The sequence below is a fragment of the Microcebus murinus genome, chromosome 3, assembly GCF_040939455.1.
Source record: "Microcebus murinus isolate Inina chromosome 3, M.murinus_Inina_mat1.0, whole genome shotgun sequence".
NCBI lineage: Eukaryota > Metazoa > Chordata > Mammalia > Primates > Cheirogaleidae > Microcebus > Microcebus murinus.
In genome coordinates this window covers 76,179,964-76,251,107 of record NC_134106.1, presented here as the reverse complement: position 1 = coordinate 76,251,107, position 71,144 = coordinate 76,179,964, and the positions used below count along the sequence as shown (strand labels likewise).

Sequence of the window (71,144 nt, the reverse complement as noted above, 5' to 3'; positions counted from 1 at the left end):
GGACACTGGGCTTGAGAAGCCATTCCATACCCTAAGCTTTCCCCTTCTTCGCAGAATTGAGCTTCTCTCATTGGTGCTCCTGAAAGAGCCTTGTCTTCAACCTCTGTTAGCACACTCCTCACACGGTGTCATCATTGTTCCCATGTCTGTCTCCACAGTGTCCTCTCAGCCAGTAACGGAAGGAAATGAGGTAGCTACCCAAATAATAATAGATCATACTGGAGATATGCCACAAAATGCAACGGGGATTCAAAGAAGGGCAAGATTGAAGGGGTCAGGAAATCTACTCTGGGGTCTCTTTGAGGGCCCTGAGAAATAAAACAAAGAATTGGGCCAGGCGCGGTGACTCACGCCTGTAATCCTAGCACTCTGGGAGGCCGAGGCAGGTGGATTGCTCGAGCTCAGTAGTTCGAAACCAGCCTGAGCAAGAGCGAGACCCTGTCTCTACTATAAATAGCAAGAAATTAATTGGCCAACTAATCAATATATAGAAAAAATTAGCCGGGCATGGTGGCGCATGCCTGTAGTCCCAGCTACTTGGGAGGCTGAGGCAGCAGGATTGCTTGAGCCCAGGAGATTGAGGTTGCTGTGAGCTAGGCTGACGGCATGGCACTCACTCTAGCCTGGGCAACAAAGCGACACTCTGTCTCAAAAACAAAACAAAACAAAACAACAAAGAATTGGCAGACAGGTGCCAAAATATCCCCTTTATTATTGATAGAGGGGTTGGGTTTGAGGACATAGCTTTAGATTTGTCAGCTAAGTGAGCTGCTAATACAAACCTTATAGTGAAGGAGGCTGACCCACCCAGTCATGGAGTGCTAGACCAGAGAATGCCTTCCCTGACCCCTGGAGGAGTACAGCCTCCTCAGCGAGAGAGCAGTGGCATTCGGTACCCTGTAGGCACCTCCTCCCCAAGAAGGAGGGGCGCAGTTGGTCTTTGCATGACCGGTTTCCCCTTCCTCCCTGCCTATCAGAATAGTCATCTTTTACTCTCCCTGGAGCAAAGTAAATAAAGGGGTGGAGAGAGGACAGGAGTATTACCCCTAGTGGAGCTCCAAGCACATGGAAGGAAACTGGTAAGATTTCCAAAGGCTTGTGGAGAAGGTGGCATTTAAGGTGGGCCTACTTAGGTCCTGAGCAACAGGAAAGAAGAGACTTCGGGCCGACACTCTTAAGTGCAGCTTCTGGTGATCCCCACTGTCAATGTGTCCCTACTCTTGTCCTATGGTTCTAATAAGTGACCTCCTTCCTCGTCTCCTGGCCTGGGTTGCTATAGTGCAGTAACTCTACACCTCGTACTTGGGTTCTGACCTGCTCTACATGGTTATGTATCCCTGTACCCTAAGATACTCTTCCAGCTACAGCTAGCATTGTTCCCTTGCACCTGCTACACTGCCATGAGCAGATCTATTTCCAGGTCCATCAGCCTCTGCCACTGGACTCCTTCGCACAGTGGTGAACTGGGCCAGGCCGAAAATATGATATTGACCTAAGCAGGGCCAGAAACTCACTGACCAAGGGGAGGAAGCAGTCAGGAGTGTGTGCTCCACTTTGCTACGTAGGCTCCAGGCCCTCCACTGGCTCTTGGGAAAACAGGCACAACTGGTGCCTACATGGGGCAGAGAAGCCTTGCTCCAGAGGCAGGGTGCTGGTGGAGGCTGTCTGATATATTTTCACCAGGGATTCTGATCTGGTCCTGAGAAGAGTTGACTCGAGGTGTCTTTGGCCTTGCAGTTGCACATACAGTCCCATCCTTAATGATAAAAACAGATACTTTCATGAATAGTTTCCAGGTTATGAAATAGGAGGAAATTGCCTGTTATGAAGAAAAAATTTCACATACTGAGGAGTAAATGGATGAATATTATAAACCTTTCCATTCTGAATAATAGATGAATAGAGCTTTGGATTGCATACACATTTTGAAGGAAAGAACAGGCACTTATTGCTGCTCTTTGGCCTGATAGTTGGAGCCCAGTGTTGCATCAGACTCAAACACTTACTCCCCAAGTCCTTAGGGGGACGGGACCAATACATACACATCAAAGCTAACAGTAACCAACTTTGAACAGGCCCATCTACTGATGGTGCAAAAGCAATATGCTTTCAGTAGAGATTGTACCTCAAATTTTGAATTTTGACCTTTTCCCAGGCTAGTGGTATAATACTCTCTCGAGATGCTGGCCAGTGGCAGTGAGTGTACCGCCCAGACAGCCACGTGATCACAAGGGTAAATGACTGATACTTTGCAGTGGACTTTGACAGATGATTTTGCCCAGCTGTAGGCTAATGGAAGTGTTTTGAGCAAGTTTAAGGTAGGGTAGGCTAAGCTATACTGTTCGGTAGGTTAGGTGTATTAAATACATTTTCAACTCATGATATTTCCTACTTATGATGGGTTTATCGAGACATAATGCCATTGTAAGTGGAGAAGCACCTATAATGCTGCCTGTCGGGCCACCTCCTCCAACACTTGGCCCATGACCCAGCAGAAGTAATGGTGCTTGAAGTGTCAGTGGTAGGTAGGATGCTGTGTGAATCACAGTGCAGACCCTTAGGACTTTGGAACAAAATTATGCTACCTGTAGTGAATTCTTATAATTTTATGTTGCCTTGGCTTTCCTTTTGAATATGTTAGACTTTCTCATACCAGAAGCAGGGCTTAGTCACCCTTGACACAGTTTCCAGTTCTCTACCTCCTCCCAGTTCCTCAATGTGATCAATCTTGATATCTGCCTTACACAAGCACCTCCTGGTGATCACCACCCTATAGGACAGCCAGATGCAGCCTACCTGACTCACCCCACTGACCCCCTCACCCTGCATGGACTGCCCAGACATGCTGCAGTGACCACCTCTCAGTCACAGATTTATTCTATGGAACTAGTGCCTACTTGCTCTAAACCTACCAATTAGAACTTCCCCCAGGAAACCTGCTTGGTAGTGCCCTGGACCCCAATAAAGTCCTCAGCACACAGGTCTCTTGCTCCCTACCCCATGGTTGGGCATGTGTCCTAAACAGCTCTCCTCTTCCTGCTGGCCCCGGGAGACATGCTGCCCTCTGCTCTCTGGGATCCGTAAGCAATATACTGCATCTGTTATTTCATGTGTTTTGTTGTGTTGCCTCCTGTGTCTCCCCTGACTGACACTCTCCTCCCAGTCAGGGCTCTCCTACAGAGTGGCTCTCTTGGTAGGACATAAACTGGACACAGGTCAGACAAGAGCCACAAGAGTGTCGCCAGTATAATATGTTTCTTGGGAGAGGGACACCTGGTCACAGGTCAGACACTTAGGAATTAGTCTCTTTACCAGATAACAAAGTATCCTATGAATGGCACACTATAAACATTCATGACTACCTCCCCCAGAGCCCTGAGTCTCTCTCTAGAGAGAGACTCAAGATGAAATTAGAAAAAATACAATACTATCCTCTGTAGATAACTATTCTCCTTTAGTTATTTAGTTAGTTTAGTAATTTCTTTCTTTCTTTTTTTTTGAGTCAGTCTCGCTCTGTTGCCCAGGCTAGAGTATAGTGACATCATCATAGTTCACTGCAAGCTTGAATTTCTGTGCTCAATCAATCCTCCAGCCTCAGCCTCCCAAGTAGCTGGGACTACAAGCATGTGCTACCACGCCCGGCTAATCTTTCTATTTTTTGTAAAGGTCTTGCTATATTGCCTATGCTATTCTTAAACTCTTGGTCTCAAGTGATCCTCCTGCCTCAGCCTCCCAAAGTATGGGACAGGTGCGAGCCACCATGCCCAGCTAATTTTTTCTGGTTTTAGTTGCCGGACTAATTTTTCTCTATTTTTAGTAGAGACAGGGTCTTGCTCTTGCTCAGGCTGGTCTCGAACTCCTGAGCTCAAGCAATCCTCCAACCTTAGCCTCCCAGAGAGAAAATAATTTCTTAAAAGGTTAACCACTTACCATACAACCTAACAATTCCTCCTTCGGGTATTTACCTGGGAGATTTGCATACAAATATTCATAGCAGCCCAAACTGGAAACAACCCAAATGTGTATCAAATGGATAAACAAATTTCAGTATACCCATATACTGGAATACTAAGCAACAACTACTGATATTCACTAAGGGAAAGAAGCCAGATACAACATACTACATACTAGATGATTTCATTCCTATGAAATTCTAGAAAAGGCAAAACTATAGTGATAGAAAGCAGATCAATTAGGCAGGCGTTGTGGTGTGCACCTGTAGTCCCAGCTACTTGGGAGGCTGAGGCAGCAGGATTGCTTGAGCCCAGGAGTTTGAGGTTGCTGTGAGCTAGGCTGATGCCATGGCACTCTACTCAGGGCAACAAAGTGAGACTCTGTCTCAAAAAAAAAAATAAATAAATAAATAAATAAAAAAAATTAAAAAGAGAAAGCAGATCAATGCCTACCAAAGTCCAGGGGTTGGAGAAAGTGATTGGTTGCAAAAGGGCACAAGGAACTTTTCAGAATGATTGTAATGAAATATTTTACAGCATAATTGTGGTAGTGAATTTGTGATTGTCCCACTTTATTGCCTAGAGAAAGTTTCCATTTTGCAGCACAGAAAGAGAAAACCAAATGGAGCCCAGCTGACTCCCTGAGTTGAGAACAAGAACTTGGAAAGTCAGAGAGGTTTGAAAAACTGTTGTCTCTGTGGGTGTGCAGCCTGGTGGTGAGTCTAGGTTCCTTGTTGGTCATTAGGGTCATAAGACAGGAACTAGTCTGTAAGTAGAGCAGAGGAGAGTAAATGCAAGCTAGAACTTGCCAGTTACCTCTGTATTTGTCTATAATCCCCAAAGAGTTTCAAGAAGTAATGGTGCTGCTTTATTTCTGCCTCCCAAAATCTGGTACAAGTTTCTCTGTGGCCAACTCTAACTACAGCTGTATATGGAAGGGAATTTTGGGAAATACCCAGCTTGACCAAGTTGACAAGAGAACAAAATAGATACAGAAAATTTAAAGAACCATCTTTCATTACCAAGTACTTATTTTATTTTTTTGAGTCAGAGTCTCACTCTGTTGCCTGGGTTAGAGTGCTATGACATCAACCTAGCTCACAGCAATCTCAAACTCCTGGGCTCAAGCGATCCTACTGCCTCAGCCTCCCAAGTAGCTGGGACTACTGGCACGTGCCAGCATGACCAGCTAATTTTTTAAATCTATTTTTAGTTGGCCAATTAATTTCTTTCTATTTTTTAGTAGAGACGGGGTCTTGCTCTTGCTCAGGCTGGTTTTGAACTCCTGACCTTGAGCAATATGCCCGCCTCAGCCTCCCAGAGTGCTAGGATTACAGGTGTTAGCCACTGCGCCCGGCCCTAACAACTACTTACTTATATGAATAAGTTTTCTTAGTGCTAGTTCAATAAAAATGAAAAATAGGAGATTTGGTGATTAACACTGTATTTTATAGCCTAGTATAAGTAGTAATATTCAACCAATGATATTAAAAATAATTATCAGTCCTATCTATCTCATTATGAGAAGTATCCAAAAAAATTGTTATGATTAACAATTATTTATTGGCCAGGAGTGGTGTTTTACACCTGTAATCCCAGGCTGCGGCAGGAGGATAGCTTGAGGCCAGGAGTTTGAGACCAGACTAGGCAACATAGTGAGACTCTGTCTCTACAAAAAAATTAAAAAATTTGCTAGGCATGGTAGTGCACACCTATAGTCCAAGCTACTCAGGAGGCTGAGACAGGAAGGTCCCTGAGCTCAGGAGTTTGAGGCTACAGTGAGCTATGATGGTGCCTGGGCTACAGAGTGAGACCCCGTCTCAAACAAACAAAACAAAAAATAATTATTTATTGACATTTGATAAATATATATACATATGTTGTTCAAATCTTATATACTAATAATGGAAATAAAAATTCAGTCCAGAAAAATAATGAGCATGTAGATACTGATAATAATAAGAAATTAAAAATTTTAATTTCTATGTTGTAAGTGTGTGAGATAGTCATATGATGGGTGATCAATTAGAACTTATGCTGAGGCTGGGCGTGGTGGCTCATGTAAGGTTTTTTGGTGGCGGCGAGAAGAAAAGACAGAGAAAGAGTGGGGGCCAAACCACGTGGCTTTATTATACACTCATGGACAAGGTTCTGGTGCCCCAAGAGAGGGGGGCCCCCAGAAGTCGCCACTGTTTGAAGGGGTTGAGGCCTTTTATACCTTTTCGGCCTGGCTAGGACTTTTGGCAGGAAGAGCTGGGGATTTTAGGAGGGGCTGGAGGTATTTGTGGAATCCAAGAGCTGAAAAGTACTTATCCAGGTGGACATCTGGGTGTGGTTCCTCTCAGCAGGGCCTGGCAGTTTTGTCCTTGGCGGGTCTGGTCTCATGAGGCTTTTCTTTTTTGATCTAGGGAAGGGAGGGGGCCAGCCACCAGCCTTACAGTTCACACCTGTAGTCCTAGCACCCTGGGAGGCTGAGGCGGGAGGATTGCTCGAGGTCAGGAGTTCGAAACCAGCCTGAGCAAGGGCGAGACCCGTCTCTACTATAAATAGAAAGAAATTAATTGGCCAACTAATATATAGGGAAAAAATTAGCCGGGCATGGTGGCGCATGCCTGTAGTCCCAGCTACTGGGGAGGCTGAGGCAGGAGGATCGCTTGAGCCCAGGTGTTTGAGGTTGCTACGGCACTGGGCAACAAAGTGAGACTCTGTCTCAAAAAAAAAAAAAGAACTTATGCTGTATATATTTTATTAAGAAAAAATTCTGTGGGAGAAGTGGACAAAGGGGAAAAGTAACAATATAACACTTCAAACTATTTTTTTTTGAGACAGAGTCTCGTTTTGTTGCCTAAGCTAGAGTGAGTGCGGTGGCATCAGCCTAGCTCACAGCAACCTCAAACACCTGGGCTCAAGCAATCCTGCTGCCCCAGCCTCCCCAGTAGCTGGGACTACAGGCATGCGCCACCATGCCCGGCTAATTTTTTCTATATATATTAGTTGGCAATTAATTTCTTTCTATTTATAGTAGAGATGGGGTCTCACTCTTGTTCAGGCTGGTTTCGAACTCCTGACCTCGAGCAATCCGCCCGCCTCGGCCTCCCAGAGAGCTAGGATTACAGGCGTGAACCACTGTGCCCGGCCCAAACTATTTTTAAAAAGTTCAATATGGTGTGTACCAAATTGCTATGGTATAGATTCTGTTGGATACATCTGAAAATGATGTAACATTTTAAAATAATATTTATGATATTCCAGAAATGGTATCATTTGCAATCATTTAAAGTCATGAAGAATCTTAGATCAACTTAAAAATATGCGAAGAGTGGCCGGGCGCGGTGGCTCACGCCTGTAATCCTAGCACTCTGGGAGGCCGAGGCGGGCGGATTGCTCGAGGTCAGGAGTTCGAAACCACCCTGAGCAAGAGCGAGACCCTGTCTCTACTATAAATAGAAACATATTAATTGGCCAACTAACATATATATAGAAAAACTTAGCCGGGCATGGTGGCGCATGCCTGTAGTCCCTGCTACTCGGGAGGCTGATGCAGGAGGATTGCTTGAGCCCAGGAGTTAGTTTGAGGTTGCTGTGAGCGAGGCTGACGCCATGGCACTCACTCTAGCCTGGGCAACAAAGCAAGACTCTGTCTCAAAAAAAAAATATGCGAAGAGGAAATATAATTTTTCAACATTATTCTGGGGATACACAAAGTTTGTTCACAAGAGATTTGAATGGCAATCATCCTAGAGGGTACTGTTTGGGTCTGGAAAAAAAAGTGGTAGAGAGAATGGTACAGAAGAATCGTTTTTAAATTCTAAAGAGGAATACTTGATAGAAGGTACAGAAATAGAGAAGTGCGGGATTGGTTCCAGGACCACTTGCAGATGCTCACGTCCCTGATATAAAATAGTGTAGTATTTGCAGACAACCTCCTCACATCTTCTCATACACTTTAGATCCCTAGGTTACTTATAATACCTAATACTATGTAAATACTATGTAAATAGTTGTTGTATTGTTTAGGGAATAATGACAAGAATAAAAAGTCTGTACATGTTCAGTACAGATGCATTTTTCCCCCCAAATATATTCCATCCACAATTGGTTGAATCCACGGATGTGGCATTCATGGACATGACGGCTGACTGTATATGATGTTTGTTTGGTTTTTTTTTTTGAGACAAAGTCTTGCTCTGTTCCCCGGGCTAGAGTGCCATGGCATCAGCCTAGCTCACGACACCTCAAACTCCTGGGCTTGAGCAATCCTTCTGCCTCAGCTGCCCAAGTAGCTGGTACTACAGGCATGCACCACCATGCCCGGCTAATTTTCTCTATATATTTTTTTAGTTGTCCAGCTAATTTCTTTCTATTTTTAGTAGAGACGGGGTCTTGCTCTTACTCAGGCTTGTCTTGAACTCCTGAGCTCAAATAATCCTCCTGCTTTGGCCTCCCAGAGTAGGATTACAGGTGTGAGCCACCGCACCCCAGCCGACTTGCTTGGTTTTGATTTTAAAAAAAAATCCCAAACACCACATCACCAATAGGCAGAAGTGCTCTGATCCTTCTTAAAAATTATTAAGGAATCCATTTCTACAATTGTCACGAAGCCCAAGCAGAGTTCTCAGTGATGAGCTCTGTAGGTAAGTATACCCCACACTGGATTTTCTGGTTACAATCACTGTATTCTCCCTTGATCACACTGAAAACAAAATTCATGAGGCCTCAATCTCTGCCCTCCTATTTCCTGGCAAATGCCAAAGCCAACTATGTAGGAGGCCTTTTCAGAGAAGACAACTTAGTCTTCCCAGAAGACAAACCTTTCACTTTGCTTTTATAAGGCAGACAGCAACCCCAAACCACAGGAGGGCTGGGGCTTGCATAGGCCTCAAGGGCTCCTTTTGACCAAGGGAAGCAGGACAGCCGGAAAGTTCAACCTTCCCCCCACCAGCCTCCAGGCCATTCTACCATTCTTGAAAAAATCCTGGCTCAATTAAGTGTCAAATACCATTTTGTGTTATACATACATTCTCCTTACCTGCTTTTAAAGGGAAATAAATAAATATCAATACTAATATCCAAAGTAAAATCTGACAGCCTGGATAGGATAACAGAAACTTAAATTTGGGTTTTTAGCAAAGCATAATTTTTTTTCTGTTTGGAGAAATATCTATTTTTATTAATTAAGAACATCTAAAATTGCACAAATCTTTAGCTACAGTAAAATCCCTAAATGCCTGGGAACAAGCAAAGACAACCCTTTCACATCAAGACATTTGTTAATATTTTTTCTTCTTTGTCAACAAGGTGCTTAGGAATAAGCATACGGAGGCCAAGGCATGCAGGAAAATCACTTGAGGCCAGGAGTTCGAGACCAGCCTGACCAACATAGAGAGGACCGTACCCCCTACAAAAGATAGAAAAATTAGCAGGTTGTGGTGGCGCGTGCCTTTAGTCCCAGCTACTCAGAAGGCTGAGGCAGCAGGATCGCTTCAGCTCAGGAGTTTGAGGTTGCAGTGAGCCATGATGAAGCCATTGCACTGTAGCCTGGGCAACAGAGCGAAATCTTGTCTCAAAGAAAAAAAATCAACAAAAAGAATAAGCATAAAATAAGATAATAAGGAAACAATTTAGACATATAGATAGCAATTTCGTTTTAATGAGCTTGGATACAGAATAGCGATACCCTGACACAAGGTACGTTTTAGGATACCTGTTTACTTTCCAACGTTGTCACCTTTGGGTCAAGGGGAGAGGAAAAGCTACTACTCAATCTGTCCCAAATAACTCCATTCTGCTGACCTTTTGCCAAAGGGCTACCGCCTGTGCAGACTGCGACAGGACACCTGCGCACGTGACGCTCCCTGGGAAGTATCCTGGGCTCTCAGGAGGTGACACCCGTCCACTTTTTGGCCGTGGGATTCCTACGTAGAGAGAATGCTTAGGGCGCCTGTGGGCGAGCCAGGCAAGGAGCCTGAAGTTTTACGATGACAGGCGCTGCAGGCCTAAGCAGGGTCCCAGTTCACCAGAGGTGTCTTCACTGCCCCCCACCCCTAACTGGGATGCCCCCAGAGCCTCTCAGAGGCAGTGCGAAGACCACACCCCCTATCCTGGACTCTAATAAGGGAATGGAGCAACGGTCCCCCGCCTCTTAGAACAACGGAACAACACGCAGGATTCTAACAGGGACCTGGCCACACTTCTCCGAGGGGCGGGTCAAGGCAGCTCGAAGATGGCGGCGGCAGCGGGGTCCGCGGGTCACTCTCCCAGGCGCCCTTGGCTGGCACTCGCCGCCGTTCCACCTACCTTGCTAGGAGGCTTCCCCGGCGAGCAGCGCGAAGGGGCGGAAGGGAGCTGTGATGAGCACTTGAAAGCACCAATGAGCACTCAGGAGTCCGGGCTACGGCCAATCAGAGCCCAGGCTGCAGAGTTGGGGTAGGTTGCAGGCTGGTGGCGTGTGTGGCAGACGCGGAACGCGCGGGAGCTTGCTTGCTGCCGGGCCGGAGCTGTCCGCCTCGCCGCTTCCCAGCGCGTTGCACCACGGTGCCCGGCGGCGGCCGGAGAACGTAGAAGAGCGAGGGTGCCAACGGTCCAGCCGGTCTGAGGCCCAAGTCCCGGAGCACCTCGTGCAGCGGTCGCGGGGCCGTCCCCGCGGCTGCTGCCATGACCGACTCTCTCTCCAGAGGGGACTCTTCCTCAGCGGTTGCTGTAGAGAGAGATGAGGGGCGGCTTCTGGCCGTGGGACCGTGAGACTGGTTAGTGGCCGGCCAGTTAGGGGGACGCCGTGGACGGCCGCCTGCGTGCTACTGGGCTGGTTGCTTTGGCCCCGAGGCTCGTGGGGGAGCGGTGACATGTTCCCGCGGAGGCCGCTGGCCGCCTGGCTGGCGGGGGCGCGGGGCGGGGGCCTGCTGGCCCTGCTGGCCAATCAGTGCCGCTTCGTGACGGGCCTGCGCGTGCGGCGCGCGCAGCAGATCGCGCAGCTCTACGGCCGACTCTACTCGGAGAGCTCGCGCCGCGTCCTTCTCGGCCGCCTGTGGCGCCGGCTGCACGGCCGCCCTGGCCATGCCTCTGTCTTGATGGCGGCGCTCGCCGGCGTGTTCGTGTGGGACGAGGAGAGGATCCAGGAGGAGGAGTTGCAGAGGTGGGTTCTGCAGCGAACTGGTTCTGTGCGGTGCAGTCGGGGGCGGCCAGGCGGGAGGTTGGGTGGTGTGTACCCTTGGGCCTGCACTGTGTTCAGCATCTCCTGTTTATCTGGTCGTCCTTTAAGTGGAGAGGCTGTAGGTTGAACCTGTTTCAGCATACTGCGTTGTTTATTGCCCCTGTGTGTTAATTTAATTTGTAGGGTTAGAAATAAGAACTGGAAGTGTTGGTTTGTGTAGGAGGGAGAGCGTGACACTAAAGAAACAACATTATGGAAATAAATTAGATCTCGAAGGCGCGGAGGCCATTGCTCACGTAATCTTTTAACACACCCGGAAAGGTGCAAATTCAAAACAGGTTTTATTTTTTTAATTTTTATTTATTTATTTATTTTTGAGACAGTTTCACTTTGTTGCCTAGGTTAGAGTGAGTGCCGTGGCGTCAGCCTAGCTCACAGCAACCTCAATCTCCTGGGCTCAAGCAATCCTTCTGCCTCAGCTTCCGGAGTAGCTGGCACTACAGGCATGTGCCACCATGCCCGGCTAATTATTTCTATGTATATTTTAGTTGGTCAGTTAATTTCTTTCTATTTTTAGTAGAGACGGGGTCTCGCTCTTGCTCAGGCTGGTTTCGAACTCCTGACCTTGAGCAATCCGCCTGCCTCTGCCTCCCGGAGTGTTAGGATTACAGGCGTGAGCCTATACGCCCAGCCTCAAAACAGGTTTTAAACTTGACCTGAGGGTGTAGTTGTGCAATTTACAAAATGACTTCAATCCAAATGGGACTCAGGAGAGCTGTCATTGTGACTCACGTTGTGGTAGAATTAAGAGGCTGGAAAGGATTTTGTTCTGCTTGCACAAACCAGTAGCCCAGACATTTTAACCTTTAAGAATTAGGTCAGATATTTGCTACTTTAACTAGAACTTTAGGAATACTATGTGATTAGGCTCTGAAGTCACACTGCCATCATCAAAACTGTGTGAAAAGCCCAGTACCATTGATTGAATTTGTTAATCTGTAGTTCTGAGCCTGAGACTTTATTGTTTTCAGCTACGCTAATGGGGAATCTTTGCTTTAGCTCTTCCTTTACTTTGTCTCTCTTTTTTTTTTTTAACAGATATTGTTAAACTGTACCCTCCCTGCACACAGGGACTCTTCCCATAAACTGTAAAATCATAATTTCAGGAACCAGGCACAGTCCCCTTCTCCAATAGATCCCACACTGGTCTGTATTTTTTAGATACTTCTTCAACAGGAAGGCAACTTGTTATTCTACATTTTTGGTTAGGTTAGAAATGGAAATACCCCAATGAAGTTTACCAGCTTGTTTGGGAAATTAACACCCAGGCAGCCTATTTGTGCCACACTGGGAATTCTGGGTAAATGCATGTCTATCTTAAGAACTGGGACTACTATTCCTAGCAGTAAAGATAACTTTTATAAATGCAGCTTAAAATCATAACCACAAACAACCTTGTTCACGAAAAAGTTGAGGTATGTTAAGCATGATAGGTATTTTGCCTAGTGCCTATTAGCATTCTTTTGCTACTTGGCCTTTTGTTCTAATCAGTCTTAGGTGTAAAAAATAAAAGAATGGTCACGCCTGTAATCCTAGCACTCTGGGAGGCTAAGGCGGGAGGATTGCTCGAGGTCAGGAGTTCAAAACCAGCCTGAGCAAGAGTGAGACCCCTGTCTCTACTATAAATAGAAAGACATTAATTGGCCAACTAATATATATAGAAAAAAAAAATTAGCCGGGCATGGTGGCACATGCCTGTAGTCCCAGCTACTCGTGAGGCTGAGGCAGCAGGATTGCTTGAGCCCAGGAGTTTGAGGTTGCTGTGAGCTAGGCTGACGCCACAGCATTCACTCTAGCCTGGGCAACAAAGCGAGACTCTGTCTCAAAAAAAAAAAAGAATGGGAAAAAACCTTTTAAATTGAGAAATCATAAATTGTTTGAATTTTAATTCTGTTTTTAATAGTGAAATACCATGTTCCAAAGTTAAGTTTACGAGGAAAATCCCCAGTTGGAACTGTTTGGGGAAGAGGAGAAAGACCTTTCAGAAAAGGGCTGTTGGGTGCAAAAGAGAGGGGAGCATTTGGGGGTGGAAGTTGAATAGTGTTGAGGCTTACATAGTAGATGACACTTTTAGGCTTACCTTATGCATTTTTACGGATGATAACTCTTGAAGCCTCTGTTTAGCAGTTCTCTCATTTGCAAGAGCTAGAGGGGGAAATGAGATAGTAAATGAACTTAGTAAACATTTGAGTTAGTAGTCACTATCCACCATAGCAGAGAGATTAGACCAGTTGATGACCAAGCCAGGTATTCATTCTATTTCACTCTCTTTGGACTGTCTCTGCAACCTGGGGGCAGTTGAAATGCTCTAGGTTCTAATCCAACTCTTGAAGAGGCATTGCTCTGAGTTAACTAGCTTTGGAATTTCAGAAGCTTAAATGAAGCCCAGTCAGAACACTTTTAAGTTGCCTTTTGACCCCCCCCCCCTTGGGGTTGTTATATGAAGGCCCTCTTTTAACATTTCATTGTCCAGTTCATGATTTAGTTTTTCATACACGTAATATTTGATCAAGTTGTCCATCTTGGGGATCTTTTCTTTTTCTTTTTTAAACATTTGTTACCATGACAGGGAGGCAAATAATATGGTATTCAACAACTACATCTTGGTTGTACAGTAATTTGTTAGGTCTTTGTTCTGATAATTTGTCATGTTTATATTTCATTGAGTAAAATATTCTGGGTATAGGTTAACTTATTTGTTTGGTGTTTAAGTATTCTGTTTACTTTAAAGTAAGCACTGCTGAGGTTGTGTTAGCTAGCTTAGAATCTATTGGATTTTGTTCTAGCAACATGATTTTTGGGTGGCTTCCATTATGGAGCACAGTTTAAGTGTGTTCTCAAGTGTATTTCCTTCATTGTTAATGGAAGAATAGCATGCTTGTCACAGGGACCCTAAATCATAGCCTTTGGCTCATCTGTGCTGTTACTGTACCAACTTGTCCTGGCACAAACTAATTCTCCTGTTGCCATCTTGGTTAAACAGAGGTAGAGTGTGTAGGGTGTTTTTTTGAATGTGTGCCTTAAAGTGGCATGTGTTTTTCTTATGTTATTTGAGTTCTTATTCAAAATGAAAAAGCACCACCTTACTTTTCTTTCGTGTTTAAGAATATTTTACCAAATAGGATCTTATTAATCATGCAACAACAAGAAAATTTAAGAAATCACTTGTACAAAGTGGTTTTGACTTGGCTGCTAGGGCAAGGCACAGAAATCAGATATTTTAATGCTTGTGCTAGTATTCTTTTTTTTTTTTTTTTTTTTTTTTGAGACAGAGTCTCACTTTGTTGTCCAGGCTAGAGTGAGTGCTGTGGCATCAGCCTAGCTCACAGCAACCTCAACTCCTCCTGGGCTCAAGCGATCCTACTGCCTCAGCCTCCCGAGTAGCTGGGACTACAGGCATGTGCCACCATGCCCAGCTAATTTTTTATATATATATCAGTTGGCCAATTAATTTCTTTCTATTTTTAGTAGAGACAGGGTCTTGCTCTTGCCCAGGCTGGTTTTGAACTCCTGACCTTGAGCAATCCGCCCGCCTCGGCCTCCCAGAGAGCTAGGATTACAGGCGTGAGCCACCGCGCCCGGCTTTGTGCTAGTATTCTTACCTAGTTGTCTTCAATTAAACAAGCAGAAAAGGCTAGACATGGTGGTTTATGCCTGTAATCCCAGCCCTTTGGGAGGCGGAGGCAGGAGGACCACTTCAGAACAGGAGTCCAAGGATAGGGTCAGCCATGATGATGCCACTGCACTCTAGCCTGGGCAACAAAGCAAGACTTAGTCTCAAAAAAATAAATAAGTAAATAAAAATCAAGCAAAAAACTTTCTTTTTTTTTTTTTTTTTTTTAGGCTAGTTAAGAGAAGCAAACTTTGGTTCTTTCCACGGTCACTTCAGGGTATCTTATTTTTTTTTGATATCTACTATTGATAGTAGAGACGGGATCTCACTCTTGCTCAGGCTGTTTTCGAACTCCTGACCTCGAGCAATCCGCCTGCCTCGGCCTCCCAGAGTGCTAGGATTACAGGCGTGAGCCACCGTGCCCGGCCCAGGGTATCTTATTAATACACCCTTGTTAGGTCATGAAAGCAACATTAAAAGCAAGCCTCACCGGGCGTGGTGGCTCATGCCTGTAATCCTAGCTCTCTGGGAGGCCGAGACGGGTGGATTGCTCAAGGTCAGGAGTTCGAAACCAGCCTGAGCAAGAGCGAGACCTCGTCTCTACTATAAATAGAAAGAAATTAATTGGCCAACTAATATATATAGAAAAAATTAGCCGGGCATGGTGGCGCATGCCTGTAGTCCCAGCTACTCGGGAGGCTGAGGCAGGAGGATTGCTTGAGCCCAGGAGTTTGAGGTTGCTGTGAGCTAGGCTGACGCCATGGCACTCACTCTAGCCTGGGCAACAAAGCAAGACTCTGTCTCAAAAAAAAAAAAAAAAAAAAGCAAGCCTCAATTTTTTTTTTTTTTTTTTTTTTTTTTGAGACAGAGTCTCACTTTGTTGTCCAGGCTAGAGTGAGTGCCGTGGCGTCAGCCTAGCTCACAGCAACCTCAAACTCCTGGGCTTGAGTGATCCTTCTGCCTCAGCCTCCCGAGTAGCTGGGACTACAGGCATGTGCCACCATGCCCGGCTAATTTTTTTTTTTTTATATATATATCAGTTGGCCAATTAATTTCTTTCTATTTATAGTAGAGACGGGGTCTCGCTCTTGCTCAGGCTGGTTTTGAACTCCTGACCTTGAGCAATCCGCCCGCCTCGGCCTCCCAAGAGCTAGGATTACAGGCGTGAGCCACAGCGCCCGGCCGGCAAGCCTCAATTTTTAAAATTGTCTTCATTATGTTACCATTAACTAGTTGCTCCAGAACTCCAGTGAGCCAGTTGATGTCGTTTATTTCTAGGTGTGTCCCATATCAGTAGTACTTGGAAGTCTCCAACTTTGACAATAATTTGGAATTTGAGGTAGCGATCATGTGAAGTGAGGCAACTGTCTTATTGAAATTCCTGATTGTAAGGTTGACTGCATTTGAATCATTTTGGAGTCTTGCTTTTTTTTTTTTTTTGAGGCAGAGTCTCAACTGTTGCCTGGACTAGAGTGCCATGGCGTCAGCTCATGGCAACCTCAAACTCCAGGGCTCAAGTGATCCTTCTGCCTCAGCCTCCTGAGTAGCTGGAACTACAGGCATGCACCATCGTGCCTAGCTAATTTTTTTTCTATATGTGTTGTCCAATTAATTTCTTTCTATTTTTAGTAGAGACGGGGTCTCACTCTTGCTCAGACTGGTCTCAAACTCCTGAGCTCAAACAATCTGCCCGCCTCGGCCTCTCAGAGTGCTAGGATTATACTCGTGAGCCGCCGTGGCCAGCCTGGAGCCTTATATTTTTTTTTTTTTTTTTTTTTTTTTTGAGACAGAGTCTCGCTTTGTTGCCCAGGCTAGAGTGAGTGCCGTGGCGTCAGCCTAGCTCACAGCAACCTCAAACTCCTGGGCTCGAGTGATCCTTCTGCCTCAGCCTCCCGGGTAGCTGGGACTACAGGCATGCGCCACCATGCCCGGCTAATTTTTTATATATATATCAGTTGGCCAATTAATTTCTTTCTATTTATAGTAGAGACGGGGTCTCGCTGTTGCTCTGGCTGGTTTTGAACTCCTGACCTTGAGCAATCCGCCCGCCTCGGCCTCCCAAGAGCTAGGATTACAGGCGTGAGCCACAGCGCCCGGCCATGGAGCCTTATATTAAGCTCCATGCTGAGAGCAGGCCCCCTAGATGAGTCAAACATTGTTATACTTAACTCTGTTTTCATGGTGATGTGTTTTCATAGCTTTCAACCCAGCCCTTTTTCAAATATGGAAGCGATGATTTTCCTTTTAGAGAAAGGAAAGCATTGACTGCCTGCCTTGATCCTTTTTTCTAATCTGCTGATTTTGTTACTATTTTGGGAATAATCTCCTTTGTCCTTTCTTCTCTTATTACTTGTTTAAGTCTCTTAGATATGAAGGTTAGGCACCCATCCTGTACAAATAAGATTTGGCACAACAGGCTAATGAGGCGTATGGAGAGAAGTTTTTCCTTTCTTTACATGTATGATAGTGCTTCTCTAATGCTAATTATGTCTGTCATGTTAGCATTTAAAAGTTGACACCCTTCAGGGATTCTTAATCCTTGGGACAAAATAATTGTATATAGTCTTCATCTGGCCTTCATACTGTGTATTCAAAGAATGAATATCATTTATTTCCATCCCTTTTCCTTTTTTTTTTTTTTTTTTTTTGGTTGAGACAGTCTCACTCTGTTGTCCTGGGTAGAATTAGAATGCAGTAGCGTCATCATAACTTACTGCAAGCTGAAATCCCTAGGCTCATGCAGTCTTCCTGCCTCAGTCGCCCAGAGTAGCTGGAACTACAAGCACGTGCCATTGTGCCTGGCTAATTTGTCGATTTTTAGTAAAGACAGATTCTTGCTCAGGCTGATCTCAAACCCCTGAGCTCAAGCAATCTTCCTGCCTCAGCTCCTAGAGTGCTAGGATTACATGTATGAGACACTGAGCTTGGCCATTTCCATCCCTTTTCAGGGACTTAGTCTCATAATTTTAATCAAAGCCACCTTTAATATATAGGAGAACCTGATTAAGCAGTAGATAAGAAGCTCTGAATCACCTTGCATCTTAGAAGGCCATTAAAATATATTGCCTATAGTCATTAATTTTCTTAAAGCCTTATTAATTAACTGTGTAATTCTTTTTTTCTTTTTTTTTCTTTTTTTTTTTTTTTTGAGACAGAGTCTTGCTCTGTTGCCCAGGCTAGAGTGCTGTGGTCACAGCAACCTTAAAGTCCTGGGCTCAAGCAATCCTTCTGCCTCAGCCTTCCAAGTAGCTGGGACTACTGGCATGTGCCACCACGCCTGGCTAATTTTTTTCTATATGTTTTTTTAGTTGTCCAGCTAATTTCTTTTTATTTTTTAGTAGAGACGGGGGTCTCTGTTGCTAAGGCTGGTCTTGAACTCCTGATCTCAAGTGATCCGCCCACCTTAGCCTCCCAGAGTGCTAGGGTTACAAGGTGTGAGCCACCATGCCTGGCCAATTAACTGTGTAATTATTTTATAAGCCCCTGATGGTTTAATAAGATTCCCCCAATAAAAACAGATTTCTACTTGCCATTATTATGTGATAAGAATGACATCTAGGCTGGGTATGGTGGCTTGTGCCTGTAGTCCCACCTACTTGGGAAGCTGCAGTAGGAGGATCACTTGAGCTCAAGGCCATCCTGGACAACAAAAAAAATTTTTTTAATTTAAAAATTTTTTTTAAAAAATTAAAAAAGAATGGCATTCAGGAGTGGTGCTTAATTACTATTGAAGGATGCTTTTCTAGTTCTGAAAAATGCCATAATTGGTGCTATGTGATACCTGAATTGTTCTCTGAGCAAATGTAGCTGTGATTTCGCTTTTGCTTTCTAATCTGCAAAATCTAAATGTCTGCCTTAAGGTTATTTCCCTATTTCTATAAGCTTTTTCAGTGCCAGTTGTCAGTCCTGTTTTATAACTTTTAATTAAAATTTAAAACTTTTTAAAAATGGTAAAATAGTTGTTGTCAGAACATCAGTGTAAATTGTATGTAGCAAAGAAACTGATCTTGGTTAACTTAGGCCAAAAAAGAATTAATCAGAAGGGTATTAGGTCATTGAGAGCATTGACAAGAAGGCCAGGGTACAGGTTGGCCAAGAGAACCAGGACTTGCAACAGGAATAATCTATTTTGGGCAGTGTTGCTCGTGTTGTTGGCAACATTGGTTGCACTGCTGGCCTCAGAACTCCCTCAAGATCACTGAGAATAATCTCTGAAAGATCATGTGCCTTTGTGTTATTTCCTCAAGATTCAAAGCCCCTCCTAGAAGTCTCTAACTTTACTTAAATTAGGAGCTATGCTTTAACTGCTAGGGAGTGAGGGAGGCTGCATCTCCCTATTTGGGAGCTGAATTTTAGACAGTCAAAATGACAAATATCCCCCTATATAAATAATTTCATCCAAGTCCAAAGTTTAAAATTCAGTGAATTGGAATTTTAGAGCTAATAGGAACCTTGAAGAAATAATGTCTGCACCTTATAGGTAAAATGACTTGGATAAGATCACACAGCTAATTGGCAGCAGAGTCAGGACTAGAACACAGCTCTCTGGACTCATCTTTACTTTGGATTGCTTTTCATCTTGGATTGCCAATATAACTTTGAGTGTTTGGCTTTTAAAGCAATATAGTAAAGTAATCTTTTAGTAAGAATTTAAATTATTGAAGCCTACATTGATATTATTTTTATTTATTTACTCATTCATTTTTTGAATGTGTAATGTTTACAAGGGACGTACTAGGAGCTAGAACTAAAATATGAAAAAGACTGGTTCTGTACATTAGGGAATTCATAGTTTAGTAAGGAAAGCAGATATAAAGATAAATTAATTATAGTGTAATTTTTTTTTTAGAGGAATAAAAATAAGTGCATATGGTTAACTCTGCCTAGAAATTAGTGTTGAACCTTGTGTTTTTTTGTTATTATTTTTAAATTGAGGTGGAATCTTGCATTGTTGCCCAGGCTGATCCTGGGCTCAAATGATCCTTTCACTTCAGCCTCCCAAGTAGCTGGGATTACAGGTCTGCGTCGCTGTGCCAGCTGTTTGTGTTTTTTTAAGGGTTGAAGGAGTGAAAGAGCATTTCAGATAGTGTATCAGTAATTGGGGGGGGTCTTTGGTCTTAAATCCTAAGAATTGTGTATGACATAGACAGCCAGAATTTTCCTTTCTTTTCTGAAATTTAAAAGTTATGGGAAACATACAAGCCAAATTTTTAAAATTATTAGATGTTTCAGATATATAAAAATGTTTAAAGAATAATGCAAATGTTAGAAATACAGTTATATTTAAGAAATATAGTACAATAAAGCTTCCTCTGTACCCTTTTCCAGTTGAATTTTCCTTTCTCCCCCAGATGTAACCATTATCACAATTCCTTCCTTCCTTCCTTCCTTCCTTCCTTCCTTCCTTCCTTCCTTCCTTCCTTCCTTCCTTCCTTCCTTCCTTCCTTCCTTCCTTCCTTCCTTCCTTCCTTCCTTCCTTCCTTCCCTTTCCTTCCTTCCCTTTCCTTCCTTCCCTTTCCTTCCTTCCCTTTCCTTTCTTTCCTTTCTTTCTTTCTTTTTTTTTTTTTTTTTTGAGACATAGTCTCACTTTGTTGCCCAGGCTGGAGTAAGTGACGTGGCATCAGCCTAGCTTACAGCAACCTCAAACTCCTGGGCTCAGGCAATCCTGCTGCCTCAGCCTCACGAGTAGCTGGGACTACAGGCATGCGCCACCATGCCCGGCTAATTTTTCTATATATTTTTAGTTGGCCAATCAATCTCTTTCTATTTTTAGTAGAGACGGCATCTCACTCTTGGTCAGGCTGATTTCGAACTCCTGACCTTGAGCAATCCGCCAGCCTCAGCCTCCCAGAGTGCTAGGATTATAGGCGTGAGCCACCGCACTCGGCCCATTATCAAAATTTCTTGTATAGTATCCCCATCTATGTCTTGATACATATGTATGCACCTTAAATGATATATAATGGTACATAATATAATACATGGTACCGTTTTGTTTGTTTGTTTTTTTTTTTTGTTTGTTTGTTTGTTTTTGAAACAGAATCTCGCTTTGTTGCCCAGGCTAGAGTGAGTGCCTTGGCATCAGCCTAGCTCACAGCAACCTCAATCTCCTGGGCTCAAGCAATCCTGCTGCCTCAGCCTCCTGAGTAGCTGGGACTACAGGCATGCGCCACCATGTCCGGCTAATTTTTTCTATATATATTAGTTGGCCAATTAATTTCTTTCTATTTATAGTAGAGATGGGGTCTTGCTCTTGCTCAGGGTGGTTTCAAACTCCTGACCTCGAGCAATCCGCCCGCCTCAGCCTCCCTGAGTGCTAGGATTACAGGCGTGAGCCACCACGCCCGGCCATGGTACTGTTTTGTATGTTTTAAAATTATGCAGGCTGGGCATGGTGGCTCACGCCTGTAATCCTAGCACTCTGGAAGGCCGAGGCTGGCGGATTGCTCAAGGTCAGGAGTTCGAAATCAGCCTGACCAAGAGTGAGACGCCGTCTCTACTAAAAATTTGAAAGAGATTGATTGGCCAACTAAAACATATAGAAAAATTAGTCGGGCATGGTGGCTCATGCCTGTAGTCCCAGCTACTCGGGAGGCTGAGGCAGGACGATCACCTGAGCCCAGGCAGTTTGAGGTTGCCGTAAGCTAGGCTGATGCCATGGCACTCTAGCCCGGGCAACAGAGTGAGATGCTGAGTGTCTCAAAAAAAAAACCCTTATGCAATCCTGAACAAAATACAAACAAACTGAATTCAACAACATAGAATGGATTATACACCATGAACAAGTAGAATTTATTTCAGGAAAGCAAGGTTGGTTCATCATATAAAAATTAATTTAGTATACCACATTATTAGAATAAAGGACAAAAACTTTATGATCATCTGAATAGACACAGAAAAAGCATTCGACAAATTCCAATCTCCTTTCTTGATTGAAAAAACACTTAACAGGCCGGGCGCGGTGGCTCACGCCTGTAATTAATCGTAGCACTCTGGGAGGCCAAGGCAGAAAGATTGCTTGAGCTCAGGAGTTTGAGACCAGCCTGAGCAAGAGTGAGACCCGTCTCTACTATAAATAGAAAGAAATTAACCCAACAACTAAAAATAGAAAAAATCAGCTGCGCATGTTGGCACGTCCCTGTAGTCCCAGCTACCTGGGAGGCTGAGGCAGGAGGATCACTTGAGTCCAGGAGTTTGAGGTTGCTGTGAGATAGGCTGACGCCATGGCACTCTATCTAGCCCAGGCAACAGAGTGAGACTCTGTCTCAAAAAAAATAGAGAAAGAAAAGCAGTCAGCAGACTGAGAATTGAAGGAAATTTCCTCAAACCGATAAAGGGCACCTATAAAAAAATATAACTAATGGTTAAAAACTGAAAGCTTTTACCCTAAGATTAGGAACAAGACCAGGATGTCCATTTTCACCGCTTTTATTTGACATTGCACTGCAGGTTGTAGGCAGTGAAATTAGGCAAGAGAAAGAAATGTGAAAGGCATCCATAGTGGAAAGAAAGAAAGAAAATTATCTCTGCAGCTGACACAATCTTGTATATAGAAAATACTAAGGGATCCACAGAAAACTGTAGAGCTGATAAATGAGTTCAAGGTTTCAGGATACAAGATCAATATGCAAAAATTGTATTTCTCTACCCTAGCAGTAAATAATCTTAACATGAAATTAGGAAAATAATTTCAACCAGACCAGATTACAGCTCATGCCTATAATCCCAGCACTTTGAGAGGCCAAGGTGGGATGATTGCTTAAGGCCAGGAGTTGAGACTAGCCTAAGCAATATAGTGAGACCCTGTCTACAAAAAAAATTAAAAAATTAGCCAGGCATGGTGGCACACTCCTATAATCTCTACTCAGAAGGCTAAGGTGGGAGGATCACTTGAGCCCGGGAGTTTGAGATTACAGTGAGCTATGATCATGCTACTGTATTCCAGCCTGGGTGACAGAGCAAGACCCTGTCTTAAAAAAAGAGGGGGAAAAAAAGAAAAAAAAATTCATTTACAGTAGCATTAAAAGTAATAAAATACTTAGGAATAAATTTAACAAAAAGAAGTGCAGGCCAAGCGCGATGGCTCACACCTATAATACTGGCACTCTGGGAGGCTGAGGTGGGCGGATTGCTCAAGGTCAGGAGTTTGAAACACGCCTGAGCAAGAGCAAGACCCCGTCTCTACTAAAAATGGAAAGAAATTAATTGGCCAACTAAAAACATATATAGAAAAAAAATTAGCCAGGCATGGTGGTGCATGCCTGTAGTCCCAGCTACTCAGGAGGCTGAGGTAGGAGGATTGCTTGAGCCCAGGAGTTTGAGGTTGCTGTGAGCTAGGCGGACGCCACGTTACTCTAGCCCAGGCAACAGAGTGAGACTCTGGAAAAAAAAAAAAGAGAGAACTGCTTAAGACTTTTACACTGAAAACTACAAAACATCGTTGAAAGAAATTTGAAAAGAAATAAATGAAAAGACATTCTGTATTCATGATTAGAACATCTAATATTGTTAAGGTGGCAGTACTACCCAAAGCAACATATAAATTCAGTGCAACCCTTATCAAAATCCTAGCTGGTTATTTTGCAGAAATTAACAAGCCAGTTCTGATACTCATATGGAAATGAACAGGACCTAGAATGGTAGAAACAATCTTGAAAAAGAAGAAAATTTGGAGGACTCACGCTTCTCAATTTCAAAACTTACTGCAAAGTTACATTAATGAAGACACTATGATACTGGCATAAGGATAGACATATAGATTGTTGGAATAAAAGTGAGAGTCCAGAAATAAGCCCTGTGTTTTTGGTTAATTTCCAACAAAGAGCCAGGTGCAATGGCTCATGCCTGTAATCTAGGCACTTTGGGAGGCCAAGATGGGAGGATTGCTTGAGGCCTGGAGTTGAGACAAGCCTGGGAAACATGGAGACTCCATCACTACAAAATTTTTTTTATTATTTAATATTTTATTTTTTTAATATGAAGGGGTAGGAGTGGTGAGAACAGATGTTCAGTTGCCTTGTTTTTGTTGAGGCAGAGTCTCACTCTGCCGCCCTGGGTAGAGTGTGGTGACATTATTGCAGCTTACTGCAACCTCCAACTCCTGGGCTGTTAGCAATCCTTCTGCCTCAGACTCCTGAGTAGCTGGGACAACAGGCATGCACTGCAATGCCTGGCTGGTTTTTGGGGTTTTTTTTTGTTTTTCTCTTTTGGATAGAGAGGGGGTCTCAGGCTAGTCTTGAACTCCTGAACTCAAGCAATCCTCCCACCTTGGTCTTCCAGAGTGCTACAGGTACATGATTACAGGCAGGAGCCACTGTGCCCGGCCAAAAAAAATATTTTGAAAAAATATTTACCTGGGTGTGGTGGCCTGTACCTGTAGTCCCAGCTACTTGGGAGGCTGAGGCAATGGGATTGCTTGAGCCCAGGAGTTTGAGGTTACAGTGAGCTATGATTGTACCACTGGGTGACAGCCTAGATGACAGAGCAAGATCCTGTGCCTTAAAAAAATTTTGTTTTTCAACAGGGGTGCCAAGACAGTTCAATGGGGAAAAGAATGAATAGTCTTTTCTAAAAATGACACTGGGACAACTGAAGATGCACATGCAAAATGATGAATTTAGACCTCTACCTCACATAATACACAAAAATTAACTCAAAATGGATCAGACCTACTATAAGCTAAATTATAAAACTCTTAGAAAATATAGATATAAGTCCTTGTGACCTCAGATTAGGCAGTGGTTTTTTAGATGTAGCACTAAAAACATAGGCAGTCAAAGAAAAAAATAGATAAATTAGACTTCATCAAAATTAAAAATTTTTTTGTATCAAAGGACACTATCAAAAAAATGAAGGCCAGGTGTGGTGGCTATAATGCCTATAATCCTAGTAGCACTTTGGGAAGCCAAGGTGGGAGGATCACTTGAGGCCAGGAGTTCTAGACCAACCTAAACAACATAGTAAGATCCCCATCTCTACCAAAAAAAAAAAAAAAAATTAGCTGGGTGTGGTAGTGCATTAGCTGGGTGAGGCTGATGCAAGAGGATTGCTTGAGCCCAGGAGTTCAAGGTTGCAGTGAGCTATGATTGTGTCACTGTACTCTAGCCTGGCAACAGAGCGAGACCCTGTCAGGAGGGAGGGAGGTAAATTGACAGCCCACCATAGAATGAAAGAAAATATTATAAATCATATCTGGTAATGGACTAGTATCTAAAATATTATATAAAGAACTATCAAAATTCAATAATAAAAAGACAACCCAGTTTAAAAATAGACAAAGGATTTCAACAGACATTTCTCCAAGGAGGTTGCAATGGCCAATAAACACATGAAAAGTAGTTCAATGTCATTAGTCATTAGGGAAATACCAGTTAAAACCATAGTGAGATACTTTCACATGCACTAGGATGGCTTATAATAAAAAAGATGGACAATAACTGTTGGCAAGGATGTGGATGTGGAGCAATTGGAACCCTCATACATTGGTGTAAATATAAAATGGTGCAGTTGTTTGGAAAACAGTTTGGCAGTTCCTCAGAAGGTTAGCATTGAGTTACCATGATCCAGCAAATCCACTCCTAGGAATCTGCTCATGCGAATTGAAAACATATGTCTAATTAGCCAGGCATGGTGGCACATGCCTGTAGTCCAAGCTACTTGGGAGGCTGAGGCAGGCAGTAGATCACTTGAGCCCAGGAGTTTGAGGTTGCTGTGAGCTAGGCTGACCCCACGCACTCTAGCCTGGGCAACAGAGTGAGACTTTGTCTCAAAAACAAAAAAAAAAAAAGAAAGAAAAAGAAAACACATGTCTACACAAAAACCTGTACACAAATGTTCATGGCAGTAGTATTCATAATAATAAAGTAGAAACAACCTGTATATCCATTATCTGATGAATGGATGAACAAAATGTGATATATCTATACAATGGAATATTTGCTCAGCTATTGAAAATAATAAAGTACAACATGGATGAACCTTGAAGATATGTGAAGCCGAAGAAACTAGACACAAAAGAGTACATATTATATGACTCCAATGGAAATGTTTAGAAATGGGCTAATCCATAGAGATAGAAACTAGATTAGTGGTTACCTAGAGCTAGGGGTAGGCAGGTATAGTAAATGACTAATGATGGGTATAAGGTTTCTTTTGAAAATGTTCTGGAATTAGATAGTGATTATTGTTATATAACCTTATGAATATATTAGCAAGCACTGAGTTGCTGTAAAAGGGTGAATCGTATAGTGTGTTAATTATATATCAATTTGAAAATGAGGGGGAAGAATATATACTCTGCAATGTAATAAGACAACTCAATAAACCATGGGTATAAGATATCAAATGCCATTTCACAATCATAAATCTTAATAGTTAACATGTGAGGTCTAATTATGGACCAGGTATTGAGCACTTTACATACAAGTTTGTTTATAATCTTTACAACAAACTTGAGGGTTGATACTATTATTATCCCCATTTTATATTATAGATTTAGAAATTGGACTGGGATTCAAACTCAGGAACTCAGTTTTTATTCACTATGCTATAAACTGTTTTACCGCCACACAATTGTTCTGCAAGTCTTTGTGTGGACACTTTGTTTCACAGGGCTGACTAACACATCTACACCATGGCTGTTTTTCTTCTTTCCCAGATCCATTAATGAGATGAAACGGTTGGAGGAAATGTCACATTTGTTTCAGAGCTCTGGAATCAGGTGCCACCTTCCAGAACCAAAATCTCAAACAGAAGGGAATGAAGATTCGGAAGACAAAGAACAACCATGGGAAATGGTGATGGATAAGAAACACTTCAAGCTGTGGAGGCGTCCAATTACAGGCACCCACCTTTACCAGTACCGAGGTGAGCCCAGCATGGCTGCCTTTTCAGTGTGTGCCCAGGTGTACAGGACTTCTGTTCTTCTTGTTTTTCAGAAAATTGCCATGTTTTTTTGTTTGTTGTCCCAAATCACATGCCTCAGTGTTGTCTTTGCTGTAGGTTGTCTTAGTTTTACTTTGTTACTCCAATAGGACTTCTGGTTTCTTTCTTTCTTTTTTTTCATTTTTTAGAGATGAGAGTCCCGCTATGTTGCCCAGGCTGGTGTCAAACTCCTGGCTGCAAGTGATCCTCCTGTCTCAGCCTCCTGAGTAGCTGGGAAGGGCTTCTAGTTTCTAAACCTGCCTTTAAGATCTGTCCGTACTGGCCAGGTGCGGTGGCTCACGCCTGTAATCCTAGCTCTCTGGGAGGCCAAGGCAGGAGTATCGCTCAAGGTCAGGAGTTAGAAATCAGCCTGAGCAAGAGTGAGACCCCCTTCTCTACTAAAAATAGAAATTAATTGGCCAACTAAAAATATATAGAAAAAATTAGCTGGGCATGGTGGCACATGCCTGTATTGCTTGAGCCCAGGTGTTTGAGGTTGCTGTGAGCTAGGCTGATGCCACGGCACTCTAGCCTGGGCAACAAAATGAGGCTCCGTCCTCCCCCCCACCCCCCCAAAAAAAGATCTGTCAGTACTCTTTTTTTTTTTAATTGATTACTACTTTTTTATTCTTTTTATTTTTTGCACCTGTACTATGGAAATCTGTCGGTACTCTAGAATTGAAATGCAGTTAGGTGATAGGAATAGGGTGAGTGACAGAGTGTGACAAACATTCCTTATTCTTTCTTGTCATTCTAGTTTTTGGAACTTACACAGATGTGACACCCCGGCAGTTCTTCAACGTTCAGGTGGGTTAATTATACTTTCTAGATTTGGAGCCTCCTAGCAAACCCATTACCCTTGTCCACATGAACAATTTCTCTGACTCAGATAACATTGACTTTGATACATCCATGTAGCTACTGTCATCCCATAGGAATGGATTCGAATGCTTTAATATATTTTAAAAGGCTTTATATATTTTTTCCTGAACAATTTGAGGGTCGGTTACATACATCATATCCCTTTATTCCTAAATCCTTCAGTGCATATTTCCTGAAACTAGACATATTCTCTTAATTAATCATGATATTATCAAAGTCAGTAAATTTAACTTTGATGCAACGGTTTTATGTAATCTTTGGTTTGTATTCCAGTTTTATTAGTTGACCAGTAGTGTCCTTTATAGCATTTTCCCCTTCAGTACAGATCCAATCAGGATTACATTTAGTTGTCACATCTCTTTTTTAATCTGGAACATTTCATAGGGAAGGTCTTTATTTAATAAAGAGTATCTGTTCAAAGATTGCTTTCTTCCTTGAGGAGGAAATGTTTAAAAATAAATGAAAAGGGGAAGTGGAGTCACCTAATGTTCTACAAAAATTTTTTCCTTCCTGGATTTTTCATGTGTTTTGCCAGACTTTCAGTATCTAGTTTGTTGGTTATAACATCAACTGGTAATATGTATAGCCATTTTCCCCTAAGCACTGAATTTTGTCAATTTATATTGAATTTTTGTTGGTTTGGATGTATTTATCTGTCTTAATTTGAAATTCCTTAGTTACCAGTGATGACAGAATTTTAAAAAATACGCTACTTGCATTTTGTTTTTTTGTGAGGTGTCTGCTCATGGTTTTGGACTTTTTGTCTGTTTAAAATTTTTAGGCCCTTTTCTCGCCAGGTATTCTCGTGTGAGTGACATTGTCTTTAAACCCTGTGTGGCAATCCCTGATGCACCTCAGTGATGTCCAAGGAAGATGGGGCAACCTGGAAGTCCAACTATTTCCTTAAGTTCATCCAACTTTTGGATAATTATCCAAAATGCTTCACTGGGGGAGCAGACAACATGGGCTCCAAGCATATACAGCAGATCCACATATCCCTTCAAGGGTGCTGTGGTGCTGATGGGCAAGCACACCATGATGTGGAAGACCATTGAGCACCTCTGGAAAACAACCCAGTTCTAGAGAAACTGTTGCCTCACCGGGGGAATGTGGGCTTTTTGTTCACTAAGGAGGACCTCATTGGGATCAGGGATATGCTGCTGGCTGCTACCCGTGTGCCCCTGTGAAGTCATTGTGCCAGCCCAGAATACTGGTCTGGGGCCAGAGAAGACCTCCTTCCAGGCTTTAGGCATCACCACTAACATCTCCAGGGCACCATTGATATCCTGAATGATGTCAGCTGATTAAGACTGGAGACAAAGTGGGAGCCAGCAAAGCCACACTGCTGAACATCCTTAACATCTCCCCCTTCTCCTTTGGTCATCAGCAGGTGTTTCACAATGGCAGCATCTACTGCCCTGAAGTGCATGACATTACAGAGGAAACTGCATTCTCATTTCCTGGAGGGTGTCCACAAGGTTGCCAGCATTTGCAGATTGGTTACCCAGTTGTTGCATCAGTACCCCATTCTATTATCAATGGGTACAAATGAGTCCTGGCTTTGTCTATGGAGACTGATCCATCTGCTTTTGTGGCTGCTGCCCCTGTGGTGGCCGACACCACTGCTCCTCCTGCTGCTGCTGCAGCCCCTACCCAAGGTTGAAGGCAAGGAAGAGTTGGAGGAGTCTGACGAGGATATGGGATTTGATCTCTTTGTCTAATCACCAAAAAGAACAAACTCAGCCAGCTTTATTTGCAAAACAAGGAAATAAAGGCTTCTCTTAAAAAAAAAAAACTTATTAGAATTGTCTTACTCACACACTTTTATATCACTATAGTATTTTTCCCAGATGTATCTGTTGTAATATTTTTTCTTCCACTTCTCCTTGGAATGATATTGGCCTATACGAATGGATTTTAAAAGAATCATCTGTAGTAAACATAGCTGTATCTCTCACATTTTGGCACTATTATATCCAGTCACTGTTTCCTCATAATAAGATCCTTGGGTCAGAGGCTGAAGCATTTGGAAAGCCTTCTACATTTTTGTTTTGGATGTTCTTGGATCTTCATGGTCTTCTCTCTTTCTGCAGCTGGACACAGAGTATAGAAAAAAGTGGGATGCCCTGGTGATCAAGCTGGAGGTGATCGAGAGGGATGTGGTTAGTGGTTCTGAGGTTCTTCACTGGGTAACCCATTTTCCTGTAAGTATTTTTACTTCTGATTTTTCTTCTATCAAGTCTGTGTAATGCAGAACACTAATCCTGCTCCTCCATTTCTTTAGTATCCAATGTACTCACGGGATTATGTTTATGTTCGGCGGTATAGTGTGGACCAGGAAAACAACATGATGGTGTTGGTGTCACGGTATGTATGACTGCCTGTGGCTTTTGCTGAACTCCTTTAGCTGTGCCCTTCGTACAGATGTACGAATCTGAGTTTGCATGTTCTCAGTGCACTGAGTCTCCCACAGCTTCCCAGCAGCCAGTGCCCCATCCTTCCAGCCAGATGAGTGGGCAGTTACTATCTAGGGAGAATCAAGAGATACAAGCTTTTAGTTAAACAGTTTCTCTGTTCCTTAATGTTAGCAATTAAAAAGAATTGCTGTCATCTTCAACACAAAGCATAGTGAGCTGTACATTACCAAAGAAACTCACTTCATTTTTAGAACTTAGTCTGTATTCATTCATTTTAGTGACTCCTCTATTGTGTTCATTTAAAAATTAGAGCCAGCCAATATTTAAGTCTTCCCCTTTAACCTTAGCTCTCCTGTTGTTTTATACACAAACATTACTAAGAATTTGCTTTACCTTTCTTCCTTACCAGTGCTGTGGAGCACCCTAGTGTGCCAGAGTCTCCGGAATTCGTCAGGGTCAGATCGTATGAATCCCAAATGGTTATCCGTCCCCACAAGTCATTTGATGAGGTGAGTTTTACCTCATTTAAGAGAGAATGTGACCGGGCGTGGTGGCTCATGCCTGTAATCCTAGCTTTCTGGAAGGCTGAGGCAGTAGGATTGCTTGAGCCCAGGAGTTTGAGGTTGCTGTGAGCTAGGCTGATGCCACGGCACTCTAGCCCAGGCAACAGAGTGAGACTCTATCTCAAAAAAAAGAGAGAGAGAATGTGTCATGGCTTTGGGATTTTCTCAAGGAATGCCTTTTAACTGAACCTGCTAAGGTAATGTGGCCCGAGAATTTGCATTCTTAAAAAGTAGTCTGGTGAGTCCAATGCTGCTAGTCTGGGAACCCCTGCTGTAGGCTGGTATACCTAGCAAAAGATCGCCAAGCATGAAGTAGTGATGATCCATTGGCTCCTTTTATATGAGACAGTTATGAGAAGATAATAGCCACTGACTCTTTTTTTTTTTTTTTTTTTTGAGACAGAGTCTCACTCTGTTGCCTGGGCTAGAGTGCCTTGGCGACAGCCTGCTCATAGCAACCTCAAACTCCTGGGCTCGGGCGATCCTCCTGTCTCAGCCTCCTGAGGAGCTGGGACTACAGGAACGTGCTACCATGCCTGGCTAATTTTTTCTATATATTTGTAATTGGCCAATTAATTTGTTTCTATTTATAGTAGAGATGGGGTCTTGCTCTTGCTCAGGCTGGTTTCAAACTCCTAACCTTGAGCAATCCACCCGCCTCGGCCTCCCAGAGTGCTAGGATTACAGCCACTGCGCCCAGCCGCCACTGACTCTTAAGCCTGTATCAGCAACATTCTTCAAGAACTAGAGCGAGTACCTTCCATCAGTATTTCACTACAGTGGACAGAGCAGTGAAAACCTTTTTGGACTTCTGCTTCCTTGTCTGTAAAATGGGAGGATTGGACTAATGCTCTCTGCCTTCTTTAAAAATCTGTGACCTTTCTTGGAGAAGAATATTTATTTCAGCTTGGGGTGTTTGTTTTTGATTTTTTAACTAAATCTCCATTGTGTGTGCATATTAATGTCAGCAATTGCTGTTTATAGTTTTATTTCACCTTATAATGGCTTTGTTTCTCCCTATCATTTGTGTTTTAGAGCTATATGGACTATCTTCTTTAGTGTGGTTTTCTTGTTCTTGTCAAGTTGTTTTATTAACCACCTGAAATAGGACTTTCATTATGACAGAGACTGTGGTTCACTTCAATGTAGTGTTTGACTATTTTTTTACTGGGGGATCTCTGTTTACTTGTGTACTACTTTTATAGCTTTATTTTTCAAGCCATGATTGCTACTCATTAGTGGAACACAAAATTTTATTTATTTATTTATTTATTTGGGACATAGTCTCACTCTGTCCCCCGGGCTAGAGTGCCGTGGTGTCAGCCTAGCTCACAGCAACCTCAAACTCCTGGGCTCAAGCAATCCTTCTGCCTCAGCCTCCCGAGTAGCTGGGACTATAATACATGCCCGTGTATATAGTATATTATAAAAAATATATTATAAAATATATTGTTTAATATATTAAATAATATATATAATATTATAAATATAATATATTTACAATATATTATAAGATATATTATTTATTTATTTGGGACACAGTCTCACTCTGTCCCCCGGGCTAGAGTGCCATGGTGTCAGCCTAGCTCATAGCAACCTCAAACTCCTGGGCTCAAGCAATCCTTCTACCTCAGCCTCCCGAGTAACTGAGACTATAATACATGCCCGGCTAATTTTTTCTATATATTTTTAGTTGTCCAGCCAATTTCTTTCTATTTTTTTATTAGAGACGGGGTCTCGCTCTTGCTCAGGTTAGTCTTGAACTCCTGAGCTCAAACGATCCACTTGCCTCGGCCTCCCAGAGTGCTAGGATTACAGGCGTGAGCCACACCTTAAGAAAATTAATTTAGGGAATTATGATTAGTTTTTTTAAAAAAGAATAAATAGAACAGGATAGAAACTACCTGAGTGTAAATGTATTTCATGAAACTTTTGTTTGGTTACATAAGTGCACATAAGTGTGTATATGAGAGGGAGAGAAGGAACTAGGTTGTGATGTTAAAAGGATTATTTACAATGGGTTATGGTTAAAATGTTTGAAAGTCCTTTGCTTTGAAGATGGAAAAGAAGTGAGGCTCTGTCTGGCTACTTACCTATAGGGAGGGAAGAGTGGGTCAGGCAGGCTGAGAACAGTGTGGGAGGGAGACATGCTTTGCTTTATTCCTTTATGTTGCTTTTGAAATTTGAACCATGTCCATCTGTTACCTACTTGGAAAAAAGTGACAAGTTTCAGCATTGGTGCCTTTAGAAACCATAACCACAAAACAGCTAAGGCATGGTTTAGCACTTAGGGTGTGTTGTGTCTAGTAGGCACCTTACAGTATTTCTTCTAGCTGGGTTGGGAGAACAATAAGAATTATCAATATAATTTTTTTAGTGTATTTGTGGCAAGCCCTTAAAAAAAAAAGTAGGACTTGAGTTAGTCCTTGAAAAAAAGGCAGACTGGATAGATAGAGGAAAACAGGAAGGGGTCTGGAGGTAGAAGACATGATTCAAGCAAAGGCAAAGATAGGAATGAGGCATATATGTGCTCAGAGACTCGTGCTTAGCAAAAAAGGTAGAAGTTAGAGAATAGTGTTAAATAATATTGACTCTGTTTAGACAGTACTCAGAGACCAGGTGGCAGAGTTTGGATTTGCCAGATAGAAAGTAGATCCTTGAGCCAAGGCATGGTGTTTTGTTTGTTTTGCTTTTTATTATGAAAAAATTGAAATGTATACAAAAGATATAGAAGTAGAAAGAATAGTACAGTGAACCTTGTGTATCTATCACTAGCTCATTATCAACTCATGGCCAAATTTGTTTATCTGTACCCCTTCCCCTATTTTTTTCCTACTCCCCTGATTATTTTGAAGCAAATTCTAGCTTTACTATAGAGGGACCCAGTTCTTCTATAAGTATTTCAGTATTTATCTCAGAAAGAGTTTTTTTTTATTGTTGTGTTTTTTATTTTGGGACATTGTCTGACTCTGGTGTCATCATAGTTCATTGCAACCTCAAACTCCTAGGCTCCAGAGATCCTCCCTGCCTCACCCTCCCGAGTAGCTGGGACTACAAGCATGCACCACAACCCCTGACTCATTTTTGTATTTTTTGTAGAGACTGTGTCTCACTATGTTGCTCAGGCTGATCTCAAACTCCTAGGCTCAAGTGATCCTCCTGCCTCAGCCTCCTGGGTAGCTGGAACTACAGACACGTGCCACCATGCCCGGCTAATTTTTTCTGTTTTTAATTGTTATGGCTAATTTCTTTCTATGTATAGTAGAGACAGGGTCTTGCTCTTGCTCAGGCTGGTTTCAAACTCCTGATCTCAAGCAATCCTCCTACCTCCGGCCTCCCAGAGTGCTGGGATTACAGGCGTGGGCCACTTGAACTTTTTTGTAGTTGGTTTGTTTGAATCAAGATCCAAATATCATCTAGACATTGGAATTCATTCCTACTGTCTTTTGAGTCTCTTGAAAATCAGTTAAGTTCCTCTCTTTTTTTTTTCTTCTTGTATTTGTATTTGTTGAAGAAGCAGAGTTTTTTTGTCCTGGATCTTGCTGGTTATATCACCATTGTGTCCATGGTGTCATTTAACATAGTCTTCTGTCTCCTGTATTTCCTATATATTGATAGTTAGATGTAGAGGATTGAACAGATTCAGGTGTTTGTTTTGGGCAAGACCACTTTATCAGGAGACAATATGATGTCTTATTGTTACTTTTTTTTGTGGATTTAGAAGTTATTGATTATTGCTTATATCCATTATTTCATTAGGGGTCACAAAGTGCTGATTTTTTTTTTCCCAAAATATTAAGGGGGTACAAATGTTTTAGGTTACATGGATCACTTTTCTAATGCTTGAGTCCTGGCTAAAGGTGTCAAAGTGCTGATTTTGTAATTCCTTCATTAGCTGAAATACTTTATAGAAAATTTTCCTCATCAACTATTTGGTTTTATATAGGAAAGGGAAATAAGAGATATGCTTGATTTTGTTGTTGTTGTTTTCCTTCATTTACTAGTTTTCAAAATAAAATAATGAGTGAGTTCATTCCTTCATTTAGGGATCCCCCAAAAGTAAGGTTTTTATGTTTTGGTTTTTTAAGAAGCATCATTAGAAACTTACAGATCTAAACATAACTGGTTAGTTTTAATCCATCCACCCAACCAAGTTTAATATTTACAGTTAGTTATTCTTATTTATGCTCCAATCGATCCCAATTTTGGCCATTGGGAGCCTCTTAATGGCTCAAGTCCTTTTGACATGACCCTATGAGGTTTCTTGCCTTCTGGTGTTAAAAGATGTTCCAGGTTCATCTAGTATATTTTTAGCTCTAAACCTGGAAATTAGCATTTCTTGAGGGAGTCCTGGTTCCACTTAGTGGAAAATGGCTTTTAAATACCACAGTTTGGCTATTAGGAGTACTCATAGCAACTGGGTTTGTTATTGTTTTTAGTACTTTTCAGAAGATAGAACTAAGTGATACATTTTATTTGCATGTTCATTTTAAGATAAAACAAATCCTAAGTGTATACTAATACTTTTAATTCAAATTCAGAACTGCAGAGTTTCTATTATGTTATTAAGTATGGAATGTCAATTTCCTTAAGTACTATGTTTGACAGTTGATACTCTGACATTTCACTTTGACACTTATTTTTATCATGAAGGTATATCCTCATTCTTTCAAACACATTTTGGCTTGTGATTATCTCTCAAAAAATTTTTTAGAGCAATTTTTGTGAAACCATGAATAAGTCACAACTTAATGTTACTTTTTAATATGAGTTTCGTTGTGGAACCAATGCAGTGCAGACAGCTTGACATATCAATGAAGTGTTTGGGAAGGATGTGGCTAATGAATGCACAGTCTGTCGATGGTTTGAGAAGTTCCATTCTGGTGATTTTAATCTTGAAAATGAGCCACGTGAGTGACCTGAGACCAAGGTGGATAATGATGACCTGAAAGCTGTGGTGGCAGCGAATCCATCTCAACCTACACATGAATTAGCAGCAAGCAAGGTTTGATGTTACTATTCCAACAATATTGGACCATTTGAAACAAATGGGTGAGGTAAAAAAGCTGGGATACATGGGTTCTGTGTGAATTAAATGAGCAGAGAAATCTTCTCCAAGCTCTTTTTTGCTGTCGTGACATAAAGGCGAACCATTTCTATACCTTATTGTTAGGTGTGGTGAAAAATGGATTCTTTTTGACAGTCATAAGCGTTCAGCACAACGGGTGGAGAAAGATGAAGTGCCAAAATTCAGTCCGAACCTGAATATTCATCACAAAAAGCTAATGTTGTCTGTTTGGTGGTCCAGCGCTGGTATTATCTACTACAGCTTCATGAACCCTGGTCAGTTGATTACAGTGGATGTCTACTGCAAATTGGATGAAATGATGAGGATGCTTGTGATTAAGCAGCCGAGATTGGTCAGTAGAGACAAAGCAATCCTCTTGTAAGACCACATGTCACAAAAAACAATGCTGTTCAAACCACAGAAGCTGGACTTGGAAACTCTCTGTCATCCACTGTATTCACCAGACCTTGCACCAACCAACTACCATTTCTTGGAGACTTTGGACCACTTCTTACAAGGGAAAATATTTGATTCTTACAAGCTGTGGAAAACGCCTTTGACGATTTCATTGCCACTGACTCCCCAGGCTTCTTTGCTGCTGGCATAAACAAGCTACTATTAAGATGGCAAAAAACTGTGTCAATAGTTTAGGTGCATACTTTGGTTGATTGTACTGCTTCTTGTTTGAGATATAGTAAACTATGCTTTTGATTCAAAATTAGACATATCATATTTAATGGCCTATATTTATAGCTTATATATGTTATCTTTCCCTGTGTTGCAAAACTGAATTCCCAATAACATCAACACAACTACTCATTTCCTTTGCACTGAAAGACACACACAGCAGCCTCAGATGGTAACAATGCCAACAAGATCACCAATAATAGAAAGAATAAAAATTTGTATGTCTTTTTGCCCTCAGGTTATGCACAGTGTGAACAAACTATTGAACTTTAAAGTTACTTGAAATAGGTCTTGTTATTTTAGTTTTTTCCTACCAACTCAATAACAATTAAATTCCTTACTTTCCACTTTATCTTTGATTTTTAGATATTGGTTTTTAAATTTAATTTTGTTTTGTTAAATTATGATAAATACTTATTTCGAAAGTCAAATCTATAAAGTAAGGAACAATCAGGGTAATTTAGATTATCTCCTATTTTTTCTACCCATTTTCTTCCTTCCTTCCTTCCTATGGGTAATCATTGTTTTTGGCTTTTCGTAATATAAGCAGTAGTGGATGAGAACCCAGGTCTATTGACTTTCCAGTCTCAGTGTTTTGTGGGTAGAGTGATGAAAGTCTTTTACGTGTATTGACTCATTTAGTCTCATAACCAACCTTTGTGGTGGTTTTTGTTACATTCCTATTTTACAGGCTTTACCTCTCTTTCCTTTTTTACTTCTACAGCATTCAGTCTCTGTCATGGCACCTTTTTATCCTATTAATAAGAAGCTCCTGTGGGCAAGGACTGAAGCAAATTTGTTTTCTTTTTTTTTGTTTTGTTTTTTTATTTATTTATTTTTAATTTTTAGTCACAGCAGTGTCTGACAACAAATTTGTCTGAAAACAAATTTGTTTTCTTTACAACACAGTGCCAGACACACAGCAGACATTCAAATATATGTTGAACAAATGAATAAAAGGTTAAATAATGCACTTGGGGGGAAAAAAGAAGATGGACTTTGCTGGGGAAACACAAGAGTTTAGTCATTGCTCTGCACCTGGAGTTGTGACCAGTCTTGCTTTTTTAAAAAGTACAGATATAAAAGTCCCTTTGAGAAGAGCATAATTGGTTTAGACTTCTCCTAGTATCAGGATACCTGTAAATCTCCTTAATACCGTGTCCTTCACTGTATCACACAGTGAGAAGGATGAGCCAGAAATATAGTGGTTGTGTGGGCCCCTGCGGTCTCTCACTGAGTGTGTGGGTGCCCTTGGGCAAAGTTACTTAACCTCTTTGTGTTCAGTTTCTTTTTCTATAAAATGGGGAATGGTCATGCCTACATCATAGGATTTTTGTGAGGAATTGGGAGCAGTTCCTAGCACACAGTAAGCATTATATAAATGTATATATAAATGTTTGCTGGTGGTAGTAGTAGTAGTAGCAGTAATAGTAGGGTTGATACCATTTTGGTAAAGATTAAGCTCTATAAACTGTAAACATTGGGGATATGTCTTGGGTTGGGGGCCTTCAATACTACGCTGTTGGAGGATTTGCTAGAAGGACTGACAAGGACTAAGTGTATAGTTGTATTCACAGCTAAGGTTTATCACAGTGACATAGTATAAGTATACACAATTGGATCATAAGAGAAAAAGACACATGAGGAGTTTGGAGGAATCCATGTGAGGCTTCCTTTAGCAATGAAATGCAACAGTATTGTGTTCAGGAAGACCCATTAGAGAGACTCAACACCCAAAGGTTTTATTAGGAGCTGGTCACATAGTACCCACTGCTTAGCACATACCAAAATTCCAGACCCCTAGGAGCAGAAGTTGTTTTCTACATGAACCACATTGTTTGCATAGTGTAGGCATAGGCAGCCACCCCCAGGAACCAAACCAAGGGTCAGCTTTGCAAGCAGCCTTTCTATAGATAGCAGTCTTTCAGGCCTTTAGTGTTAATTCTTTTCTGCACAGGGTAAAAAAAGGTATTCCCTGCTCCAGAATTAGATCACGGTTTTTCTGTGGTGCTGGTTATAAAGGTGGTGGATAATTTAAGTACCCTCATTTTTGTTGTTTTTCTTTTCCAGAATGGCTTTGACTACTTGCTGACATACAGTGACAATCCCCAGACTGTGTTTCCTCGTTACTGTGTTAGTTGGATGGTTTCCAGTGGTGAGTAGGGACATGTATACCCGGGTTGAGCATTTGGTTTTTCTTTACCTTTTTTATGGCAGCAAGAAGACTAACATTCATCTCACTGGAGTCCTATTAGGGAAATTAAACATCTTTTTGGATTCATTCTTTTCTTTCCTATTTTTTTCTTTTTTATTAATTTATTAAAAATTTATTTTTATCCTTCTTTTAACACCTGTACTTCTCAGTTCTATGGATTCATTCTTGAAACTATATAGATATCAAAGTCACTAGGTGAGGTTGGAATTATAGGGTCCCAAAAAGGAACTTGTACCCAGAGGAGAGGTTTTTGGTATTGTTTTTTGTTTTTTTGAGACAGTCTAACTCTCTACCTGGGCTAGAGTGCCGGAGCATCAGCCTAGCTCACAGCACCCTCAGACTCCTGGGCTCAAGCAACCCTCTTATCTCAGCCTCCCAGGTTGCTCGGACTATAGGCACGTGCCACCATGCCTGGTTAATTTTTTTCTATTTTTAGTTGTTTGGCTAATTTCTTTCTATTTTTAGTAGAGACAGGGTCTCGCCCTTGCTCAGGCTGGTCTCAAACTTCTGAGCTCAAGCAGTCCTCCCGCCTTGGCTTCCCAGAGTGCTAGGATTATAGGCATGAGCCACCGTGCCTGGCCCCAGAGGAGAGTTTCTAAAACATTTGCTTTAGTGCCTTAAATATGGACTATGCACATTGATATATTTAATTTTTTTCTTCAATAGCATTACAAGCCATAAGATCTGGCATAGCGAATGTGGTGATTATAGAGCATTCATCTGGGGAAAGGGTCACCTGGCTTAACAAAGGCTACACATCACAGCTGTAACTGCAGTTTTCCTTTCCAATTTCTTGTCTTAGCATCCTCAATAAAAAGTAATTTTCTTTCTCTGGTTCTTTATAGGCAGCTTATACTTCAGGGGGAGAATGGAGAGATTAGGTATTTCTTTTTTACATTTGTGTAAATAAGATTGGCAGCTACTTTGGCCATGTTATTAGGAGATATTTTAATCTAAAAAGAGTCTTTTGAGACCTCAGTGACCTGATTAGTACCCCTTTTCAAAGGATCAGAGGTCATGGTTTGTTTTCACAAACCCACATATAGGGAATACATTCTGGGAGGCAGCTGTCATTCACAGGTTGGCAGTCAGGCTGTGATCTGTATGAGGAAGAGGTAGCTCCCTACTATCAAAGAAGTAGGGTCTTCTAATTTTGAGCCTACTGTTGGTTTGTATGTCATCTTAACCAGATTCCTCTGTCTCTTAACAGGCATGCCAGATTTCCTGGAGAAGCTGCACATGGCCACTCTGAAAGCCAAGAACATGGAGATTAAAGTAAAGGACTACATCCCAGCTAAGCCTTTGGAAATGAGTAGTGAAGCCAAGGCCACTGCCCAATCCTCCGAGCGGAAGAATGAGGGCAGCTGTGGCCCTGCTCGGATTGAGTATGCCTGATGGGCTTTGGGATAAGAAGGAATAGGCACTTCCAGCCCTATCTCGGTCTCTTTTCACTCTGCTACAGAATGGGGACAAGCCACATGTATTAGAAGGCAGGCATCTGTTGTAACTACGAGTGCAAGATAATTCAATAACTGATGTCCGATTTCATTCAGAGCCCTTATTGCTCTTATCAACACAGAGAGAAGGCTACATCCATGGGGATGTTGTCACATTCTCAGGCCAACTATTTTGAAATTCAGTATTTCACTGAACTAATCTGGAACAAACCTCTCACCTCAGGCCAGAAAGAGATGACCTTCATTTGCATCCTCTGAGTAATTTCCTCTGCTGACATTCCAAATCCCACCATTGGTTTTGCAGTGCTTTGGATTTCATGTAGTTCTGCAGGTCCACATGGAAAGTGTGGTTGGCCGGTAGAGTCAAATGAGGGGTTGATGGGAGTGTTCTTGGTAACAGTCTTGATGGGAATGGGTGTGAACGATACTTGGCCATGTTAAGTGCCTTGTCCTCACCTTTTATCTTTAGGGACATGAAGTTTATACCAAGACATTTCTCTCCTTGCCTGCATAATATCACCCCATTGACTCACTTTACCCAAAGCAGCTTCCTTTGAATCGGCTGGGTTTTCTATATTCATGCACAGAATTCATTGGATGATTGCTTCCTTCCTAACCTTAGCCCATTTTCAAGAGCACTGGAAGATGAATCCTTTTAGATAGTAGCTCCCTTTGTCATCAGTGTGTTGATAGGGTCAGTGGAGATGCTCAAAACATCACATTTAAATTAAATTTTTTTAAACCTTTGTGTCAAAAAGGAGGAATTGGGGAGTTGAGTGGAATACAGCTCCACTGTATAGAAAACACCATTTAGATTCAGGCATTATTTTTTAGACTTGAGGTTTGACTTGTCCTTTTTGGAAGGCTAAAGGCAGAGAAATGATGGCTGGGCCACTCCCCCGGAGCTAGATCTGTAGACAAGCTGTGTGAACGCATAGGTGTGATCTTGCCCCAAATACTAATATAGTGGGGGTGTGGTTTGTGTGACCCTCTTGTTTCGTTAAAAAGTTTTTCCTTCTCTCTTCAGAGCTAAAATAAAACCAACTGCGCTGTTCAGATAAGGTCACAAGCAGATGGTATCAGTTTGGCCTAGCCGGTTTTGCTGTGGTCATGCTGCAGTCTCTTGGGAGAATAGGGATCAAGTTTTACATCTTCCTCCTCCTTTTTTTCTGGAGTCTAAATGACTAGATTTTTCCTTTTTTTTCCCCCCCTGCTCGTTGCCCTTTTTTTGGTGTTAAAAAGTGATCTAAACCTGAGACTAATGTAAACCCTTCCTTGACCTTCTTGTTGCCTATACAGTTTTGTGCCAAGGAAATAACTGCCCCAGTGTTTTATGTCTTGCCTTCTCTGAGTTGTTGGCAGAGCAGAGAGAGAAGCATTGAACAGTCCCAGCTTCTTTTCATTAATCACTTCTCTCTTCTCCCTAGGACCTGACAAAAGCCAGAGAAGAGTCCCTGGGTTATGTCTGAACTTAGCACCTGTGATCACTGGGGTGTGGATGGGTGTGTGAGAGAAAGATTGTGTGTGTGCATGCACAGGTGCTGAGACGTTGTGATTACTCCGTGTTCTGACTTAGGGCAATTTGACTCTGCACTTGGGGTCTCTCTGTACAGTTACCTATGTCATTGTAATGATCTCACTCCTAACTGTGACATTTTTATCAAATGCGTGAATAAATATTGGTACATAAAGATTGGTACGAAAGAGTGTCTTTGGACAATTGGTGGTGGGGAAATCTTGCCTATTGGGCTTATCATTTCTTTCTGATCACAAAGTTGAAAAGAATTTCTACTTCTAAGACTTGGCAGGTGGAAGCAGCAGGGCTTGTTCTTCCTTGGTAGATAGTGGCTGACACACAGCTACCTAGTCTAGACACCTAGCCTTTTACAGGTGACCAGTTTGGCAACTGAAAGTAAAACACCTATTTCTACTTCCCTATCTTGATCTAACCTATATCCTTTGCTTTTAAAGAAGAATCAATTTCAGCCGGGCGCGGTGGCTCACACCTGTAATCTTAGCACTCTGGGAGGCCGAGGCAGGAGGACTGCTTGAGGTCAGGAGTTCGAAACCAGCCTGAGCAAGAGCGAGACCCATCTCTACTATAAATAGAAAGAAATTAATTGGCCAACTAATATGTATAGAAAAAATTAGCCGGGCATGGTGGCGTATGCCTGTAGTCCCAGCTACTCGGGAGGCTGGGGCAGCAGGCTTGCTTGAGGCCAGGAGTTTGAGGTTGCTGTGAGCTACACTGATGCCACGGCACTCACTCTAGCCTGGGCAACAAAGTGAGACTCTGTCTCAAAAAAAAAAAAAAAAGAATCAATTTGGAGGAAACAGTGCTAGAGCTTAGCAGATAGTAAAACTCAGGGACTCAAGCAAGTGCAAGGTCTAGAGTTGAGAGCCAATTCATCTTCCTTGGTGGAGAGGCAGTTCTGCTGTAACACTTTGAACATAACATGACTTTTGATTTTATGTGTGATTTTTGCCTGTGGAAAACATTAGGTGAATACAAAAGCACATCCAGCTGAACTGAGCCGCACAGGAGTACATGAGGCACACACCTCTGTGCTTGCACGACTTACCATCTGATTTCAGAGAACCATCTTCATCTCCCAACGGCAACCTGCAGCCCTGCTACTGGCCACCCTGTTACTGCACCTCACATCCCTGTATTTTTTTTCATTTCAGTCTTGTTTGTATTTTTCCTCTATTCCCTCTTTTTTCCTCTATGTTTTCTCTCACTTTGTCTTTTTTTTTTTTTTTTTTTTTTTTGAGACAGAGCTTTGTTGCCCAGGCTAGAGTGAGTGCCATGGTGTCAGCCTAGCTCACAGCAACCTCAATCTCCTGGGCTCAAGCAATCCTGCTGTCCCAGCCTCCCAAGTAACTGGGACTACAGGCATGCGCCACCATGCCCGGCTAATTTTTTCTATACACATTAGTTGGCCAATTAATTTCTTTGTATTTATAGTAGAGATGAGTCTCGCTCTTGCTCAGGCTGGTTTGGAACTCCTGACCTCGAGCAATCTGCCCACCTTGGCCTCCCAGAGTGCTAGGATTACAGGCGTGAGCCACCGCACCCAGCCTCTCACTTTGTCTTTTGTTCTATCCACACAGGGTGGTGGGCATGGGAGCTGGGTGGGTGGGGCAGTGAGCTTCTCAAGCAAACTGCAGGTCTTTCAAGGTAAGGTGCTTGTTTTTGTATTTCTTAAAAGTTCGAAAAATTTTATATACATTGAAAAGTTAATAGAATAAAAACTACCTTATATACTCTTTCCTTGTTGGTTAGCGACATCCTGCTGTGTGCCCCTTTTTTTCTATATATACTTTATCATGACCAAATTAAGATGCAAACATCATGATATTTCACCCCAGACACTTGAGCATGCTTTTACAAGGATATTCTGTAACTGTAATACCATTTGTGCACAAGATAAATAACAATGTCACAATATCTAATAATGCAGTTCATATTAAAGTTTACCCAGTTGCCTCTCAAATTACTTTTTCTTTTGAGATGGTCTCATTCCGTGTGGGCTAGGGTGCAATGGCATCATCATAGCTCACTGCAGCATCAGACTCAGAAACTCAGTGATCCTACTGCTTTAGCTTCCTGAGTAGCTGGAACTATAGGTGCATGCCACCATGCCCAGCTGATTGATTTTTTATCTTGAATATTTTGTAGATACGAGGTCTCGCTATGTTACTCAGGCTGGTCTTGAATTCCTATCCTCAAATGATCCACCTGCCTAGGCCTCCAAAAGTGCTAGGATTACAGGCATGAACCACTGCACCAGGCCCCAGATTATTTATATTGTCACACTGTTGGCTTGTGTTGAGTTTGAGATTAGCCCAAAGTAGCTGCCATTACTGAGCACCTGGTGTGCCAGGCACTGTGCTTCATGTTTCCATCTAGTCTTGCAATTCTGTCAGTGGAGTGATTACTGTTCTATAAATGAGGAAATGGCATCAGAGGTTAAGTAATTTCCTTGCCGAAGGTCACACAAGAAATGAACCAGGATGCAGACCTAGCTTGGACCTCTCCAAAGATAACCTCTGGTAGCATGGCTTAAAACTAGGTTAGTTTCTCATACAGTGTTAGATCCCTTCCCCTGGAGCGGTTGACTTGTTCTGAAGTTTGGATCATAGGCTTTCTTTTCATGTATCCGTGTTGCATGGTATGTCATTTATAGCCTCCCCCCCCTTGTTCCATCCAGCTTTTTGTTGCTCACTACTTGTTTCGCTGCTGTTTCTGTGAGTGTCTGAAGCATCAATATTATTTTTCTCCTGGAAACTTCAGGTTGTACACCATTCCCAGTGCCTCACAGTTTAATATAAAGGAATTGGGGTAGGGTACTCCTGGGGATAACTTGAAATATTCTCTAAAAGTATTTAATTTCAAAGTAATCAGTCTTTGTACCCAGCATGGTAGGACAGAAGTTTAAAAATTCTCAAAAGATTTTATAAAGAGTCTTTCAACTCTTTATAAAACCTGAGAACTATGATATCTAATGAATAAGCTTGAAAGTCTTTTAAAAATTAAACAATAGCGTGTGGATGAAAATGATCTTAATGTAAGATACGCTGTTCCTGCAGGCCTCAGTACTTGATAGAGCATCATTCAAACAGAACCCCAGGCTGCACAGCTGCTTTAATAACCTCAGGCTTAATTGTGGCCCAAAAATGTACTTTAAAATATTTTTAAACAGATAACTTATAAGTGACCTAACTTTACTATCTACTTTTAAAGAGCCTAATAACCACATCTAAGAAGGTAGGTCTGAATATTTGAAAGTAGTAATATTTGGATGTTTTTACAGTTATCTTAAATCTCTGCTGTGTACATGAGTTAGGGTTATGTTCAGCCTCGAGGAACAAGAAACTCACAATGTGGCTGAAACAAGGCTACGCTGATTCTTGTGAATGTCGCCGGTCCAGGGCTGGTGTGGTGGCTCCTCAGTCCTCCCAGCTTCATGGTCCTGCTATCTTGTCCACTTTCCAGGACCTCCACCAAGGTGGAATCCCAGTTTCATCAGAATCCCAAGGGTGGGACCCAAGCATACTGTATTTTAAAGTTTCCGGAGATCTAATGTGCGGTACAGTTTGAGGAACACTAGTGAAGTGATTAAAAATTCAGACTCTGGAGCTGTGTGACCTTGAACAGGTTACTGAACCTGTGTTTTTCCCCTCATCTGTACAAGGGAAATAAGAGTGCTACCTCACAGAGTTGCTGTGAAGATTGCATACCATGTGGCAAGTACCTAGACTGGTGCCTGAGACATAGCACTCAGTATGTTCTGTCTTATTTTCTCCTCGTTAGATTTCTGGATATACTGTAGTTTGTCAACGCCCTTCCTAAAACGTGGAGCCCAAGGGACTAGACCCCATTCTGTGTGAGCACCATGAGGGACGGACCGTGTGTGCTCATTGATGGCTGTGTTAGTGCCTCAGTGGGGCCTGCTGCATCCCTAGCCATCACGTCTGTGTTCCAGCAGTGGGAAGGAACAACGGGAGAAGAGAATGTCTCCTCCCTTTGAGGACATTCCCAGAATGGCACACCGTTTCAACCTATAGCTCAATGGCCAGACGCTAGTTAGTCAAGAGAACACCCAGCTACTGGGAAAGTCAATATTTTAACCAGCCATATGCCCAGTTAAAATTCAGAAGTAATTTTGGTGGGGACGAAGGGGAGAATGGAAGTGGGGACAACTGGAGGGCTTTGATAAATTGTAGATTAAAATCACTTTAAATGTATCATTTCAAAGGACGGCAAATGGTTCAGTAAAAGGCAAAATTGCAGATATATTCTAGAACTTTCAGTAGATTTTTTTAGAATTCAGTAAATTCTAATAGATCATCTAGAATTCAGTAGATACTCTAGAATTTTACTTGGCCCCAGCATCAAGCCAGATGATCTGTAATTCTGAGAACTTAACCTTATCTTGGCCGGGCGCGGTGGCTCACACCTGTAATCCTAGCACTCTGGGAGGCCAAGGCGGGCGGATTGCTCGAGGTCAGGAGTTTGAAACCAGCCTGAGCAAGAGCGAGACCCTGTCTCCTAAAAATAGAAAGAAATTAATTGGCTAACTAATATGTATAGAAAAAATTAGCCAGGCATGGTAGCACATGCCTGTAGTCCCAGCTACTCGGGAGGCTGAGGCAGTAGGATTGCCTGAGCCCAGGAGTTTGAGGTTGCTGTGAGCTAGGCTGACACCATGACACTCACTCTAGCCTGGGCAACAGAATGAGACTGTCTCAAAAAAAAAGATTCTCAGACGTGTGTTTTTATTGTTGTCTCGTTTCTGGCTCAACTCTGTGTCCCTGCCCTTGTTTGTTGATGTGTTTCTTTTTTTTCCTTTGTACTTCTACTTTCTGAACATCTTGTGTCTTATATGTTTGTGGACTGATTTGATTGCTCTCTTAGAACATAGTGTTGTCTACATGAACACAAGGAAGTCTCGAGCATACTTCGAGTTCCCAGGTGCAAGTGATGCTATCACCTGGACTGTGGTTCTACCTCTGGAGGTCAGGACTCGTTTGGACAGTTGGGGTGATGGGAGAGGAAGAAAGAGCACTATTTGGGGACTCAATTTCCTTTTTAAAAATGTGTACAATCCTCCCTTTCCATCAGAAGACAGAGAAGTGGCAAATGACATAGAAGGTTTGGGGCAAGGTTGGGGTGTTCCCAGGTGACTGCAGAGTGGTCAGCCTTTTCTGTTCCTATGCTCCAGGAGCTGCGCCTCAGTTCTGTGGGCTCAGAACTCCGTTATGTCAAACACCAGAGTTAGCTGAACTCAGTGGTTCTACTCAGGCTCCCAGGAGAAAGGCACATTTATGTTCTAAGAAGTACAGGCTGGCAGGATGAGACAGGCCTTGTCGGCCTGCCCAGTGTCATCTCCACTGTAATGTAAACAGAACACACAGGAAGCTCAATCATAGGGTTTCAGGTGATCATGTGGCCAGGTGTGGGTATCACCCTGCTGTGTGTGCCCCTTACTACCTTCTAAGCTCATCAGTGAGCTGAGCAGCCATGTGGATTTTTTTTTAAGATGTTCTCTGCTTTGGGAGGCTTGAGGCTGTTCAGGATATGTATGTGTATTTCAGTTTGCATTTCCCTAGATAGGATTGAACCCAATATTTGGACAAATGAAGTTAATGCTGGAAGATCCTCAAGAGGGCACCAAGTACAGGTCTTTCATTTTATAAATAATGTCCAAAGGTTAGGGTTTGCTGCAAGTCATATAGCGCTTCCTTGGCTGGGCCAGGTCTAGAACCTTGGTCTCTTGGGATCCAAAGTGTTTTCCATTTCACTGTGTAATTTCTTGGCAAAGATTTTGAAGAAATCTTTAAAATTCATAATGTGCATGCTGGAAAACAGCTTACAAACCACTCCCAACAACCCTAGAAGAATGCCCTGGATGAGGGGTGTATTAGTTTGGTAATAATCGGCTGCCATAACGAAGTATTAATACCAGAAACTGATTAGCTTAAACAACAGAAAATTATTGTCTCACAGTTCTGGAGGCTAAAAGTCCAAGATCAAGGTGTGGGCAGGGTTGGTTCCTTCTGAGGGCCGTAAGGGAGAATGTTCTAGACCTCCCTCCTAGCTTCTCATGGTTGCTGGCAATATTTGGCATCCCTTGGCTTGTAGAGGCATCACCTGGATCTCTGCTTTGACGTTCTCTGTGTGCATGTCTTGCCCAAATCTCTCCTTTTTATAAGTATTCCAATCATATTGGATTAGGGCCCCCCTACTTCAGTATGACTTCATCTTAATTATATCTGTAACAACTGTGTCTCCAAATAAGGTCACATTCTGAGTTACTGGGGATTAGAACTTCAACATAATGAATTTTATGGGGATAACAATTCAATCCATCACAAGGGGGAAATCTGCAGAGAACTCAGCCCAAGAAAGGACTTTAAAAAATAAATGTCTGGAGGTTGCTGCCAGGGATGGAGTCCAGGGATAGAGTCCAGAGATTTCATAGCCTGGCCAGGGCCACCTGTGCTGCAGCTTCAGTGTGGAGCAGCAGGGGGCAGGGCTGTGCCACCTGCTAGGAACCTGCTCAGGCTGCTCTTGGCTGCTGGAAAGATTTTATAGCTCATAAAAACTGACAGTTTAGCGTGGGTCTGTTTGGGTACCACCATCCCCTAAAAGTCTTGATTTGCATAAGTCCTATGAATAAAGGAGAGGAAGTGGGTCAGACGACCACGGCCTGTGTGGGTGTGTATAGTATGTTGGTAGGAGGAGGAGGCCAAGGGTTTGTCCCTTTGGGCAGCTGGGAGATTCACAGGCTCCAGCCAGGTCACTAGGGGTGTATTTGTGGACAGAGAGATGGAGATAACAAAGCAGCAGCTTTGATGTGCTGCCTCCTCCCTCACTGCCTCCCTGCTCCTGGAGGCCAATCCAGTTCCTAGTCTAGGAAGGTGGGTCGGCTTCTCTGGAATGAGCCAGGACTGGTAGGCCAAAGGGAGGGCGCCGCTATTTGATGTCCCAGTCCTCCTGTTGTAATTCCTATACTTCCTGTTATAATTCATGATTATTTACTGTATTTCTGTGCCTAGGGAAGAAGGCATGATGAGGTGGTCTTCTTTGATTGGGGGCCCACCATGTGCCTGATGACTTTTGAAAGAATTATGAAGCAGCTGAGGAGACAACACTGACCTGGGCAGAATTAAACAGCTCAGCACCCAGGACCAGCCAAGCCTCAGTGCTGTGCAGCGAGGATAGAGCAGGCCAGGGCGAACTGTAACTGCATTCACGAGACCAGCAAGCAGTCTCGGACATGTCTACACCAGTATCCTGCTGGTTCATTGCTGAGAGCATTCTTGGCACTCCTGTGGATCTTGCCTTCATATTCTTTTTTTTGTTTGTTTTTGAGACAGAGTCTCACTCTGTTGCCCTGGCTAGGGTAGAGTGCCATGGCGTCAGCCTAGCTCACAACAACTTCAAATTTCTGGGCTCAAGTGATCCTCCTGCCTCAGCCTCCCCAGTAGCTGGGACTACAGGCATGTGCCACCATGCCCGGCTAATTTTTCCTATATATATATAGAAAAAATATACTCTTCTGTTTTTAGTTGGCCAATTAATTTCTATTTTTAGTAGACATGGGGTCTCACTCTTGCTCAGGCAGGTGTCGAACTCTTGAGCTCAAAACGATCCACCTGCCTCGGCCTCCCAGAGTGCTAGGATTACAGACGTGAGCCACCACGCCTGGCCTTACCTTCATATTCTTTTACTTTCCTTAGTACTAATTAAGCCATTTAAAAAGTGATGCATTTATGCATTTGTGTTATACATAAAAATATAAAGAAAAATTTATCTATAATCCATACAACCCAAAGAATCAGTTTTTCTATATTTATATATGTATACGTAACATTTTTTCTTTTTCCTTACAGTTTTATCCAAATATTCATATACATAGTTCAAAAACTCAAATAGTTCTTACAAAGTTTGTTGTGAAACCCTCTCTGGTACCCTCTACCCTCCCCAGGGACAGCCGGTTTCACCTCACCCAGGGTTCACCTCACCCAGGGGATCACATTGGTATTTACTTCGAGGTCTCTAAATAATGTGCTTATCTTGTCACTCCCTGCTTTTTTATTTTAGGCAATATGTGAAGATTTCTCTCTTCCTTCCCTTCATTCTCTCAGACTACTTAGTTATGGCTAGTTACAGCATTATTTAGCACTTATGCTGTTGTGAGCATGGAAGTATTACTCACAGCCAGGACACTACACTAGGACTATTTTCTTGCACAACTTTTTGTTTTCCTAGAGCCAATCCTTGGTTTTTCATTTGTTTAGTTTGTTGTGTTCTTTTTTTTTTTTTTAAGTGTCATTTTTATGTTGTGTTCTTATCACTAGTTCAATCTCACCCTCTCTGCGGGTTGGGATCTTTCTCTTGAGCCACAGCAGGTATTGTAGCAATTTCACTTCCTGAGGAGTCTGGGCAGATGGACTCCTTCTGGATGCTTCTCAGGGTGCCTGGCTGGCAGCCTGGGGGCTCCTCCATTCACCTGGGATCCTTTCCGTGTCCATCCCATGCTCTCTGGGTCCTGTGTCTTCCTCTTTCTTAGGTTAGTTCCTCATGTATTGCCAAAGGAGAAGAGGTCCACCAATGGTAACATTTTTTAGATCCTCACATGTTGGGTAATCCAGCCAACTATAGAAACACCAGCAGGAAATAGTTTCCCTTTAGAATTCTGCCATTCTGAAGATGATCTTCTGTCAGTGATCTGTAACCACGCCACCCCCAGACCCCAAGATTTTCTCTTTGTTCCTAGTATTGGTTTAAATCTATTGTGCTATCATTGGGCCCTCATTTGGAAATTCACTTCTCTCTGTTCTGGAGGTGTTCGTATTTCAGGGGCGTTCTTATGAGTGAATTATTTCATCATTATTTCATTTTACCTCTTCCCTCTTTTGGCTTTTCTGTTACTCAGAGTCCAATCACCTGAACTTGTCCTTTCATCTTCTTATATTTTTTTTCTTCTGTTTTTCAACCTTTGTTTTCTTGCTTTGCTTTCTGGAAGTTTCCTTCATCTTTATCTTCAAATCCTGATATTGAGGTTTTCCTCTCCTCCCCTCCCCTCCCCTCTCCTCCCCCCTTTCCTTTCCTTTCCTTTCCTTTCCTTTCCTTTCCTTTCCTTTCCTTTCCTTTCCTTTCCTTTCCTTTCCTTTCCTTTCCTTTCCTTTCTTTTCCTTTTTCCTTTTTCCTTTTTCCTTTTTCCTTTTTCCTTTTTCCTTTTTCCTTTTTCCTTTTTCCTTTTTCCTTTTTCCTTTTTCCTTTTTCCTTTCCTTTCCTTTCCTTTCCTTTCCTTTCCTTTCCTTTCCTTTCCTTTCCTTTCCTTTCCTTTCCTTTCCTTTCCTTTCCTTTCCTTTCCTTTCCTTTCCTTTCTTTTTCTTTTTCTTTTTCTTTCTTTTTCTTTCATCTCACTCTGTTGCCCAGGCTAGAGTGCCATGGCTGTGGCATCAGCCTAGCTCGCAGCAACCTCGAACTCCTGGGCTCAGGTGATCCTTCTGCCTCAGCCTCCCAAGTAGCTGAGACTACAGGCATGTGCCACCATGCCTGGCTAATTTTTTCTATATATTTTTAGTTGGCTAATTAATTTCTTTCTATTTTTAGTAAAGATGGGGTCTCGCTTTTGCTCAGGCTGGTCTCAACTCCTGAGCTCAAACGATCCACCCGCCTCGGCCTCCCAGAGTGCTAGGATTACAGGCGTGAGCCACTGCACACAGCTGAGGTTTTAATTTCTGTTTTCTTCTTTTTAATACTTGAGAGACCTCTTTTCTGAGGGCTCCCTCTATGTGTAACTGTTCTTGTTTTTTTGGGTGCAGTGTCTGCCCTCTCTAAGGATGTTAGTGATTTTTGTTAATGTTTTTTTCTTTCTACAGAATGTTTCCTCCAAGTTGCTTTTTCCTGTTAGGTGTTAGGTCCCTCTCCTATGTGATTGAGGCTTTCTTTGGGTGGCTAAAAGCCATCAGTTGTTGGTTCTCATTAAGAAACACAGACTGAGGGCTCTGAGCATGTGTGTGAGGGACATGAGCTTCACTGTATGGTGGGCTGGCTGTATATTACGCAAAACTTCAGCACTTTCTTATTCTGTAACTTCTCTTCACCCCACCAGGTGCCAAAAGGTTTATCCTGAGGCTTTTGGGCATTCTGCTGGGCAAACTGAGTTGGCTCTCTGACTGTCGCCACTACTGGCTAGGAATTCTTTTTTTTTTTTTTTCTTTTTATAGCCATCTAATCTTTGACAAAGCAGATTTTTTAAAACAAAATATTAACCTCAATTTCTTATTATTAGATTCAATCACCCTGTTAAGTTACAATAAAAATTTCTAACATTCTCAATTCCTATGCTTTTATCACAGACAGAAACAAAAATGTGTAGACAGGCACTGGTCCATGGATCACGCTGAGTAGGCTGACTTAGATGGGTCCGTAGTGTTCTCTGGTTACCAGTGACTGTTTCAGCGGTGTTCTTATGACCTAAGCTGGTCCCATACTGGCCCCATACACCTGAATGTTGGGACTTTAGTTGGGAATGCTGGGACAATTATTTTCCTTTTCCCCAGCCAGATGCCATCTTGGGCCACCAGAGATGTGGCCTGAGAATGAGTGAACACTGAGTAAGCGGGACCAAGGGACGGCAAGTGAGAAGCTGAATCTACTCCTGTATTGTGGGGAAATATAAGCCCATGTGTTAAAAATTGTGCTTAAACTAGCATTCATCTGGTTTTCTGTCATCTGCAGGAGAAAGAGTCCTGTGTGAGACAGTGATTAATTTGTATGTGTCCCCATGATCGAACACTCACTGGCTTCTCTTTGCCAGTCATCTTCCAAAACACAGATCTGAGCGTGCTATTTTGGGTAAGAAGAACTTGGCTTCTCACTTCCTTCACTATAAAGGTCAAGCTCCTAAACTGTCATTCAAAGTCTTTCACAGTTGGTCCCCTTCTGCTTTTTCAGCCTAATGTTTTGCTAATCTTGTTTTAGTATGACCAGGCATGTACTTGATAGGTGTTTTAGGTTTGCTCATGTTTTCTCTGCCTGGATTGTCTTCCCCTTCCCACACCCCTTTTTACCTTACTAAGAATAGAACCTTTAGAACATAAGGTGTTCACCACTTTTAAATGTTAAACATTATGTATAAACATTATTCCTGCTGATTCCAGGGCTGATTTTGAGAGTGTGGGCAGAAGAGCAGATTGATGCACCCAGACACTTGGTAAAAAATGCATTTAGACTCCAAAGCTCTCATTTCATAGTGATTCTAATATGGTTATACTACAAAAATCTAAGAGAGCATCAAGCTTAGACAAAGTGTGACTTTAAGTTACTGCAAAAATGAATAAGCAAAAAAATAAAAACGTAGATCCACACAAAAACATGCACAAGATTATTCATAGCAGCATTATTCATAATAGCCAAAAAGTGGAAACAGCTCAAATGTTCAACAACTAATCAATGGATAAACAAAATGTGGTATATCCATACAGTGGAATATTATTTGGCCATAAAAGAAATGATGTTTGATAATATGCTACAACACAGATGAACCTTGTATGATTCTGGTTTTATCAAATGTCCAGAATCAATAAATCTATAGAGACAGAAAGTACATTAGTGGATAACATAGGGCTGAGGGGAATGCAAATATTGAAGGGTAAAGGTTCAGTGGAATAGTGCTTCTTTTTGGAGTGATGAAAATGTTCTAGAATTGATTGTGATGATGGATGCACAACACTGTGAATAAGCTAAAAGCCATTGAATTTCATACTTTTAATGGGTGAATTGTATAGTAAGTGAATTATGTCTTGACAAAGAGGTTTTTTTAAAGAATAATTTATAGTATGAATAATCTATTCATTAGTCTATGAATAAAGATTCATAGTTGCCAAAATTAAAAGTAACCGAGATGTCTAGGCAAGTAAACTGTGGTGTATCCAGACAATGGAATATTATTCACCACTGAAAAGAAATTACCTACAAAATCATGAAAAAACATGGAGGAAACTTAAATGCATCTTACTAAGTGAAAGAAGCCAATCTGAAAAGGCTGCATGCTGTACGATTCCAGCTATATGACATTCTGGAAAAGGCAAGACTATGGAGACAGTGAACATATCAGTGGCTGTCAGAGGTTAGTGGGGAGGGCAGGATGAATAGGCAGAGCACAGAGGGTGTTTAGGGCAGTGAAACTATTCTGGGTGATACTATAATAATGGGTATGTGTCACGATAACGTTTATCAAATGCCATGGAATGTGCAACACCAATAGTGAACCCTAATGTAAACTATGGACTTTATTTCACTCTGGTTTCATTTTAATAAAGAGAAACAAAACGAAACAAAAAAAAACTATGGACTTTGCATGATAATGTGTCAATGTATGTTTGTCAATTATAACAAATGCACTGCTCTGGTTTGGGGCGTTTATAGTAGGGGAGGCTCTGCCTCTGCGGGGATAGGGAGTATATAGGAAATCGCTGTAGTTTCCACTTACTTTTGCTGTGAGCTTACAACTGCCCTAAAAATAAAGTCTATTAAAAAGAAGAAAAAGAGGGAGAGAAAGAGGAGGAAGTTGTGAATCTCTCACAAGGCCCAACTTCAGAGAGTTGGCATCAACTTTCTGAAGTGTTCCCTGACCCCTCTCTGCCCTTCCTCCTACCAGAAGAATGAATTGCTCTTTTATCTATCTTGCCGTTGTGTATTATTATAACTTCTTTTCTAGATTTTTGTATCACATTTTATTATAGTGTTTACAGGTCTCACTTCCTGAGCTTTGGCCTGCCCCAGAGCAGAGGCAACGTCGTATTTTGTTGCTATTTCTCCAGTACTAGGAATACTACGTAGTAGAGTTCAACAGATGTTAGTTGCGTGACTGTATGAAGGACATTCTACAGCTACTATTTTAATGCAGATTTAAAGGGTTTTGCCTCAGAATCTGTTCTTCAGGCTTTTAGGGGACCCTGAAAACGGCTGTCTCCAAGTGGCTTCTCCCAGGGACAGTGGTCAGGATGCAAATGAGTGATCACTGAGGAAACTTCCTAAGAAACTGAGAACATATGAGAATCCTAAACTAATAACTAATAACTAATCTATGCTGAGTCTCTTCCAATAGTAGCATGTTATACTAACGAAGATTTTGTAAAACATTGTTCCTTGGAGACAATATAACCAAGTGCAGTGTGAAATTCAGGACCAGACTTCTGGGGGGCGGGGATGTAGGCACAGTTGGAAGATGTCATGGGTTGGTGGTGAGAAGACCTCACTCACCCGGAAGTCATGTCTGCCACCTCCCAATGGCTGCCTGAAGTGCCCTGGTGAGAGCTTCTTACAAGGCTTAATAGTTAGACATATGTAACATGTGTGACATGCATTCCTGGGAGGGATGACATTTTAAACTTTTATTATTCATTATACCTTACTGGGAGTCATATGTCATATAGCTCTTGAAAGCAGGTTTTAAGAGGGGGATTAAAAAAAACGATAAAGATACTGGTGCTAAGAGTAGAAAGGAAAAGTTAGCTAAGAATAGTGTACCTAAAATAGCTTTTTTTTACTTCCCGAATTTGCCAGTGTTTAACGGACGAAGTGAATATTCTTAGCCACACAACTGCTTTAATTTTAGGACTTGGGCATACTTTTTATTTTAAGAAATCACTTATTAATACTGTTTACAATAGAAGCATTGAGAATGTAGGAGATTTATTAGTCAGGGCTCTGCTACTCACTGTGTGATCTAGAGAAGTCACTTACCCTCTCTGAACTATGGTTTTATTCATTGGTAAAATGAGCACAATAATACCTGCTCTGCTTACCTCACAGGGTGGTTGTAAAAATTCACTGAGATTATGGGAAGTAAAATTCTTTATAAATTAGACAAATAAGGCTGGGCATGGTGGCTCACGCCTGTAATCCTAGCACTCTGAGAGGCTGAGGCGAGCGGATTGTTCAAGGTCAGGAGTTCAAAACCAGCCTGAGCAAGAGAGAGACCCCATCTCTACTAAAGAAAAAAAAATAGAAAGAAATTAATTGGCCAACTAAAAACATATATGGAAAAAATTAGCCAGGCGCGGTGGCAAGTGCCTGTAGTCCAGCTACTCAGGAGGCTGAGGCAGGAGGATTGCTTGAGCCCAGGAGTTTGAGGTTGCTATGAGCTGGGCTGATGCCACAGCACTCTAGCCTGGGCAACAGAGTGAGATTCTGTCTCAGAAAAAAAAAAAAAATAAGACAAAATTTGTTTTTCATAGTAGATGCTAATGTAGAAAGCCTGAGCGCTATGAAGCTCTGCCACCTAGTGTCAATGGAGTTCATTGTCAGTGCCACACAAAAAAGTTGTGCCTTTAGTCTCTTGTTCCTTTAAATTTTGAAGAAGCTTCTACCAGGCTCAGAAAAGGAACCTTATCAGCATTTGGGGAAAAGCCTTGTTACTGAAACTTCTTGTAGGTGTTAACTCTAGGCACACATATGCCTGTAGGGATATCTAGCCAAGGAATGCTATTTTATTTTATTTTATTTTATTTTTTTTGAGACAGAGTCTCACTTTGTTGCCCAGGCTAGAGTGAGTGCCATGGCGTCAGCCTAGCTCACAGCAACCTCAAACTCCTGGCTCAAGCAATCCTTCTGTCTCAGCCTCCCAAGTAGCTGGGACTACAGGCATGAGCCACCATGCCCGGCTAATTTTTTCTATATATATTAGTTGGCCAATTAGTTTCTTTCTATTTATAGTAGAGACGGGGTCTCGCTCTTGCTCAGGCTGGTTTTGAACTCCTGACCTCGAGCAATCCGCCCGCCTCGGCCTCCCAGAGAGCTAGGATTACAGGCATGAGCCACCGCGCCCGGCAGGAATGCTATTTTAAAAGAGAAAAGCTGTTCTTTGACCATCTTATCAAAGAATCATGAATTCATATCAGAAAATTGGGGATGATAGACATTCAGGGATGCCTGGGTAAGGAGCATGATGTGTCTGAGCAGTTATGACTCACAGTATCCGATTTGTTCCAGAGATCACTTGGCAAATGTTACAAATGCTGAGGGGTAGGGAAACTTCTCTGCATTTGTGTGGCTCCTGAACTACATAGGACTTCATGCCAAAACTGCATTATAACATCAAGAGCAGAGCCCCCAACTTATAGATGTGTGTGTCTCCTAGTTTCGCCAGAAGTAAATATTTATTAAATGAAAACTTGCCTGAGGATGCATATCAAGGAGAGGAGGAAGTGGCACCTCTTGGCAGATTTTATCCTCAAGCAAGTTACCTGCTCCTGCATAATTGAAAGGAGAGCCTGCCAGGCTTGAAGGCCGTCTTACCCCTACAAAAGAGATCAAGATTTGGCCCACGGTGTCAAATGAAGGGCAGCACAGTTTAAGAAAGAAATTAGAAGTCAGGAGACAGTTCAGAGGACAGCTGTCATGATGATAAAGAATATAGAAAAGAAGGTATCAGAAAAGGGGGGCGGGGAAGGGTTGGGATTATTTTAAACCTGACAAGAAGAGCCTGAATAAAGGGTGACAGGTGGTTGATATCTGGACATTTGCAGGGGTGATTATATAAAGCAGATCTTCTTTTCAAGCTTTTTTTGGAGGGGTTGCCAAGGCATTCTTAGGAAAAATTATGTTTACATGGCCTATGGGATAATCAGAGATTCTGCCCTAAGGCTTTGAGATTCCTAGGTCCTACCCTGCCACCAAGGACTGAGGGAGCCAATAGCTTAGCACACTGTGACCTGTGCCTGGCTTAGGGGAGTCACATACCTGTTACAAAATTGATGTAGAGGGCTGGGACTATCTATATTTTAGGTAGGGTTAGAAAAAGTGTGGATGGCTGGCACCGTGGCTCACGCCTGTAATCCTAGCACTCTGGGAGGCCACAGCTGGGGAATCACTTGAGCTCAGGAGTTTGAGACCAGCCTGAGCAAGACTTAGACCCAGTCTCTACCACAAATAGAAAAAATTAGCTGAGTGCTGTGGCACGTGCCTGTAGTCCCAGCTACTGAGGAGGCTGAGGCAGGAAGATTGCTTGAGGCCAGCAGTTTGAGGTTGTAGTGAGCTATGAGGAAGCCATCGTAGCCGTGGAAACAGGTATGTGAATGAAGGCCTTGGGGAGAGGCGACAGAGTGTATCGAGAAGTCGTGGGTGGGGGCAAGGTGAGGGGGGCAGCAGGCTTCAGATGGCCCCACCCCAGCTGGATGAGCAGGCCCCTCCTTTCCTCATTCTGGACCTGGCTGCAGCTTTGTGCCTCCCATCCTCTGCAGCTCCTGGGGCGAGGGTCATGATATAGTGAACGTGTCAGCTGTTAGTTCCAGAACCCTCTGTGATGTGTATAATAGCGCAACTGCTGAGGTCTTGAAAGTGCTATTCTGGGAGACCCTGGAAGATGCGCTCCCTCTGTGTCAACTTCGGATTCTACAGCTTCCCTGACAGTCACCATGCACTTTGTCCTCTGCCCGCTCAGCAAGCCCTGCAGGAGAATCAGCCTCTGCCTGAGCCTTCTCCACCTCTTGCCTCCATTCTCCCACCTGCCCTGATGACCCCCTTACCTGCCTTCCTTTCCCCTTATCCCTGGGTGACTCTCTGCCACCAGAGCCTGTTCCTCCCTCGGATTCCAAATTCTCAGCACCCCCCCCCCCCCCCCCCCCCCCCCCGCCACTTGCCTTTCCCCATCTCCCACCACTCACGCTCAGGGAGCAGGCCTTGTTCTCTGACCAGAGGCCAACCTGAGGGTGGCTGTGTCAGGGAATGATTCAAGGGCCTCAAGTGTGAGCCTTGGTCCAAAACAACTGGAAAATGCCCTGACAGGACAACTGAGCAAGAAATTTGAGGAAATCAGTGAGGGTCAGATTTCCGGGACTGTGCATAATTCATGGCATTCTAGCAAGCACACAGTGTTTTTTCCTGAGAAATCCCACAGCCAAATAAAACACGGAAATGTGGCACCATTGGTAGGTGGGGACCACTGCCTGATGACTTCCCAGGGTGTTTCCCTCCTTGGCCCCAGCAAGCAAGAGAGGTTGAAAGCCCATATGAAAAGTTTTCATATGAAGATGACGTAGGTCTTTCCGCAAGGTCCTTGAATCCATGCACATCTCTAACTTGAAAAAGGACTCATGTGTGTCTTTTTCCCTTTCTAACTTCGCCTCCTCAATCAGCCTTATTTCTGGGGAGGATTCCAAAGATGGAGTCTCCAACCCACTTGGAAGAAGCTCTAAAGCTTTTCAAGAAGATAAGGTGGGAACAAGAAATTCAGTTCCCAGCCTGGGCCCCCTCCTCCCTGCCACCTCACCTGTGGGCAAAGGAGGACAGGGAGCCCCAAGACAGTCACCCTCTGTTACCAACCACGAGCGTACAGAGAACGTCCAGACAACTGAGGATGGCAGACAGACTTTTCTGTCCCCTACCCCACACACAGTGGCATGTGTCTTCAGTCACAATCTAGTAATGACTTGCCAACTAGAGTGTTGGAAAGCTTCCCAGAGATAAGTGTGGATACGAGGAAAGTAGAAACTGACCACTGGCAGTTCCCCACCAAAAATGTCTGTTCCCCGAGATCCTAAAACCTCAGACCTTAAAAATCAGATATTGGGTAAATTAAAATTTAAATTGGAGAACAGGGAGCATAGCCAAGCTCAAAGCTGTCCTGCAGACTATCCCTTGCCTCAGATCACTTCACTTCCCAGGCCGTACTGCCTCATGCCCAGGACAGGAGCCTGGCAGCTCCCCAGGTGCTGCATGTCCACTTGGAGGACAGAGGGGTCAGCACGTGCTGACCCAGCATGGAGGCAAGACCCCTGCGTCCCTAAGCATCTTTTACAGAAATGCCAGGATGAGAATTTCCCCCCAGCTGCAGAGAGAGTGAGCCCTCTAGGACCCAAAGCAGGAAGATTGGCGGAGGGGACGCAGGGTTGGGGACATCCCTACTCAGGAGGAAGAACCACCCTGCTCAAGACAAGACATTAGGGGAGACGCTTGGGAGCAAATCTTCCACAACACTGCCTCCTTCTGAAAATCATTTCAGAAAACCAATGAATCACTTTCTCGTAATGGTTTTCTAAACTAAGAATAAAATGCAGAGGGCAAGAAATTTCTCTGGAAGAGGGTGGCTCCCTATCATCACCTGTGCAGAACAGAGGCCTCTGTGTCAGTAGAAGCAGAGCTGCCTTGCTGGGACTACTGAGGCTCAGAGAATTATGACAGGCATTGGGAAGTTCCTAGATGAGAACCGGGGGTGTAGGCATGGAATAGATACCACTGGCTCCAAACAGCCCCTAAGATCCCCAACCTATCACTGCAGGTCCAGGCAGAGCCCACCAGGGCCATCCCTTCAACAACACGGCTCCCTTCTCTAAAGTGACACATACCAAGTCTGGCAGCCAAAAGGCTGCCTTTGCTGGTCAGAGTTTTCTTACAAGGATTAGACAGATCAGAGACAAGGACACACAGCCCCAGAAAGGTGTGGCATTTAAATACCAGCTATTGCGTCAGGAGCGTTCTGTTCCCGCTCCATGCCCCACAGGGAGCCCGTGACCCCGCCGAGCCCCACCTGCAGATGTCAAGTTGGCCAAATGCCTCCAGCCGGCCCCATCACTGCTCAAAACGCTGTGTGCAGAGATCAGCTTCCACTCTACACAGAAAATGCCTGCCAAGCTTTCCAGGGAAGAAAATTCACCCCAAAATCATTTATTCCTTGTTGAGAATATTGACTCTCCTCATTGAGGATATTGGTTGTCCTCAATAAATGTTCTAACAAGAGAGGTGTCTTTTCTGTGTACTGTGTTGGGGGCACAGGTTTTGGGTAACCTGGAGCTTGTGCTTAGGGAAAGGTAGGAGTCAGTTCCGCTCTGCCTGTTTTGGGTTCTAAAAATTGACCAGTCCCCTGGAGCTCTTGTTGTGGAATGGATATCATATACCCCCAAATGCTCCTTCCCTCCCCGATGAAGTTTGAGAAGATGGGCTCTGTTCCTCCTCTTAGCTTTGCCTTAATGACATTGTGTGGCAGCCCCGCCTTCCCCCTCCCTGGTGAGAACAATTGTTTCAGATCCTTTAGCGCAGGAAGGAAGATAGGTCTTCCACATCTGAAGAGAGGGGGTCAAAGACAGGTATAGTTTTCAGAAAATAGTGGCTTAATAATTTTTTAGAAAAAGTTGTCAGTGACCAGAGGATGACACAGGTGGCTGCGGCTGTTTGGGGGGTTCCTGCTGCAGTGGGTGCCGGGCTGCTTGCGGGGAGGGTCTTAGGAACAGGGTAGATGTTGCCTAAGAATCCGTCACGCGGGGCATGCTCATGTGTTGGGGAGGTGTGCTTTGTCCTTGCTGTTGTGGTTTCCTTACTGGATAGTCACCTGGGGGAAGTGGTTCCCCCTCCCTGGGTATTTTTTCAGGCTGTCTGGATGATGACATTTGATCACCCAGATGTCAGTGGCAGGAATGTCCCCTAGGCAGCCACTTTCCTCCCAGGGTAACATAAAGCTGACAGTAAGGAAAAGATGCCTTAGAGTGAGTGGGAAAGTAAGAAAAAAAAAATGAGTATGGGAAAAAACATCCTTGCTGGTGGAACTAAGGTGTTTATGCCCCATTCTGCCCATATCATGACCCTGTTCTGCTCCCCGCTTTCCCAGTCTGATCTAGGCACCACTTCCTTGAGGCTGATCAGGGCACTGAGAGCCTACTGATGCCATTTGGCAGAAGTGTACATGGGGCTGTTCTTTGGGAACTAAACCAATATCTGCAGGGCTGTTGTCAGACATGGCAGTCCCCTCTGTAGGTAAGGTGACCTCAGTGCCTTCCATCTATGCTTCATGACGACATGCAAGATCTCACCCTTAGTGTGTACAGTTCTCAAACCAGGATGGAGATGCCACCTTTGGTGATCATGGGCTTGGTGGAGCCTTGGTAGTTATCCCCTGGAACACCTTCGGCTCACGATCCAGAGGTGAGTCCTGTGCTGTGCACCAGGGTTACAGATATTTGGGGGCTCACCATGGACCCTTAAAGAAGATTGCTTACATAGCCACCTTAAGATAGGGGTCCGGAGAGAAGGCAACTCCACTAATACAGACTGGGACTAGAAAATGGGGTGAATTTCTTAGAAGGCACTTGAGGTAGTTTTCCCAGAAAAATTTGTGAATGTGGGGTATCAAAACAAAAACAGAAAAACAGATGTCCACTACAGCCCCCTTAACTCTACTTCTATTTTTTTTGCCCAGAGTTATGCCATTGACCCTGCAGTGTCTGAAGCTCAGGGTTGCTGAAAAATTACAGAGTCTGGGGAGGCCCTGGGAAGGGCAAAATGTGGGGTGGGGCCCAGGGCTAGGAACTTGCAGAGGTAGAGAATCAGTGGAGGACCCCAACATCCGTGTGGCTACATCAGCCAATAACCTGGCCTCGCAATTCCTCTGTCTTCCCATCTCAGGGTCCTTTACCTCCATTTCAGTTCAGTCACTGCCACACCTGGAACTTATCCTCAGGAACACCTCTGACATCTGTAACGACATCTGCAGCTTGACATTCCACCCTTTGACCCCATCCCTCTATTCTGCCAGCATATGCCCTCAATTCGTCATTTCTTCAACTCCAGGTCATTAATTTTTCTACTTATAATATCAATCCACCAAATTCTTGTCTTCATTTCCTCCCTTGTCAAGGCAGACTTCATGGTCTATCAGGTAATCAATATTTAAAAAGCTCCACTTCAAATAGATCTCATCCAATCCCTTGTCTCCTGGCTAGGAATTCAACTTTTTCTTTCCTCTAAGCCCTTTATCATTTTGTCAGTCTGCTTTCCGGTTTCCAAACCTTTTTCTGTTGTTCCTTTCCTTTCTCCTTGATTGCACGGGTTTTGCCTTTTATTTTCTCTACTTTACTGTTAAGTGGGATTTTAGGAGGTAGCAAATGGAACTGTGTGTTTTCAATCTGTCATCTTTATCTAGGTCCTCATTTTTTTGTTTCTTGAAAAAGTTCATTCTGTCAACTTTAATGAGGTGTAATCAAAGTATGATAAACTGCACATACTGAAAATGCACGACCTAATACATTTTGACATGCAAAAACACCTGTAACATCATCATCACGATCAAGGTAATGAATATTTCATCACCCACAAAATTTCCTTGTGCCCCTCTGTAACTCTCCCTGCTCCTGTCTCCATGCAACCACTGATCTGCATTCCTTCACCATAGAATAGTCTGCATTTTCTAGAGTTTTATATAAATGGAATGTTACATAAGTATGTACCATACTCTTTTTTATGGCTTTTTGCATTCGGCATAATGATTTTGTGATTCTTCCATTTTGCATTTATCAATAGTTCATTCTTTATTGCTGAGTATTATTCCATTCATGCACCCGTTGAGGGACATTTGGATTCTTACCAGCTTGGGGCTATTACAAATAGAGCTGCTATAAACATCTGAGTACAAGTCTTTGTATAAACATATGTTTTTGTTTTTTTAAAAGGTAAATACCTAGGAATGAAATGGCTAGGGCATGGTAGGAGTATGTTTAAATATTTTTAACTGCCAAACTATTTTCCAAAGTGTTTGTACCATTTTATATTCCCATTAGCGGTGTATGAGAGTTCCAGTTGCTCCATCTGCTTGCCAACACTTGTTATGATCAGTCTTATTAGCAATCCTAGCACCTTGGCCGCCCAAGGTGCTAGGATTATAGGTATGAGTCACTGTGTCCGGACCTTTTCTCCTCTTTTTAAAAATTAAGATATAATTCACAACCATAAAATTCATCCTTTTAAAGTATACGATTCAGTGGTTTTAAGCATATTTATAAAGTTATACAACCATCAACACTATCTTATTCCAAAACATTTCCATTACCCGCCCCGCCCACCCCAAATCCCAGATCTATTAGCAGTTACTCCCTTTTCTTCCCAGCCCCTGGCAACCCCTAACCTACTGTCTGTCTCTATGGATTTGCCTATTCTGGACATTTCATATGAATAAGTCACATAATAATGTGGTTTTTAGTGACTGGAACCTTTCACTTAGCATGATTTTTTCATGGTTTATCCATGTTATAGCATTTGTCAGTACTCCATTCTTTTTATGGCTGAATAATATTCCACTGTATGGATATACCACGTTTCATTTATCCATTCATTAGTTGCTAGGCTTTTGGGTCGTTTTCCACCTTTTGGCTATTACAGATAATATTATGAACATTTATGTACACATTTCTTGTGTAGACATATGTTTGTAATTCTCTTGGATATAACTAGGAGTAGAAATGCTGAGTCATATAGTTCCTCTATGCTTCACTTTTTGAGGAACCACCAAATTGTTTTCTAAAGCAGCTGTGTCATTTTACATTCACACCAGCGACTTGTGAGGGTTCCAGTTTCTCCACATCCTCAACAATACCTGTTTCTTTATTCTAGCCATCCTGTGTATGTATAGCAGTATCTCACTGTGGTTTTGATTTGCGTTTCCCTAGTGACTAATGATGTCAAGCATCTTTTCAAGTGCTTATTGGCCATTTGTATCTCTTCTTTGGGGGAATGTCTATTTAAGTCCTGTGTCCATTTAAAAATTGGATTATTTTTCATTTTATTATTGAGTTGTATATTTATATACTTTGGACACATGTCCTTTGTATGATATATGAATTGGTAATATTTTCTTCCCCGTCTGTGGCTTGCCTTTTTTATTTTTTGGTGTCTTTCAAAGAGCAAGTTTTTAATTTTGATAAAGTCTAATTTATCAAATTTTTCTTTTATATTTTGTGCTTTTTGTGTTCTAAGAAAACTTTGTCTAATTCAAGGATATAAATATGTTCTATACTTTTCTTCTACACATTTTATAGTTTTTAATAGTAAAGAGACAGAAAGATTTTGCTAACATGGAAGTGGCTAGTGTGCTTTTTGTTTGACTTAGTACTGCCACATTGCTTTTCCTCCATCCTTACCAACACCTGGTATTATCTGACTTTTACTTTTTATTTTTACTTATTTTTTATCAGTGTGGATAGTATAAAAGGGATATATCATAGTTTTAGTTTTGATTTCTCTAATTACTAGGAGTTTGAGTATTTCTTTACATACTTGTTAACCATTTGGATTTCTTTTACACAAATTGCCTATTATGGTTATATCCACTTTTCTACTGATATTTTCTATATTTCTCTAGTTTTCTTCTTGATTTTTAAAAATTCCTTTTATATGCCAAAGTAGAATTCCTTAATAGTTTATTTTACTTATGAAATTAAATATATGTACAATAACTTTTGTCAGTTTTATTATTTATTTATTTATTTATGTATGTATGTATTTAAAAGCCAATCCAATTTAGCAGTGGGGGGTTGTATATTAACTTTAGTGACACTCACGTTAATAAGTTCTGATAGCCCATTACCGTCAGACCAGCACTTTTTTGTTGGTTTTAGACATTACAAACATTTTCTCCCAATCTATCACCCATTTGTTAACTTTGTCTCTGGTGTTGTTGATTGAATAGAGAGCTTTAATTTTCATGCCATCAAACTCATCATTTTTCTCAGCTATAATTTGTGCTTTTGCAATTTGTACTTCCTCAAGGTAAAAAAAAAAAAAAGTTCCTTCTGTGTGTTCATCCCGTAGTTTGATAGTTGTATGTTTAGATATTTACTCTATTGGGGAAGTCTTGTGAGGTCGGGATCCAACCTTGTTTTTTCCATCCTTGTTTACCATCTGTATCTACTAAACACTGCTTGCACACTGCCAGGCGGCAGAGGGGTGGGAGTGGCACCAGGGAGTCAGGGCCCCCTAGTGTGAGGGGCAGGAACTGGGCTGTTTGGTGGTTTTTTGCCGTCTGGACACAGCTGGGCTGAGTCAGCGTTAGGGTTTTTTCCCAGATGTCAGTGTTGGAAGGGGGTTCCAGATTTGGCAGGGAATCCAGACAGACATGATAGCCATGAGAGTGCCGTGGTTAAGAGCAAGGATCTTGACTTGAAGGAGGCTCAAGACTGGTGAGTGGAGGGAAGAGAGTGGTATCCCGGGTGTGGGTCCAGCCTAAGTAAAGTCTGGAGGCAGGAAAGCACTCAGGTGTTGAGGGCTGCAGGACGGGGCTGGCTGGGCTGCCCTCCAGGCAGGCTGAGGGGGCCTGTGGGATGGCCACCCACCACAGATCCCCAGCCGCACTCCCAAGGTCCCCTCCGGGCAGTACAAAGGGGCTCTGAGCTCAGCCGAGCCACCACACTGAGCCCCATTCATTCTTCTAGGGATGCCAGCAACTGCCCTGGTGCCTGGGCCAAGGGCAGGGCCAGCCCTAGCAGTGACAAGGCGTCTCAGCCACAGGAACAGAGCCTCTCGGTGGCTGGGATTCCCAGGTCTCACGCCATGTGCTTGCCTGCCGGGGTTACGGGCCCGTGCCTGTCCACCACTTGCTTTGCTCCCGTCCCTCAGCAACAACAGCCAGGGCCGGCTGAGGCCCATGGTGTGCTGGCCTGGTCTAGCATTTGCTTCTTTCATCCCCTCAATATCCTTGGGAAGTTGTCTGTGACCCTATTTCACACACAGGGAAACTGAGGCCCAGAGAGGCAAAATCTCTTAGCAAGCCAGGAGCAGGCCTGGCCAGGAAGCCAGCACTGGCTGATAGCACAGCCTTGGTAGTTAGCCTCAGTCACCCTGGAACTGCCTCCAGGGTGAGGCCAAGCCTCACCATCTGCCTTCTGCCAAAGACCCCCAACTCCTTAGGGCTGCAGGCCTCTCTCCCTCTTCTGATGACAACTCGGAGATGGAAGGGGCAACGGCCTGGGAGCTAGGACACCTGGGTGTCTGTCTGTCTAGTCTCTGCTCCTCTTCAGCTCCAGTTTCCTCATCGTGAAATGGGGACAGTGCCAGGGTTTGCCTCACAGGTCTGTTAGAATTCAAATGGAGGGTCTGTGGAGGCTTCCTGCTCCATGCTTGGCCTATTGTCAGTGATTGGTAGAAGGAACTGGGGTTGTACCCCTTTTTTCCTCCAAAGTCCAAGGCCCAGAAACTCCATCTTTTCATTTGAACTTTGAACATTGGTTCCATCCAGGCCTGCTGCCATGGTCTCATGGGCTGTGTCCTTTTTCCTCTCAGGATCTTGGGTTCCTGTCCACCCCATCAAAAAGGTCCAGCCAGACCCTTCCCCCACCAAGGCCCATCATCCAGCTGCCAGGGAGTTGGGGAGGCCTTGGGTATAGAAGTGAAACCTCAGGCATAGAAGTTATTACCTTGGGCACAGAAGTTAGCTGAGCAGCCAGGTTCTAACTCCAGGTAACTTGACCTTTGGGGGCCATTATTTTTATGGAGGCTACAGGAAGTGAAAAATTAGAAAAACGAAAGCAAGAGTCTTGGGTCCCTGTGGGTAGGTGCTTTAGACATTGTAATGCATGCATACATTACCATAAGTAAGAATATGACCAGGAAGCGGAGTATGTGGCTGTAACACTGTGTGCAAATGTGATAGCAGGGGTTTTCCTTCATCCACTCTGCCCTTCTGGAGTTGGCACAAACCAGGGTAGAATGATGGAGGCTGAGGCTCTTATTAATGGCCGTCAGAATTAGTCAGTAGTGGCCACCCCTCCACCTGGGAAAGGTTGGATGTCCTAGAGGTGCTGGACCAGAGGCCAGGTAGGTGAGAGCTGTCACTGCCCAGGGCCCATGGGAATGGGGTGAGCAGGCTGCACATGGCTAACCACCTGAAGGTTGAGGAGAAGCTGAGGATCTGGGTGGTGGTGGGGTGGCGACCACCATTTAATAGGATTTAATAGACCTAAAAGTAAGGTGGAAGCTGGTGGGGATGGAATAGGGGCACAGAAAGTGGATTTTGACCAGTGGGAAAAAAGTGTGGAACCTTCCAGATACGGCAGACTGGCTGTCACGCAGCTGCACTGCCTGGAGAACACAAGCTCTTCTCCACCAACATGGCAGAGGAAGAGAGCAAGAAAATAGCACAGGGCTTTTTATTGCCTCAGCCCAAGTGCTGGAGGGCTGAGGAGTTCAGGTGGGGAGGAAGTCTCCAGACAGGTGTCCCCCAGTCATGTCCTTCGAGTGCCCCTGAGCTTCTAGCCTCGTCCCTGAACCTGCCTTGAGGGGGGTGGGCCTGCTGCCATGGAGGGCTGGTGGAGGAGCTGATAAGAAGGACAGGAAGGAAGAGAGGGCATGGGGTCCCTCCATGCTGCCTGAGGAGGGCCAGTGGACACTGCCCAGGGCTCCCTGCTGTCCCCACTGGGCTAGCAGCAGCCTTTTGTTTTCAGTAGGGGATTTCCCATCTGCACTGTGGTACTCAGTGCATTGCAAAGGGCTCATACACAAGGGACAAGTAACTCCAAACGTGAGCTGAGGTGCGTTATGGGCACCGTGTTACAGACTTCTCCCTTCTTCCCTGTTTGTTTCAAGTTTCCTACAGTGTGGATTTCTGGACCAATTAGGGAAAATAACAAATGTGTGATAAAAATGTTCAGGGTGGGTGAGGTTCCTGTCCCCAGGGACCCCTCTTTTACCCTGACTTGGGGGTCTCGAGGGTCCCCCTGGCCCGTCCTGTGGGTGCCTTTATTGGGGCTTGCCTTGCTGAGACCACCTTCTCAGGGCTCCCCCTCGGCAGCTGAGGAAAGGGGGACTCAGATCACGTACCCTCCTTGCCGAGGTCACACAGCGTGTTGGTGGCAGAACCAGGCTTGGAGTCCAGCCTCCGGACCCCTCCTTGACCACCCCCCCTCCTTCCCCTCCACCTTAGCACCAGCCTAAGCTGAGGCTGTCCCGAGAGACCACATTTGACACATTTGAGACCATCTGTCCCTTCAGGAAAGCAGACTCGGGTGTAAATTCCTTCAGCCCCCAAGGAGCTAAAAATAAGAGGCCCGTGCCCCCAGAGCAGCCCAGGGAAGGCCATGTGAAAACCCAGGAGGTGGGGGTGGAGGCCCAGGGCTTGGGGCCCCGTGGTGTCAGAGGGGTGGAAACAGGATGTGAGCAGAGAGGGGGCTGTGAGAAGCAAGGTGGCTCCCAGCAAAGGCAGCCACCTGGTACAGCGTGTCTGGGCCACGGAAAAAGACCGTGGGCTGCGTGGGAGTCGCTGCTTCCTGCTCCCTCAGAAGCCTCCCCCAGCTCTGCCTGGCTTTCGGCCAGAGCAGAATCTGACCCCTGGGCTGGGGTGTCGAGAGAGGGACAGAATGTTGCCTTTCAGAGAGATGGGGAGTAAATTTTTACAAGTCTCCCTGCTCCCCCAGGGAGGCCTGGTGCCCAAGAACTAAACCGAAGATGGAGAAATGGGGCGAATAGCGCACTGCTGTCCACCAGCTGGCACTGATGGAGGGCCGGCTGCGGGCCGGGCCTGAGCCACCAAGGCCCTCCGCCTGACTCCAGGGAGGCCCAAGCATTGGGTGGGCACCATGAGGAGGCCTAGGAGAGGCCCTGGATTCAGCATGGGGATCTAGGAAGGCTTCCTGGAGGAAGTGAGGCCTGAGGGGGGTCTTGAGGCTGCAGGGGCAGGGGTGGGTAAAGGCATCCCAGCACAAGGGGTCGAGGGGACACTGGCCTGAGGTGTGTGGGCCAGTGCCACTGGGGCCTTTCTGCCCTCCCTGCCTGAGCCTGCTCCTTTGGCCTACCCAGGGCCTCTCACGATGTTCCTCCTCTTTGGCACCTGCAGTATCCCCCACCTCCGGCCTCGCCTTCACAGGCATTGACTCCGGCGCCTCTTTCCGCCCCTGCACCCCTCAGCAGTCTCCTGCCCTTCCCGACCAGACCTTCTCTCCTACAGCACTTTCATACATATTTATATTTATATAGAGAATGTAGAGCTTTGTCTTTTTAAAAATTTTAATTCAAATAGTATCATACAATTTCACCTTATTTCGCAACTCACTTTTTTGCAACTCACTTTGTCTTGGAGCTTGTTCTAGATTACTGTGTGCAGGTTTACCTCATTATTTGTTTTCACAGATACTTGGTAGAACTGTAAAATTTTGTATTCCATTTCCCCCCATTACAGACCTTGTGGCACTGCAAATATTTGCACACATTTCTGTCTTTCCTGTGTCCATACCCAGAAGAGGGCTTATAGGGTCAAAGAGTATGGGCTTTCAATGTTTGGAGCAGTCCTGCCAAATTGCCCTCTAAAAACATGATACCAATTTACTTTTCCACCAAAAGGGCAGGAGATTACTCATTCTTCCAATACCCAATCGTTCGCCAGCCTGCTGGGCAGACCATCACATCATGTTTTTGGACAGTGGGTAGAGCACAACTATCTTGTATTTACTGGACATTTGCATTTGTTGGCATGTGCATTCTATATTGCTATTCTCTGCCCCTTTTCTATTGTGGTGTTTGGCTTTTTCTTATTTGTTTTTGGAGGTCCTCACATCTTTACTCACTTTCTTCACACTCTCTTTCCTCCTTTCCTGTTTGGTTTTTCTCTATTACCACCATTGGACAGAAATATATGTTCATTTCTTTCTTTCTTTTTTTTTCTTTTTGAGACAGATTCTCACTCTGCTACCTGGGCTAGAGTGTGTGGCATCATTCTAACTCACAGCAACCTAAAACTCCTGGGCTCAAGAGATCCTTCTGCCTCAGCCTCCTGAGTAGCTGGGACTACAGTCATGCACCACCATGCCTGGCTAATTTTTTCTATATATTTTTAGTCAGTCAATTCATTTCTTTCTATTTTTAGTAGAGACAGGGTCTCGATCTTGCTCAGGCTGGTTTCGAACTCCTCGACCTTGAGCAATCCCCCTGCCTTGGCCTCCCAGAGTGCTAGGATTACAGGCATGAGCCACCGTGCTTGGCCTATGTTCATTTCTTTATTGCTGTCCCTCCCTGCCCCCTTAGAATGTAAGTGCCAAGAGGGCGGGAATTTTGTTGTTTGTTCACGCCAAGGTTTCCAGCACCCAGGATAGTGCCTTGCACATAGTAGGGGCCCCTCAGTTAATTGTTGGATGAATGAATAATAATCTTTTAGCTGTCACTTGTTGTCAGATATTTTCTCCATGTCTGTCACTCAGCCTTTACTTTTGTTTCTGGTGAGTTTGATCATACTTTTATGAGATCAAATGTATCACTTCTTTCTTACAGAGCTTTTGTGTGTTGTTTTGTGCCTGAGGCCTTGCTTCTCTACTCCAAAGGTATAAACTTACTCTCCTAATACGTATATATTTTGGTCTTATTTCAAGTCATTTAATCCACAAGGCATGTATTTTTGTAAATGATATGAGATATGGATCAAAACTTTTAAAAAGTACTGTTGCTATATATTAAAGAGTTCAGTCTCTGCTCTGTTTATTTGAAATGCCACCTTTATCACTAACTGTGTCCTTGGACTTTCTAACTGGTTCCATTGATCCATTTGTCTGTTTTCATGCCAGAATCACACTTGTGAAATCACTAGACTGTTATAGTTTATTTTTATATCAACTAGGACATATTCCCCCTTTTTGTTCTTAATTTTCAAAAATTTCTATGCTGTTTTTTGTATATTTTCTCTTTCAGATCAATATCAACACCAGCTTGTCAGGGCCTATTTTTAAAAATCTTGTGATTTCTACCATTGGCTGTCCTGGATAAAAAAAAATAAAAAAAAAAAAAAAAAAAAAAAAAAAAAAAAATCTTGTGATTTTGATTGGGTTGGAATGCAATTATAGACTAAGTCAGGTAGGACCAACACCTTTTTTTTTTTTTTTTTTTTTTTGAG

At 43.2% G+C, this 71,144-nt stretch overlaps 1 protein-coding gene, 1 long non-coding RNA gene and 1 pseudogene across 2 annotated transcripts in view; all 3 read left to right on the top strand.

Moving 5' to 3' along the window:
* Positions 1-10,413: 10,413 nt before the first annotated feature.
* On the top strand, positions 10,414-41,678 carry STARD7 (StAR related lipid transfer domain containing 7). The gene is made up of 8 exons (XM_012786898.3): positions 10,414-11,085; positions 26,433-26,641; positions 27,456-27,505; positions 29,674-29,784; positions 29,865-29,947; positions 30,407-30,506; positions 38,386-38,470; positions 39,741-41,678. Exons 1-8 carry the CDS (start codon positions 10,796-10,798, stop codon positions 39,923-39,925), a joined length of 1,113 nt encoding a protein of 370 aa, XP_012642352.1. The 5' UTR covers positions 10,414-10,795; the 3' UTR covers positions 39,926-41,678.
* Positions 27,464-29,667, top strand: LOC105883636 (large ribosomal subunit protein uL10 pseudogene; annotated as a pseudogene).
* A 25,277-nt stretch (positions 41,679-66,955) lies between the features above and the next one.
* Positions 66,956-71,144, top strand: part of LOC142869976 (uncharacterized) — a 13,578-nt gene continuing 9,389 nt past the window's right edge. The window contains exon 1 of the long non-coding RNA XR_012918502.1: positions 66,956-67,087. This is a non-coding gene — a long non-coding RNA (uncharacterized LOC142869976). The remainder of the gene's footprint in view (positions 67,088-71,144) is intronic.

Bases quoted from the DNA above. Each gene is read 5' to 3' on its own strand.
- STARD7 (XM_012786898.3), top strand. From the start codon at position 10,796: ATGTTCCCGCGGAGGCCGCTGGCCGCCTGGCTGGCGGGGGCGCGGGGC. The intron at 27,506-29,673 runs GTGGGTTAATTA...CTCTTTCTGCAG, and splicing joins GGCAGTTCTTCAACGTTCAG to CTGGACACAGAGTATAGAAA. The intron at 29,948-30,406 runs GTATGTATGACT...CTTCCTTACCAG, and splicing joins ATGATGGTGTTGGTGTCACG to TGCTGTGGAGCACCCTAGTG.